Genomic DNA, 72,089 nt, shown 5'->3' with positions numbered 1-72,089 from the left:
GAATCGTTAAATTAATTATTATGAAGAAAATTTGTGTCAAAAAATCAAGGTTATCATCTAAGTGTACAAAAGAAAGATATGTCAGCCACACACTTTTGTAACACGTTATTATCCTGGATATGCAGTTACTTAAAAAATATTATGGATTTTGGTCCAGATTCATAAGACTTATTGTGAATATATATCTTAATTATAAAAAAAGGAGATGTTGCATTAGTTTCAATTAGACAAGCATACACAAATAGACCAAATGATGTGTATGTACATAACAATGAATATAAAAATAAGAAGATATGGTACAATTTCCAATTAGACAACTCTCAAGCAGACACCAAATGAAATAAAAGATCATATAGGTCACCGTACGGCCTTCAACAATGAGCAAAACCCATACCGCATAGTCAGCTATAAAAGGCCCAGAAATGACAAATGTCAAACAATTCAAATGAGAAAACTAAAGGTCTGATCTATATAAAAAACATTGAACGAAATACAAATATGATATACAGCAGCATATGACATACACTGAATTATAGGCTCCTGACTTGGTTCAGGCACATACAGAATGTGGCTGGGTTGAAAATGTTAGCTGACGCCCACCCTTCCCTTAACCTGGGACAGTTGTGTAACAGTTCAACATATGAACAAACTATAAAAATCAGTTGAAAAGGGTTAACTCATCAGAAAAACAATTAAAAAAATACAAAGACCGAAAATGGCAGGGTATTTATACATCCCTACAGCAAACAAAAAAAAAAAACCCCACTAAGCACATATCTGGGAGTACTTGCAGTTACTGACAGCTAGTTCAAAGCCAATAAAAACTAATAAAAGAAACCATATATCTTAGACACAAGTCTTATTATATTTACCACTTAGATAAATAGTCCAGCTGATTCGTGCATATTTTTGGAAGAATTGTGGATTTGATGATAAAAGCATGAAACTTTGCACAATAGTAGATATATATTTGATAGTCAATCAAAGATATGGATCCACTCTGAAAAATCCAATATATACACATTCCTACAGCAAAAAAAAAAACCCACTAAGCACATATCTGGGAGTACTTGCAGTTACTGACAGCTAGTTCAAAGCCAATAAAAACTAATAAAAGAAACCATATATCTTAGACACAAGTCTTATTATATTTACCATTTTCAAGATGTCTGCCAATCAGTCTAAATTTCACAACCATGTCTAATTAAGCGCAAATAATATTCAAACCAAATCTTTTTAAAAACATATACAATGTAATCCAACGTCATGACAGATATATAAGACTTTTAATAATTTTGTTCAAAATGGCGGAAAATTTCAAAATGGCCGCCAAAAAGTGAAAATGATAAAAACTAATACAAGGCTTTGCTTATATTCTATCGAATTACATTTTGCAGTTCATACAATATTCTAGGGATTGTATTTTTATGATACCTGGATGCTGCTTGCACGAGGATTTAATCAAAGATCCTATAAATGGAAACATTCGAAAGTTTTCAGGACGCCATCAGGATTTGTTTGACCATTAGGTACCATCTGAGTAACAAATGATAATCAATATGTTTTATTTCTCTTTTCCACAATCCTTTTATCTTCCTCGATTGTGGTAACATCAAGATAATCAATAAAAACGACTTATGACCAAATTTCTACTTGCAAACAGTAATCATAGTAGCATCACGAGTGCTTCCAGTTGGCCAGAAACTATTCACCCTTCCGGAACACCTACGAAAAACCCTAGTTTTAATGTAAGGGATTTGTGTTGTTTATGTTTTCAATGTGAGTTAGCAACGATAATGAGTAAATATCAATTCAAATACTTTAAGATTAAAGTTACAATATTATCTTCTTAATAAACGAGTTCATTTAAAGTAGGTAACAAACTGAACATGGTTATATTTTAGTCATTCTACCAGTAATGAGAAATAAAATTTAGGTTTTTTGAAAGGGGTTTCTGTATAGTGCATGTAGTGGTCTATAACAGATAGTTGACATGTAAAAATATTGAACATAAGGTCTGCAAAATCCTATATTATATTTAAGGAGATTTGTGGTTAGTTGGAGGAAGCGATAATGATCGGCTAAATATTCATCATAGTGGTTCATGGGGAACAATTTGTGACGACGCCTTTTGGGTCTAAAGATGCATTAGTAGTCTGCAAGCAACTGAAGATGCGGTGAGACTTAAAAAACTTAAAAACTCATAGATAATTTTTGATTATACCCATAGGGATGAATTATCTTCGAAAATATCATGAACTCAAGTAAATAAAGAGAGTACAGGTAAGCATAACATGCTTTATAATCAGTTATGATCATCCCACAGTGAAAAATATCACCATAACGAATAGAGTAACTATTAACGGATGACCAACAGAAAATAACTAAAGCTCGTTCTGGCGACTGTGAGACACAAACAATCAATAATTTTTAGATTGCATTGCATTTTCAGGTTTCTGTCTTGTAATGGACAGAACAATAGAATTGACAACTGTAATCATAAATGATGGAGTGTGCATAACTGTAGACATGGCGAAGACGTTGGTGTAAGATGTTATGGTGATTATTTTATAAATAGTCGTGTCCATGAACCAATCCCTATACACGATGGTATTAGTAAGTTTTGCTGGGATTGGTTCATGGACACGACTATTTATAAAATGTAGTTTAGAAGGTAGAACATATTTTTAATATAACTGATAGGGACTGTTAGGGAATACTAGTTCACCATGAATCAGGAAAGATCAATGAATCAAAGATATATGTTTAACAGTTTCAATCTAAAGGGTTCCCTTCTGTTTTAGCATACCAATAGGCTCGAAACACCAATGTGACACGTTCAAGATGTCTTTCATATACGTTACAACAAAATAAAGATCAGTCAGATGAATTCCATGGATAATAAATCACAAAAAGTTTGTGTTATCTGTTTTATAATAGCCTGAAATAGAACCTCACATAGGTCGACCGTTTTAAAACCTAAATGTTGTACATTAACATTTTCTCATTTTTAACAAACAATATAAAGATAAGAAGATGTGCTATGATTCTCAATAAGACCACTCTCCAGTAGAGACTAAATGACGTAAAAGGTTAGCAACTACGGTCCCGGTACGGCCTTTAACAATAAGCACCCCATACCGCATAACAAGCTATAAAAGGCCGCGAAATGATATATGTAAAACGATTCAAACAAGAAACATAACGGTCTAATTCACGTACAAAACAATAAACGAAAAACATACATGATATACAGCAATAAATCTTACGATAACCACAGTATACATTTGTAACAGGCTCCTGACTGGTGACAGTCAAATGCAGAATGTGGCAGGGTTCAACATGTTGAAGCGCTAACCTTCCTCGAACCTAGAACAGTGGCGTTACAGTACAACATAATATCAAACTATAAAAATCAGTTGAAAAGGGCTTATCTCAACAGATATATACAAAGAACAAAAACAAATAATAAAAACACAGAATACACAAATAACAAATCTGAGAGTTCTAGCAGTTCAAAGCCAATAACAACCAATAAGAGTCCACTGCACATCTAGTCAAGTGACGGAAAAGAGACTTTACGGATATCTCCAAACACTGCATAAACCTAATGTCATGTCCTGTCAATTGAATATTCGGTTAACTTTCTGAAACAGTCTGCCCATAACTGACTGGCCCTCGTTGTCTTGGGGTTATACATGTTATCATTGGGTCTGAAAATTAGCAACAATACTAACTTACTACATGGGTTAACCAAAGGGTCAAACCGCGAGCTTTAATCCATGAATTGGAAACAGAATCTTATAATGAGAATTATTTTAGTGGAAAATAATGGCCACACAATGGGCTAAATGGAAGAAAGTTGACGTAGATGTATCATCTTTCTACCAGAAATAATGCTTTACAGATGTTGTTACAACTTTTTTTTAAGACCATGGTAATCAATTTGTTACAATTACTTGTACTTTTATGCTATAGTTTTAACGAACAAAAAAGAACAATATGATTATTGTTTACATAATAAAAACTCATGTCTGATATGAAAAGTCTTAAACACGACAATCTGTCATAAACAGACTTGTCTTTAGGTCTGGTCAGTAGCAGACCTGTCCACAGGTTTTGTTTGGGGCAGACCTGTCCTCATGTCTGGTCTGGAGCAGACCTGTCTTCACGACTGGTCAATAGCAGACTTATCAATAGGTCTGCAGCAGTCCTAAAAAAACAGACCTTGGTCTGGTCTACAAACGACGAAGTTAAATTGCTTGTCTGCTTAAAATTTCTTTAGTTAACTTGGAAAGCAGTCAAAAAGTCTGATCCAAGTTAATTTTTGTACAAGTTGGGATTGCACCCATCTCAAGGTTGATAAGATAGAAATAAACTAGTTGAAAAAAATCATTACTATTAAAAATCGATTGAGTAAAGTCCATATCTGGTCGATAATGGTTCAAACATTAAAAACAGATTAAGAACAGGTCGGGAATGGGTTAAGACCAACTCTTACTGGCCAAGTACTCGTTCAGACTTTTAGATATGGTCCAGACTAGGGTCGAGTACAAATCGATTCCATCGAGTATGATAAATATTTGGGTCAAGTAATATCCAATGATTATTTATTCTTGTCAGAATGGCCGAACAAGAATCAGTATAGTTGAGTACATATACTGCCATTTCAGACTTTTACTTTTGTTCTCGGTCGATATACATTTTTGTGGTCGATGTATCATCGTAAAGACCCTAGACAAATGCTACAATTAGATATGTTTGTTTTACTGTTTATTTGAAATGCATCATTTTACTGTTTATTTGAAATACACCGTATTACTGTTTATCTGAAATACATTGTATTACTGTTATCTGAAATACATCGTATTACTGTTTATCTGAAATACATCGTATTACTGTTTATCTGAAATACATCGTATTTCTTGGTTTACATATTTTTGTTCTGTGCGGGATGTATAAATATTCAGGAACGTTCAATCAGAATGGGGACGTCAGATTATTAGCTTCATGTATACAACCTGTCATAATTTCTTTCCATTTGTCGGTGCGGAATATATAAAGATACTCACCAACGTTTAATCAGAATGTAGACGTCAAATTCGTTGCTTCGTGTAGAGAGCGTGTCACGCTTAAAGCAATTTAAAATTTAAAAACCCTTGCAACAGCCAATTAGGGAGTCTGTTGGTGGCCTTTTTCACGACAAAATGCTTTCCCTATCCAATAAACCCTGGTTTTTTTTCAGTGGCATCCCCATTTTCCTTAAATCAGACCGGTTAATCCCTATTCAAGGACAAACTTATTGTATTTATTATCAAAAAGTTGTCGTCTTGAGCATACATGGAATATTTTCACAGGGAATAAAACAAAAAGCAACAATCAACTTGCAAAGACAAAAAAATACCAATTAATTTATTTTATTACACGGACGTAACGATTTTAACTCATTGAACAGAGACCTCTAAGCCTTCTGACTTATAAACCCACACCAGCTTCTGATAGAGTTCATCTTTCTAGATCTTAAGTTTAAATAATGTTTGTAGACTTGTTTGAAACCTCACTTTCTATGACAATGGTGTTGTTATTCCTTGAACTCAAAACGCATGTATACGTTGTCTTTAGACATAAACCTTGTATTGCTGTATAACTCTAATAAATGTATAGACATTTCTCTTTTGAAGAAGTATATGCATGTTGAACTTCTATGTTGTTTTATTTGTGTTATGGTTTGTTCTCATAGTCATGAAAATAAAAACAATTTTCTTAGTGTATATAAATTTCATTGAATAATATAATTGCTTCTATATGCAGTTTTGCTTGAGATAATGCAATACTAGTACTTGTGATACAAAAATGTACAATTAATATATTGATAACAATAGTTAGTTTAGAAGCTCAATCCATATAAAGGAGAAGAGCTTTGAGTGATCAATTGGTACAGTTAGCAATCTGCTCTGTCTAGTATGTGATTGATTTGTTATTATGAGTTGCCACCTTCATCCAAATCTGAACAGGACCTTATAGAACATAACAAAATAAATTAAGGGATATAGCCAGCTTTTCTGGTTAAGGGTAAGAAATTTCTGCTAGCCACTACTTCGGTGACCAGATTCAATATGGGATATTTAAAATAAAAATGAAAGCAACAACAAGATTTAAGCGGTTGATCGAATGGACGGAGTAATGGAGCGGCAAAAAAATGTACACGCAATACAACCTAGTTATTTCAGATAAAATAATGATAATTGCAATACTGATAGAAGCAATGCATACAATAAAAGTTATACAGTTTGATATGAAACTAAGTTGACAAATTTTATTTATACTTGATTATACATGTAATTGACAATCTTCTCGTTAACGTATCAAACCGACTCTATGCTTTCAGAGCTGATGTTATACTATAAGTTTTCGTTCATGGGTTTGCATACCGTCCAACAAAAAGAATAGTTCCCGAATTGTTATCCCGTATGACAAACATGAATGGATGGTCAGCTACAAACTGAAAAGGTCCGTGTATTGAAGTTGTCTCCGTCATCACAATCGTTGTAGCAGCAGCAGCTTCCGTACCCTGTTCTGTGACTTCTATGTATGACTTATGACGGGCGTCAGTTACAAAAACTGGTTGCATGGTTGTCATCTTTGCGAAATTTGCTGTCTGCGAGTCAAATATTTCATTAATTCCTAATGACGTAAGTACTGGTTCTAGATCATATTTAGCTTCAAATTCGAATTTCGGAATTCTGATTATTGTATCTCGTGGCCTAATTCCAGAAAACAGACTTTTAAATTTTGTCATATTTATTTTACTTTCAAGTTGAGATAGTCCATTTGCATCATTAGGTAATAGAAATATCATTGATGTTTTATTTCCCGTATATTGAAGTTGCAAAATCTTGCAATCCAACTCGGTGTTCTCACCAGCAACCACATAGCGTTGGCCATACATCATATCAACTTGCTTTTGCTGGTTAGAATTGTCCAGAAAATTCCTCTTTGTTGTTTTATGTGGGTTAAATCCCTTTTCCCAAGTTCCTTTAAAGTAAATTGCATTGGCTAAGACCATAACAGTTCCCGAAGTTATAGTTTTAGGTGGAAGCATATCCTTGATTTTATCTTTCGTTGCATTTGCAATCCAATTATTGATGTTGATTCTTGATTGATCTGGTGCCGATCTAAAATTCATGCGTTTTAAATCGCTGCCGTAGTACTGTAAAGCATTCGCTGTAAATGTGTTCAAAACATTTAATTTGTTATCTCCAAAAAGTCTATTACCAATGGAAAGCTCTACTCCATTCCCTGTTAGTGAAGACAATTTATCGTTAAGAAGCTTATAACCAATGTTGACATCACTTTCTATGTTTTGTTTGAACAGGGAAGATCTCATTTGTGTGTATGTAGTTCCATCTGTACCGAGCATCAAAAGCATCAAGGCGCTTGTTATACTATATGGAGAAATCAATTCATTTCCACTTTTTTCCACTGCATTGTACAAAGAAAATGATAAATCTCCAACAGCTTCTTCGAAGGCAACATCAGATGTCATTTTTTGAAATGTTAAGCTGTTTTCGATAAAAACGTTTAATAAAAGAAGTGTAATGAAATGTCTTTCTTATATACCACCAATGACGGAAAATACAATGACGAAATGATATACAAATAATACTATTGTGGAGATTTTTTCATGTCGTTTTAAAACATGACCTAACTTGTTGTGGTTGCACAAAAACCAAAACGGTAATAAAGTGTCACGCAATTTGTCTTTTCTATACATTTTAAAGGGAAATTACCTGAAAAATCCCAAATCAAAATATGACTGTACTTGCATATATTTACGTAGTAAAATTATTCCTGCATTTTGTTCAATGTAATAAAATTTTGCATTCTACGCACACATTTAAAAAAAAATAAAATAAAACATATTAGGAGCAGTTCAATCTAACATGCCAAAAAAAAAAAAGAATCCCCAAAAATATCGACTGGTTTTATTCGCTATATATATATATATATATATATATAGATTTCCAAAATGAGAAGCAACTTATTTAATCCAATTATTGTTTTCCAAGAATCACAGTTTGTCAATAAATAATGGAAGTTTAATAAATGGTTGTAGATGAAGAACTACACAGTTTATTAATTTCAAATGTTTGGACGAATGTATTGTATACATAAAATTCAAACATTTGACATCTTTACTTTTTGGATACGTATACATTTGAGAAAAGTGTATGTGTATAAATCGTAATTAACACGAACACATCTTTAAATATGTTTTTAACCATCTGAGTTAACAAACATTTTGACAATTCTTTTTTTTTTGATTTTTTGATTGAAAAACGTTTACAGACGGTTAAGTCGGACGATTTTGTATCCTAATATATTGTGTTTTTTTAATATTTGATAGAGTATGGAAATGAGAAATGTGGCAATGAGACAACAACCCGACCAAATACCAGAAAACAACTCAAGACTACTAGTGGGTCTTCAACGCAATGAGAAATGCTCATACCCGGAGGCGGGCTTAAGCTGGCCCCGTAACAATAATGTATACTAGTTTTAAATATGCATGTTTTGCCTATGTTGGTGGAAGGAAAACAAAATCTCTGATCACCATATTTGTTAAAAAGTCTACAAAAGTATTAATCTATCTCGATAAAGCATTCTTAGAATACGAGTATTTAGCATTCATTGCCTAATCCCACAAATTCTCATATAAATCCACTTAAATGATTGGATGCTACTTATTTATTTCTCTAATTTCAGTGGAGACACTTTACTAGGTGACTTAGGTGTGGAACGTGACATACGTGATACAACAAGGTCGATACATGAACGTATGCTACAAGTATCAAGGACAACACACAGACATCATGCTTACATAATATTCTTAATGTAACATAGTGTCAACATTTAATATCTTTAATACAAAAAATTGTTAGATTATCAAAATTACATAATAGTGTTTGTAGAATCAATCCTCCAATTTCCATGAATATTCCTCCTGCAATAATACGAGAGATATCTTGGAAAGTATGCTTGTTATGCATATGACGACACAAAAGATCACACACACAAAAGAAAGACTCAAAACGTACTGCATCTACAAAAAAGAAATACACAATAATGTGGCAATTGTGTATTTCAAAGTAATATTTCAAGGAAAAAAAAAGATATATAATTTCAAAATTAATATCTGCTGGGTTTATGAAAGAAGTATTTTTTACAACAGTATTCGAATTCATGGTTCCAACATTTAAAGGATGAAAGATAAGGATTTCAGACATGTATAAAAATACTTTTGAAAACAAAAATATTCTTAAAAAAGTGCATTCTTATTCTCTTTACAGGTACATATTTTGTATTTGTTTAACAATTGTGTAACATATTCTTTTTCCGCTGTGCTTTCATTGAGGGGTTGAAATATCAAAATCAACCTGCATGTACAAAATATATGTTCATGCGGAAATTATACACTAGGGTAATTTATCCTGGAAAAATTATACCACTAGTAACCCGAATTTGGCTTGAACGGCCAAAAAGGTATTAACGACATTTAAAAAAGATTGATAATCATTAGATAACGATTGACAAAAATTAAAAATTGTTTTTAATGCATTTCAATCCATATCAAATTATTTTAATACCAGTCAAATAGATTCCCTTGCGGTCATTCAAGTTAGTTTCAGATGTGGTTAAGCTGTGTCAAACTAATTAGCCACGCCCTCGTTAAACGAAATCAAACTGATGTTAAATCCTTTTAATCTTTAAAGTGACCGCCTTTTTGTAAGGTAAATCATCCAGCATCCAACAGAACAGCATCCCCGTTATCTATCGTTAATCTGTTACAAACGTTATCAATTTTATTCAGAAAATACCTCCAACAAATATTCACAACTAACGTGCAAGTAAAGTTTGGTCTCTTACGAATACTTGGGGATTTTTTTTAAATGGAAAGAGAATGCGAATGTGAAGGTCCTCATTGCACTCATAGACGCGAGCCTAGAAGTGAAAGATGTTTTAAAGACAATTCAATAGAACATAAATAGATTTAAACAAATTTGTGATGAAAAATTATCACTTAAATTTTTGTTTAAATTTGTCATTATTATATGCATCGAATTGCTGTATTCCTATATATTTACCTTTTCTCTTTTTCTGTTTTCCTTTTTTGTACTCTTTATTTAAATAGAGACACGTGTGTCTAAGGAACAGTAATTATTTATTGTTTACATAGAAAAAATCGATGCATTTTACATTTTCGGTAAAAAAAAATTATAATCATACCGACATTTAAAACAGTTTGTATATAAAACAATTTTGTGTTAAATAATAAAATAGATATAGATAATGTTGACACTAGTTGAATTCATTGTGTAAACAGTTTAGTCTTGCTAAAAATTGTAAATTATAGATTAACAGCTCAATGAACTTTTCAAACTGTGTAAAATCATACTACTGGTTACTGGTACAAAACGTGCGTTCATTGTCGAAAAGAAGCAAATGTCGAACGAAAAATTGAGGCGTGGTTACGATTTTGTTAAGTGATTGCTACCTGCACGATAAAGGGTTCTTGGCTTATTCTATGAATATATAAGATAAATTTCAGTCTACAATAATGATGGCTTGGTTAAACGACCTTGGCTGGCTATAAAGACCTCGCACGGTCGGCCCTGGCTTACACCCAATGGGGGCTTTTAAATAATGTGTTTTACCTTATGTTTGTGGAAGTTAATATAATTATACAGACCAAAAGTTAACATAAACATTATAAAACAAGAAAGAAATTAAATATTTCCGCTTTGCTGTTGTAATCTTATTTTATAAACTATGTTTTAGCGGTAATAACTGAAAAAAATTTGATTGACTGATTTAAATAAAAGATTTCATCTAGGTGCTCTCGTCGAAGTCCGCGTGGGTACATAATCAAATAAATTTCATTGGTCGGAACGTTTGAAAACTTTCAATCGAGGTGTTCTCACTGAAGTCCGCGTTCAAGTTTCAATTGGATACACAATATCGATTTTTTTTCAATCCGAGTTTCTCTTCGAATCGATGTCCACGTTAATATATAGAATTTAGAAAAAAACAAAATGATTCTTCCCACATAAAGAAACTGCCTTTTTCGCAAATCATAATTACTTTCCAGTACTGATGAACAATATTGCTACTACATATATTAGAATAAAATACAAGCATACAAAAGCCTGTTGTATTCGTCACAAATATATGGTCGATTTTCAGTGTACTATACTTATATGACAACAAAGACTTATTTACTTATGCTAAATAGCAAAAATATTAGTCATAGTCTGAAACAGTATCATAAAAAAGGAATAGGTAGCCTGAAATAATTGACTTTGAGTACTCAATCCTTGCCATGGTCGTTCTGTGCTATGATACACATGATACATGCAGTACAATACAGTGAATACTAGTACCAGTAATATTTGATAACTAAATAAGCAATCACACATCATGTCATACATGCATCTTTTTTCAACGAAAATACTTAACTTAAGTGGCATTATATACAACCCTCATCAGTATCAAATATATCTATATACATATATTTACACACATACATACACATCCTTACGCACACACACACGCCCAGACACACACATACACCCACACATACACAGGCACGCACCGATATATATATATATATATATATATATGAAAGCAAATTTACAGATCTAACATTGTTGGGCTGATGTTTAAACGAGTTTTATATACAGAATGTACACAGCCATGTATCATCATCACTGCTTGTGATCCGATGGATAAATCTGTCGTAGAGTTGTCACTGGTTCAAACGTACTTATAAATATAATTATTTCTGTGACTGTATCTTGCATTAATTTGTAGGATCCTTTACAATAGATATTTCAGCTGATCTGTAACAACTCCATCTTCATGCCTTATATATCATGTACTGTATTACGACGCTAGATTAAAACTGACGAGGAAAGGTAACACCCGGCCACCGAAAGCTTTATTTTTGTGAAGCCTAGGTGGTCGTGTGGTCTAGCGCGTCGGATACAGTGCAGGCGATTTGGTGTCACGATATATCAGTAGCATGAGTTCGAATCCCGGCGAGGGAAGAACAAAAAAATTGCGAAAACAAATTTCCAGATCCAACATTGTTGGGCTGATGTTTAGACGAGTTGTATATAAAGAATGTACACAGCCATGTATCATCATCACTGCTGGTGATCCGATGGATAAATCTGTTGTAGAGTTGTCTCTGGTTCAGACGTACTTATAAATATAATTATTTATGTGACTGTATCTTGCATTAATTTGTAGGATCCTGTACAATAGATAATTCAGCTGATCTGTAACAATTTCATCTTCATGCCTTATATATCATGTACTGTATTACGACGCTAGATTCAAACTGACGAGGAAAGGTAACTTCCGGCCACCGAAAGCTTTATTTTTGTGAAGCCTAGGTGGTCGTGTGGTCTAGCGCGTCGGATACAGTGCAGGCGATTTGGTGTCACGATATCTCAGTAGCATGAGTTCGAATCCCGGCGAGGGAAGAACAAAAAAATTGCGAAAGCAAATTTACAGATCTAACATTGTTGGGCTGATGTTTAGACGAGTTGTATATACAGAATGTACACAGCCATGTATCATTATCACTGCTGGTGATCCGATGGATAAATGTGTTGAAGAGTTGTCACTGTTTCAGACGTACTTATAAATATAATTATTTCTGTGACTGTATCTTGCATTAATCTGTAGGATCCTTTACAATAGATATTACAGCTGATCTGTAACAATTCCATCTTCATGCTTTACATATCATGTACTGTATTACGACGCTAGATTAATACTGACGAGGAAAGATAACACCCGGCCACCGAAAGCTTTATTTTAGTGAAGCCTAGGTGGTCGTGTGGTCTAGCGCGTCGGATACATTGCAGGCGATTTGGTGTCAAGATATCTCAGTAGCATGAGTTCGAATCCCGGCGAGGGAAGAACAAAAAATTTGCGAAAGCAAATTTACAGATCTAACAATGTTGGGCTGGTGTCTTCCCGATTGTCCCACTTTTTGAAATTACAGGTAAAAAAGTAATGAAATTTTGTGGAACAATCGGGAAGATGTTTGTGGGACAATTGGGAAGTTTAAATGTGGGACAATTGGGAATTGTTTTGATAGTAATTAAATTGTTTTTATAGTGTGTAGCAGGTAATTAAGGTAACTAACTAATGTAACTTATAAAATAAGAAATATGAACAAATAATAATATTAACATATTTCTTTTTTGCATATATTAGCAACAAAGTATCATCAAACACAGACTATAATATATATTTAGTCATAAAATAACACATATCAAGCACTTCTCAATTCTACATTGATATATAATAAAAAGAGTTTCACTTAAGCACACATAAAAAACAGCTAAATACAATAAAGTACGCGCAATAAACAAATTAATTCATTAAAGCACACACATGACACATGACACGAAGAGCAGATACTATTAAGCACGCACAATGCATAAGGTACAACAATAAAGCACACATGATTCATAACTTAAACATCACAACACATCATATAATTGCAACAAACTTAGTCAAAATGTAACAAATAAGTCAGAAGCAATGTCAGCATACTGAAACACAATAACTTCGCTTTTCTGAAGATGGTCTGAGTTCCTGTAGGCATTGGTTGACTTGTTTGTATTTTGTTCTATATGTTGGTCCTACTCCCCAATCTTGGTACTGAATGATAGTCATTTCGTTTCCTGCCTGCTCTTCTTTAAGATATTTCAGTAGCTTTTATACTATGTTTGGGTGTGGTACTTAGATCATCTTCTTCAAGCTACTGTGACATCAATCGAGGTGGTTTGTCGTCCTTGGTCCTTCGGTTTGGTAATGGTTCCATAGCTGTCTGTTGCTTTCAACCCAGTATGTTGTGACGTTATCCGTAAACGAAGTGATATTTGCTGTTGAGTCCAAATTTTCTAGGTCTTCAAGTGTATGGAACCAAACGTCGTCTTTTTCTGTAGGTGGTACCAGAGGAAGAACTGCTGCCGACCGTATAAGTTGATGAATGCCTGGTTCTCCTTTATAGTTAAGAGACGAGTCTTGTTTACTGCACTTTTCGCCAAATACACTGAGTATAGTGAAACAAAATGTCCTTCAATGGTTTTTCCTGGAAAGGATACTCTGGCAGAATTCTGAACAGCAGCTTCGTAATCAACGAAGAAAGTTGTTGGGTTCAGGTTATTCTGACGTTTTAATTTAATTTAATTTAATAATATTTTATTGTATTAATCAAGCAATAGGATTGGACACAAGTTATTACAACTTATATTAAGTCCTCTCCTTACATATACAATACACATATATGATGACAGCAAACACATACATAGTATGGCGACAGTTATAAAGGAAGGAGTCACACATTGTCTTGGCAAAAAAAAACGCAAATAGGACAGAGAGAAAAAAGAAAACTGCTGACTTAGAACGTTAAAATCTTTTTGACTGTTTAATGAAATAACGAACTTTATCAAAAATTTTAGAGTTAGTTTCGTAATTTTATGCATCTTTTCCAAACAATAGCGTTTCAATATCAGTGTGTATGTTCATATGTATAAGATCATTAACCAGAGATATTCTTTGGTTATGATATAATTGGCATTCTAGAAAGTAATGGATGGCATCTTCAACAGGAGAACCGAAGGAGCATTTAGAATCATTGCATGTATCATTTTTAAATTTATTTAAAAACTTTGATAAAAAAATGTAATTAAAAATACAATACTGATATTTGTTTTACAAATAAGAGTAACATTATATTTTATAACTCAGAAATGTTATATTATTTCATCAAAAGTGCTTTAATGTGATGATTTAAAAGATCATATTTTAATTATTGTTTATTTAGTAAAACAAACAACAACTACCTTGTTTATTTAAGAACATTTTACATAATAAAATAATGTGGGACAATCAGAACTTTTCATGTGGGACAATCAGAACTCTAAAATTTTAAAAAGTGGGACAATCGGGAATAAACCGTTGGGCTGATGTTTAGACGAGTTCTATCTATATATATATATATATATATTATGATGTTCAGGATTTTGGATAAAATCAATAGACCAAAACTTACCTGTATTATTGAGCTATTTTTATACATATTATCAGTATTGTTAAAATAATTGACACCGAAGAAGGCTATTTGTTAAGCCGAAATATTTTTCAACACGATTTATTAACAACATCTTCGTATAATACCATCTTATATTAGTATCGTTGTGCAAATCTCTAGACTTATATAATTTTTTTCCTTATCTGCACAGTATCGTCTATTCTAGACGATCCGGTACATAATAAATTTGCTGGTTGGTCCTTTTTATAGACTTCTATATATATATATATATATATATATAATTGAAGTATAATTTAATCATATACAGATGAGACAAACATCTTTTTGAAAAAGTCCATCAATTGTTTTGAAATTATTTAAAAATAATTGCGGAAAAAAGACCGTTAAAGTGCGAGAAGGAAATACTTATTTTACGGAATGGCGAACGAAGGTTCGTGTAAAAACAGCGATTGTTTGTCAATAACTCAAATTAAAAAAATTGTCATAACTGAAGATCAATGTCACACACATTGACCAGTTTGTGATCATGAAAATAGCGAGGTTATATACTATATATATTCGAATTTGTTAATCATACCACATCTTCTTATTTGTATATTATAATGTGAAAATAAGAAAATATAAAGCAAAGTTAAGTATTGTGCGAATGACACGATTTTAATGACGATATTAAAGTCGCGTACATATACGAAAACAATATATGGATAAAAGGAGATGTGATAGATACGCTAGGGAGACAGCAACTCAACCATACACATAAACAAAAAAAGTCGTCAACAATAGACTGTCAAACTAAAAATGGTTTCGATGGTTTTTCAGTTGTAAAAATTTACCAGGACTTAATTTTCAAATAATAATAAAAGAAAACCCATTATCATCCAAGCATTCATTTGGGGAAATTCGGAATGTATCTATCAACATATAGTACGTTACGTTTGACTTCCAAATCGGTTCAATATAACAAAAGGTGAACTGTTAGCTCTTGTGTGCATCCTTTCCTAAGGTCATTTTGGCTGAAAAAGGTATTTTTTGTTTTGACTGAACATTTGAAATTTCTTTCATCTTGATTGCATCATGTTGATAAATTCAGAAATGTGGAGTGAATTCAGAACGCTTTACATTAGTCAACAAATATTTTTCGGGGACGCTGCCTTATAATAATAAATAAGAAAAAAAAAGGCGCAATTGTTTATTTAATGCTTCTTTTTCAAAAACCCAAAATAGGAAGGATATTGGTCCCAAGGCAGCACATTTTGTTTGGACATAAAACACAAATAAATCTAAAAACACATATAAAATAAGGAGATGTGGTATGATCTCTCATCAAGAGATCAAATGACACAGAAATTATTCGTGTTTTCAGATTAAAATATCTTTAACACCCTATTCCAAAAATACATTCTACTGAATTTACCATATCTATAACGGTACGTCTAAACACTGCTAAGGACTTCTTAGTGCACTAAGGATTTACAATACGCCACTATATGAAATTAGTTTACATGTACATGTAATAGCACCCCTTTTAGTCCTTAGTGGCATATTAAACACTTAAAAGACTTCTTAGTGCACCAAGGACTTATAATATGCCCCTAAGCAATGGTGAATTTACCGGGGCACAGGGAGGCAGTCCACCCCACCCCCACATCCCCCCCCCCCCCCCCCCTAGTCCGGGTCTAAAAAAAATCTTACATAATTTAATTGCTAATGAATCTGCTTATCTAGAGAGGAAATTATAATTTCAGCTTGATTTGACTTCTAAACTAGCCGTTAATTAACCCCTGTTTCAACATGCGTGATTTATGACAACTTATCGGTGGGTGTGTAAATATTGACACCTGTGTGTAATGTCTTGATATATATATATATATATATTGTTTTCTGTTTGGTATTACATTTTTAATTAAGATCCATTTATTACACCTTGTGATCCGTTTATTTGGCAATCGCCAATGGCAGTCAGCAGGGTTTAAAAACATTTGTTGTTCGACCTGTTAGTCAAATGCGTTTTGTTAAAATATACTTTTTCACTTTTTGGGTCTTTTGGAAAATGTTGTTTGTGCTGTATTTAGACCCCTCTAACAAGAAATTTGTTTTTGCATGCACATGTATAAAAAATGCGGTTTTTATCCAACGCAATCATAGGTTTGAACGTTTGTTTTCAATTTAGACTTGTTTATATTTTTTCGTTTGGGCTTGTATTATATTTGCCTTCGGGTTTATATGATCCGTTCATCCTAATTTGACTCCTTAAAATTCGAGAGTCTATTTTTATCCAACGCAATCATAGGTTTGAACGTTTGTTTTCAATTTAGACTTGTTTATATATATATATATATATATATATATATATATATATATATATATATATATATATATATATCTTTATTAGCCTCCCTTAGGAGAGATAGTGATACGAATACAATATTAATGAATAACACAATATAAATAAAGTTTGAACTGATAAACACACACACACACAAAACAAGAAGAAATTACTTTAACCTTTTTCACATTGTTAATTAGGAATGAGAAAATGTTTTGCAATATTTGTAAACGTATGTGACGCAAACAAATTGAAAACGTTTTTTCTGCTCACAGTCTAGTTCCAATTCTGTTTCGCATGACAGTAAAATATAACAGAAATCTTCATCAGCTAAGGAACAAAGAAAAGCACTAAAAGTCATTGGGTTTATACATAGTAACTCGCACCAGAATTCATCCCGAATGTCAGATAGGTAGTCACACGACGAAATTGCGTGAATACACGGGTCGGTGAAAAGTTTACCACATTTATCACATAAAATGATATCACTGTTCGTATTGTGGACCAAACAACACAGGGAAACTATATAATTTGCCTGTTTACGCAAATATGGATCGATTTACAGGTGAAATCTTCTGACCAGGAAAGAAATTACTAACTAAAATCTGTGTGTTTTTAAAGAATATGTACAAATAAATTTGTATGGCTAAGAATGTTAGTATCGATAAATGGAATATGCCTTCATTACAACATTCCGTTACATTACCATTTCTTGTGAATTTCTTTTTTCGGAACTGTTTTATTTGTGACTTTACTCAACAACACATTTTTTTACACTAGATTTTGTTTTTAAACTGAATGTCGTATTTTCTCTTCCCTCTTATTTTCAAAGGAAACCATCAATTTGTTATAAATAACCTGCCCTCCCCCCAACCCTTATCCACACAATATGGATTGGATTGGCATTGTCTAATATATATATTCGCCCCTCCTATACATAATAATTAATAAAATACTACTGTATTTATATAATACATACTTTATAACAATATCTTGGGCTTAAACCTTTAGACCAAGCGTACAATACTATGTGTCGGTATATTTTTCCTGTTTAAATTACTCGATGTACATGTATGAGGCAATGAATGTTTCACCATTTATGAGGATATGAATGGGGTTTACAGAAGAGAATAATGAGACAAAAATAGAAATAACAGAATAAAGATGAGATGAAGTATAATGAATATGTTGATTGACTGTTGGTTGCTTAACGTCCAGTGTCAAATATTACATGCATGTTTAGGACAAATATAATGGAGAAAAAATGGCAGAAGAATAAAGAATGGAGTGAAATGGTAAGCTATAGAAACGATGACCCCCCCCCCCCCCCCCCCCCCAAAAGGAAAACCCATTACCACCCACACTCGCATATATATACATCTCTAAATAATTGTTAAATCATGGTCCCCCCCCCCCCCCGCATTAAATTACTCATTGATTATTTTTCAATAAAATTTGAAATTTATGCATTAAATATCAGTATCTACCATAATATGAACAAAAAGTACACGTAACAGCACCCGATCTAGTCCTTAGTGGCATATTATAAGTCGTTAGTGCAGTGTTTAGACGCACCGGACTTACAGTTTAGTGATTTTCGGTAAAATCAAAGAATACGAATACAAAAGTTCTATTTAGATTCGGTTCACCATAGAAATAACAGTGGCTATTATATCTATTGTTTTACAATTAACATTACATGACATGGAATTAGTTTACATGTAATAGCACACCTTTTAGTCCTTAGTGACACATTATAACGCCTTAATGCACTAAGGAGTCATTAGCAGTGTTTAGACGCACCCTATCGATAATTTTACATTCGTACACTGTACTTATTGCGTAAGAGTAACAACTGGTAGTGTGTATCGCCTTCTATTATACATCTGACGGCGACATTTAGCTTTAGGGTAATTTTAGAGTGACCAGAGAGAAAAACGAAATTCAAGATATATATAACATTCTGTCGAAAAATAATTTTTAAGGTCATCCGCAAAACTGATGAAAATAATATATATTTAATTTTTAAATGTTATGCAATTCAATTTTAATACATAAAATTTATAAGTCAGTTTGATGTCTAAAATATCCATTAGCGTTAGGCAATCTATAAGTAATTGGTCAGTCGTTCAGTCAAGTTTTAATGAAATGTTGTATATAAAGAGAGATGTGTGTGGGTTGGTGAGTGTTTGTGTATACATATACTGCATAGAAATACATCCCTTATGTGTAACGTTGACCGATTTGAGCTGGGATAATACTCATTTAGTTTGAATTTTAGATGGTTTATTAACAAAGTTAATGTGATTGTTTTCCTTTTTTTTTTTTTGCATTTGGCACTATTCTAAAAAAAAATCGAACCAAATCGAATTTTACGATGCATTTTCTAACGAGTGTCAACAACAGGTAAATGCCAAGCTTATTGATAATTCGTGTACCAGTAAAATTAACAATATACGGGAATGGCGTGTATGTGGATTGGAGATTAAGAAGTTGAATCTGAAATGATATCCTTAGGCTAAGACGATGATTAATACACGTGAATTGCGTTTCAAGACCGTTATATCTGAGAATGTAGGACAGAAGGTCACAGGACATAAAGTCACAGACAAAAATTCACGGACAAAAAGTCTTGAGATTTGAGATTATTTTTCTTTAAACAAGAAAACACTAATTCAAAAAATAAAATTTTTGTTTTTTCTTGAACTATTATATATGAAGCAACTTTGTAATTAAAATGTATTCAATAAATATCAATAATGTTCAAATAATTGTTATGAAAACAAAAGGTCAAAGTGGCTTGGTACTTAAATGGCTTCTATGTGCCAAGAAATATATCCTTTGCATGATTAAAATTTAATAAATTTTCATTTATCAAGGCTAATGAACAATTTCCTAAACTTACAAATTAATATATGTAATAAAAAGAAAATATTTCAAGATCTTTCTCTTATATATTCAAACAATTGTCAACAAAGTATTTGTGACTTTTTGTCCTGTGACTTTTTGTCCTATCAAATTTGTGATTTTATGTCCTGTGACTTTCTGTCCGTTTACCACTGAGACCGTCCATGATAAAAGGTACAAAAAAGTCTTTAAACACTTTAAAAGACACGTTGTTAAAGTTCGTTAAAATATTTTTGAAACACGATTTTATCCGAAAAAATTATATCAATGATATTCATAAAATTGTCAATTCTGTCCAGAATTTGTCAATTAAAACGGGAAAAGGAGTAAAAATATTTGAATTTTTCTTCTTAAGCAAGTGTAAAATCATTTGTTACCCGGAACAATATGCTATCCTGAACAGAAACTTAACCATTTACGACACTATAGAGACAAAAGGTCAACAATTTTTATTATCTCTACCTTTGTTTAGAGAAAGGAAGACAACATTAAAACGTAAGGAAAAATGCAAAATTTATGCCATCTTGTGTATTTGAGAGTGAAATTTAAGGTAAGGTAAGTTAAGTTATTTAATATCATATACACGGGACTCGAACTATTTTGGCAAGTTACGATATTTAAACTATATATAGACAATGATTAAAATAAATGAATTAATTCAGCAAAATCTTATTAAAACGAGGAGGGTCAGCACTTGAAGGTGGGAATAGCTTACAGCTTACAGGGTATGAGGAAAAGTACACGTGTTTTAAAGATCACAAGTCTGCTACCAATGATTATGCACACTCTTTAGAAATTTTGTTTGTGTACCTTTTTGCTATATGAGTACTTTTTGCATAAAATCATTTAAAAAAATTCGATTTGCATCGCTCGACTGTATATTTTCACTTTTATGGAATTACGTCCTAGTAAAAGATCCCTGTGTTGTACTGCTTTTGGGGCATATTTATCAAAATTATAGAAAACTTTATCAGCCTTAACTCAGGACAAGGACCATTTTGTGTTAAAGGCGTCTTGGATTTTGTTTAACAGCTTCAGAAATACTAATTGTCTACTTTTTCTACTGGATAAAATAACTTATTTACTTTTTCAAATTTATTTAATGTGTAATTGTTATCCCCTCTCTCGCTTTTTGCGGCCAAACATGTTGAAATAAATAAGGACAGTGTATGGAAAAAAATGTGCCAGTAAAAATACAATGTCCACTATAGGGACTACAAGGCGATGTTTGTGTTCCCTGGCCTAATACATGTATGATCTAAAAAAGAAGATGTGGTATGAATGCCAATGAAACACTCTCCGCAAGAGACCAACTGACATAGAAATTAACAGCTATAGGTCACAGTACGGATTTCAACAATGAGAAAAGCCCGTACCACATAGTCACTTATAAAAGGCCCCGAATTTTTTTTCTTTCATTCATATATTTTTGCTTACTTTAACTATAGATTTTTGTGACCTTTGTCGAATGGTAAAAATCTGCCTGAAGTGTGGACGGTCGTTAGTTCCATATAATACTCAGTCTAATTAAATCAGACTTTACTACACTTTATGTTTGTTGCTTCTACGTTAAGAACGAGACGATGTTGTCTCCGGTTTCCGAATGTGTCTATGGAAGATTACCTATATATCCCTATAGACTGTTACGTACGTTTAAAATAATACTCAGTACACTCGGCTAAGAGCCATTAGTCTCTCCGTTTTTGTCCGTCGGTCATTATGACAACAAAAATATAGATGATATTTCGAACAGTAATCGTGCATTTTGTGCAGATGTTCATCTATTAATTAAAATAAGTTGTTGTTAAAACATTGAAATACTTTTTCTTAACGTCACTCTAAAGTTAGAGATAGGCGGCGAGAAAATTTTGAACATGCAGTTAGCGTTGGTGCGTAAGAAAATATAGATAACCATTCGTGCATATTCGTTTTTTATATTAAATTTGAAAAAAAAACAATATCGTGAAAACACTTTTTTATGTGGTAAAATTGAAACAAAAAGGTTTGTCAGAATTGGTTCAAGTTGCATTTTTTTTTTGTGAACTGGAAAACAAGTTTTGGAATTTTTTATTTGTTTTTTTTTGTTTGTTTGTTAGTTACGCGCCGATATTGTCGGCAAGTCTTTCATTTGTGTACATATGTCATGACTTACCGACTAAGCGTGACGAGCGTGTGATAATAAAGGAGGCCGTGGGTACGAACCCTGACTGGATCAAAACAGAAACTTTCAGAAAAATACAGGTAGGCTAGGCTGACATGTCTAATGGCGGACTTAAGGTGCGCAAGCCTTCCCTATATGGATCTACTTTTGTGGTTATTTTATACTGCTATTATAATATAACAGGCAACAATCAGATAGAATATATATTTAAAAGAGTCATATACTTTAGCTTCTTTTTGCATTTGCAATTTCAGGGGAAATAAATGTAAGTTACAAACCGTTCGTGAGACGGTTACTTGTAACGGTTGCTTGAAATCATAATCGAGTACAAACAATATTGCTTGATTTAAATACGAATAATATCCTCGTGAAATGTTAACGTCCAGTGACATATATTACATGCATGTCGGAAGAGGATATTGCCAATGTATGAAAAGAACCCTACATTTTACAAGATATTGACACACTTGGTTAGAATTCCACGTGCTATTTCAAGGATTAACACTAGTATACAATACAACTAAATATTGTGATGACGAATTTTTCAAACTGTTCAAGAACAACCTAATTGAAATATTAATCTGTGAATTTACTCGATGGAGCAAAGAAAGTTAAACATAGATATGAATTTAAATAGGATTCGTTCATGAGGTTTCTCTCATATTTTCAATATATATGTATATATTGAATTTGTAACTTTCTATTTATCTGTATAAACCAACTATCGACCATATAAAATTTAATCCTGGTATCTATGATGAGTTTGTTTACAACCACTGGGTCGATGCCACTGCTGGTGGAGTTTTAACTCCCCGAGGGTATCACCAGCCAAGTAGTCAGCACTTTTGTGCTGACATGAATTATCATTGATATGGTCATATTTATAAATTAACTGTTTACAAAACTTTTGAATTTTTGAAATACTAAGGTTTTTCTACCTCAGGAATAGATTACCTTAGCTGTATTTGGCAAAACTTTTAGGAATTTTGGTCCTCAATGCTCTTCAACTTCGTACTTTATTTGGCCTTTTTAACTTTTTTGGATTCGAGCGTCACTGATGAGTCTTTTTTAGACAAAACGCGCATCTGGCGTAAATATAAAATTTAATCCTGGTATCTATGATGAGTTTATTTACAACCACTGGGTCGATGCCACTGCTGGTGGAGTTTTAACTCCCCGAGGGTTTCACCAGCCCAGTAGTCAGCACTTTTGTGCTGACATGAATTATCATTGATATGGGCATATTTATAAATTAACTGTTAACAAAACTTCTGAAATTTTGAAATACTAAGGCTTTTCTACCTCAGGAATAGATTACCTTAGCTGTATTTGGCAAAACTTTTAGGAATTTTGGTCCTCAATGCTCTTCAACTTCGTACTTTATTTGGCCTTTTTAACTTTTTTGGATTCGAGCGTCACTCTGGTATCTATCATGAGTCTATTTACAACCACTGGGATCGATGCCACTGCTGGTGGATTTTAACTCCCCGAGGGTATCACCAGCCCAGTAGTCAGCAGTTTTGTGCTGACATGAATTCTTTTTTTTTTTAATGACAATTTTTATCGACAAGTGCGTACATTTTTGTGAAATATTTTTAAAATGAGCAAAATCAATAACAACTAGTATATACTTACATTTAGGAACATAACTAAATATATGTTTATTTCAACAAATCTTTAGCTGTTACTACTCAAATTTTGATAAATATCATTCTTTACACCAGAAATGTCACCCATAAAATAAGTGGTAGTAAAATTGTATAGTTTTACATGTATGCATTTAGTAATGACTAGTATATCACTGTCGGACTCGAGACAAAAAAAAAAAAAATAACAGTTTATATTTGGTATCAGATATACTAGTATACGCCTAATAAAACAGTATTTATCTAAAACACAATTTTTTTTTTATCAAATGGATGATTGGTATTTGCTTAACAGATCAACTTTCAACAAATGTAAACTGATGGCGGAATAAATTCTATAATTTTAACATTTTCACGATCGTACTTTTTTCCATTTAATAAATCACCGCGATATAGTCTTTTTGCGCTAAAGCGGCTTTAAGAAAATACCAATCATCCGTTTGATAAAAAAAAATTGTGTTTTAGATAAATACTGTTTTATTAGGCGGTAATTAAAAAAAATATTTTCAACCTAAAAGATAAGATATATCGATTGGAATGATGTAAACAATGAATACTTTCTGTTCCTTGTGCATTGGTCCCTTTATTGATTATTAAATAAAAATTAGATTAAACCAGCATTCTCGTTTTTATTTTTTTGCAAAATTACATAGATGACGCTAGTTTTCATATCACTTATCAACCATCTTTCTTATCTTTAGAGTTACTACATATGTACAAATTATTTTTTTTAATTTATATTTTTAACTGATATTTTTTCGCTGCATTTTAAAAATCTAGCATTATTAACTATAAATAACTTAATTTCTTTTAATTGTGAATATTTGTTGGAGGTACTTATCTGACTAAAATCGATAACGTTAAGAACGGATTAACGATACTTAAACGGGGATGCTGTTCTGCTTGAGTGATTTACCTTACAAAAAGGCGGACACTTAAAAGATTAAACGGATTAAACATCTGTTTGATTTCGTTTAATGGGAGCGTGGCTAATTAGTTTGACACAGCTTAACCACATCTGAAATTAACTTGTATGACCGCAAGGAAATCTATTTGACTGGTATTAAAAATAATTTGATATGGATTGAAATGCATTAAAAACAATTTTAAATTTTTATCAATCGTTATCTAATGATAATCAATCATTTTTAAATGTCGTTAATACCTTTTTGGCCGTTCAAGCCAAATTCGGGTTACTAGTGTACACAAAGACAAAAAACAAAGGAAAATTTATGTTATCTGCATCTGGCGGAAGTTAATCGTCAAGCGAATAAGACAATGACGGACGCCAAGTGATAGTAAGAAATTACCCAGCGAATGGAAAAAGTCACCTGTGATAATCAAAATAAACAAAATATAAATGGGTGTTTATTCTGTTTCCTCCTCTGTCTTAACGGAATGACAACACTATTGTAAATTTAATCATCGGAAAATCTACACGCAGGAATAAAAGTACGCGTACAAGTGTAGGAAGAATATAGAGGGTAATTGAGGTGGCAATGAAGGATTTAAAAAAAATATTAACCTGCCAACTTTGCATTGTCTGACTTCGCTAAGTTTGATTAAATGTAAGGTGGACATTCAGTGGTTTGTTAGAAGGTGTGATGAATTATTTTTTTTTAATCTCATTCTCACAAAGTAATGACAAAAAAAAATCACAAGTGTAATTTTGAACAATAATAATTAACAATGTTCTTGTGGTGTGCTGTTGTAGTGATCATTCGTTTATTTCCATTCTTTGTTTTTTTTTTTTGGAGAGAGGGTTTTGTTAGTGTTTGGCCTCTCCGCATTCTTAATATATTTGTCCCGTGACCTTGGATTCCTTGGTTCAATGGTTATCGTTAGTAGCTGTCTATTAACTTCGTTTCCGTTTTTGTTGGTTAAACATAAATATTGCAGTTGGTGTTCTTGGTCGAATTGCTTCAACTTTTTGTCATGTCAAGGGTCTTTTGTAGCTTACTATGTGGTTTTGTTAATTATTGAGGGCTTCATGTTTACCTATAGTAGCTTATGTTCACCTCATATGGTCTCTGGAAGATTGCTGTCTCATTGGCAATCATGCATCTCGTCCTGTGTAAGAAGAGTAAAGATATTTTCTGTTTGCAAAGATGGAGTTCACTTGTATATGCAGATAGGCTACTCAAAATACGTTCTGTAATAATATTCGGAAAGCAATTGTTTCAGTTCAAAAGAGCTCAATAGTTTACATATAGATAGTTATATTAAAAATAACGAATGAAAAGGTAAGCAAGGCAATCTGACGCCTTATTGAATTTTGACCAATGAAACATTGTATCAAGCGACCCACACGTTGATTAAACTATTCATTGGATGTGTAGTCTGGTTCAGAATTTTATAACACAGCATCGGTTTATTATTTCCTTTGTTGCTGATGCAACGTGGTAATATCGAAACATGTTCATTCATGATGACTTCCCCGTTATAGACAATTGAAAAAGATCTATGATGCTCTTGTTGTTTAAGTGCATTTAAATTAAAATGATATTGTAAACCAAATACAATTTCAAACAAGTATTAGTCAACATATTGCTTCATAAAAGCGTTGGAAACCCGTACCCTTGGAAGCCTCTGTGTCCCAATGGTATAATAAGTTGATCTACAGTGATTACTGGACTGTGATATCTGCGCATTGCGAGCTGTGTACTACTCCGATCTTATATAATAATATACACGGATTGCAAGCTTTTTTGTTCTTTTTTTTTTTGCAGTAGGATGATACTTCTCTCTTGATACCCAAACAATCAAACTGGTTTCGGAAACGACGTTATATACCAAAAACAAACAAGTTTACCAATAAGCCTTATAGCATTATCTAACATCAATGTAGACAAAACTAATCATTAAGCAATTTTCTCATAAAAGAAATTTAACATTGTAACTATGTTATGTTTGTTACTGGAAACACTGAAGAATCAACCAGTAATGCAAAAAAAGAAAAGTTATAAATTTCTAAATAGATATATTGCTGTATGATGCTGCTTATTTGCGTAAATTATCGCATGTTAAAGTATTTCTTTCTTCTGAATGAGATCGGAGTCTGGAGGGTGTTTTGCATACAGGACATTTAGTGCTTAGATAATAACATCAACATACACATATGGAGTTGTGTTATGACTGCCAATGGGATAACTATTCCTCAAAGTTTAAAGGAGGTGTAGGCAAATAAAGTCAACCGTACAGCCTTCAAAACTGAGAAGCCCTCACACAGTATAGTGGTAATAAAAGGCCCCGACATGACAAATGTGAAGCAATTCAAAACGGGAAAACTAACGGCATAATCTAATGGATGTGAAGTTAGCAGCCGGTTTGTTATTCGATATCCGATATTCAATATCCAACCGGCTGCCAGCAGTCTGTTCGATATTCAAATTTAGTTGAAAATCATAAAAAAAATATAATATTTGATAACATTAAAAGCATGATTTTCATAGTTGAAATGAGTGAAAGATACGTAGGAAATCGTTTTATGACCCCTTCAAGTTGTCTTAAAATCTCGTTATCCTGAAATATAAACCCTTATCAATGCTTATGTAAGTTGCAAATTTGTCTTAATGTAATATAAAAATGAAATAATAAAAATACACCAAAACTGTTATTTTATATCTAAAATTTCTTAAAACAAAACCTAAAACCGATCTCACTAGAAACATTTAGAAATATAAAAAGAAATGTATAGCGAAAACCTACCTGGGACCGCTTAAATGACCGTGAGACCCCCCCCCCCCCCCTGTTCTTTTAATGTCCATAAAATTCGAGGAATTCATAGACTCTGTATATATAAAGATTGTATCAAAAGGATTTCCCAGAATAATGTCATCTTCGATATCTACGGAGGGCTTAGATTGTCATTTTTCAGCTAAAAATAGTCAAAATTTCAAGACAAAAGGCACAGGGCAATGGTGAGAGCCCCCTGATCTCTCAATCTGCCTAATATTAAGCAGACAGTTAGTTAATAGGTTGAAACAAACGCGACTAAAAGGAATTTGGGTACACTTACTGTCTTCTATATTTACCGATGGCCCAAAGTGCCAGTTTGATATTCAAAATATATAGCGAAAACCTACCTGAGACCGCTTAAATGAATCTGAGACTTCCCTGTTCTTTCAATGTCCATTAAAATCGACGAATTCATAGACTCTGTATATATAAAGATTGTATCAAAAGGATTTCTCGGAATAATGTCATCTTCGATATCTACGGAGGGCTTATATTGTCATTTTTCAGCTAAAAATAGTCAAAATTTCAGGACAAAAGGCACAGGGCAATGGTGAGAGCACCCTGATCTCTCAATCTGCCTAATATTATGCAGACAGTTAGTTAATATGAGAAACACACGCGACTAAAAGGAATTTGGGTACACTAACTGTCTTCCATATTTACGGAGGGCCCAAAGTGCCAGTTTGATATTCAAAATATATAGCGAAAACCTACCTGAGACCGCTTAAATGACCCTGAAACCCCCCCCCCCCCCCCCCCCCCCCCCTGTTCTTTCAATGTCCATAAAGTTCGACGAACTCATAGACTTTATATATATACAGATTGCATCAAAAGGATTTTCCAGAATAATGTCATCTTCGGTATCTACGGAGGGCTTAGATAGTCATTTTTAAACTAAAAATTGTCAAAATTTCAAGACAAAGGGCTCAGGGCAATGGTGAGAGCCCCCTGAACTCTCAATATGCCTAATATTAAGCAGAAAGTTAGGTAATAGGTAGAAACAAACGCGACAAAAAGGAATTTGGATACACTTACTATGTTTACGGAGGGCCCAAAGTGCCAGTTTGATATTCAAAATATATAGCGAAAACCTACCTGAGACCGCTTAAATGACCGTGAGACTCTCCTTTTCTTTCAATGTCCATAAAATTCGACGAATTCATAGACTCTGTATATATAAAGATTGTATCAAAAGTATTTTGAAGAATAATGGCATCTTCGATATCTTCGGAGGTCTTAAATTTTTCAGCTAAAAATTGTCACGTTTGTATCTACCTATGAACTAAATGTCTGCATAATATTAGAAAGATTGAGAGATCAGGGGTCTCTCACTATTGCCCTGTGCCCTTTGTCCTAAAATTTTGACAGTTGTTAGCTGAAAAGTGACAATCTAAGCCCTCCGTAGATATCGAAGATGACATTATTCTGGAAAATCCTTCTAATACAACCTTTATATATAAATAGTTTATTATCTAGTTGAATTTTATGAACATTGGAAGACCTGGGGGGTCTCACCCTCATTTGAGCGGTCTAAGGTCGGTTTGCACTATATATTTGGAAATCCAATTGGCAATTGGCACTTTGGGCGCTCCGTAAACTTTTGAAGACAGGAAGTGTACCCAAATTCTTTTTAGTCACGTTTGTATCTACCTATTAACTAAATGTCTGCATAATATTAGAAAGATTGAGAGACCAGGGGGCTCTCACCATTGCCCTGTGCCCTTTGTCCTAAAATTTTGACAATTTTTAGCTGAAAAGTGACAATCTAAGCCCTCCGTAGATATCGAAGATGACATTATTCTGGGAAATCCTTCTTATACAACCTTTATATATATACAGTCTATGATCTAGTTGAATTTTATGGACATTGGAAGACCTAGGGGTCTCACCCTCATTTAAGCGGTCTCAGTTAGGTTTTCACTATATATTTCTTTTTTGGGCTTTCCAAAAATATTTCTATTTATATTTCTAAATGTTTCTAGAGTTATCGGTTTTTCTTTCTGTTTTAAGAAATATAATATATAAAAGTACATCTTTGATGTTGTTTTATTGATAATCTATATTACATAAAAACAAATATGCAACTTAGAAAAGGGTTTATATTCGAGGACAACGAGGGACAACGAGAATTTACGACAGCTTGAAGAGGTCATTAAACGATTTCCTACGTATCTTATCAGTCCTCTTAACTATGAAAATCATGCTTTTAATGTTATCAAGTATCTATTTTTTTATGATTTCAACTAAATTTTGAATATCGAACCGACTGCTAGCAGCCGGTTGGATATTGAATATCGAATATCGAATAACGAATTGGCTGCTAACTTCACATACATCATAATCTATAAAAAAAATTAACAAAGAGAACACATGACAGATATGAACCAAAACCGCTATACCACAGGCACATACATAATATGGCGGGTTGAACATGTTTGTGACCGCTAAACCATTCCTTAACTCAAAAGATCGGTACGAGGCACAAAGGAACTACATGTAACACTTAATCAATAGACACAAAGCACCGAAAATGATAGTACTCGGAGCTACTGAAAAATAGTTTAACGCCAATTACAACTTATAATAAATCGTGTTTGCCCAGACTAAACATGCTAAAGTGTCAAATAGTACACATCAAACGGACTAAGTGTTGAGATGTCATAAACAGACCGAAAAATACAGATCTTGTGTAAGTCAAAATCCAAGTTAACAGTATCGACAGGATGTCAGATCATAAGGTGTCTTAACTGAACATATAAAACAATATATATATAGATATGTTTTAAGTTTTCAAATATAAAATCAATGTGAGTACCGATAAAAACAATATCGAAAGATTTACTACTGTCACAGTGTTAAATAACATTAAGCTATACGTTTTTGCAAAGGATGAATTAAGTTACATGGATTGTATCTAACATATCTAAACTTAACGTCTTTTGTTTAACTTAAATTTATTGTTAAAGTAAGTGGAAACTGGGGTGAATGGTCCGTTTGAAATATGTGTAGTATTTCCTGTGGCCTAGGACACCAAACAAGGAGGCGACGATGTAACAGTCCAATTCCTTCTACAGGAGGCAGTGATTGTAATGGAAACAATATTCAAACACAAAGGTGTAAGGTAGTGAGTTGTCCAGGTAGATATGATTTTGTTTGTGTCCTTTCGCTGATCTTATTTTGTCGTTTTGTCAGATATTCAGAATCCTCTTGTTTTATCTATAACACAAATTTTGCCCGCTTACCCCTATTTTTCCTCTCATTCTTCTCATAGATTTATAAAATATTGTTTTACAAGACATTTTTGAAAATCTTATTAAAGTCCTTATTATTTTTCTTATTAAATGAAAGAAAAACGAAATCATTATTATAAATGTGTGAAAATCTAGAGAGAATAATTTCCCGACGAATTTTTAATGACTTATATCCCCAAAACAAGGATTTTTTTGTTTTGTTCTGCTTTTAAGGATGTATTCTTCTGCCTTTACAGTCTCGTTGAAATCTCGTTCTGGAATTATTTCCAAAACATGTGATGCAAGTGGAAAATATCAACGAATTTAAAAAATAAAATAATCAAACTAAACTCTGTGAAAAAATGAAGTATTTACAATAGATAGTTTTTGAGTATTAAAATGTTCAAATTTTATAACAATTCCAGTCAGTCTCATCAGCCAAAATGAGGTGAGGGGTACACGAAATGATTTTACCAAAAATATGTACGTCCCGTATCAATATTTTTCTTTTCAAATTTCTCTGATATGTATGTTTTCAATCATTTATAACAATGAAGTTAAAATAATATGCTTTTGTTTTAAAAAAAAGAGAATAATCACAAATTTACAAAATTGAGAGCATGGTCAAATTGACACGTAAAAGCAACAAAATTTTATGAAACTATCTAGTATTAGCACCTACCTATAGTTTTTTTAAGTTGAATTTATTCAGATTGGTCCCCTTTCCCTTAATTGAAAGTATGAACACAAGTTTAATCGTAAAACTGTGATTTTTTTTCTTCATGATAATAGCCAAAAATGGGAACAAATTGATGAGAAATAGGAAAATCATAAAACTTGGGTTCTTTCAAATGGCCGTAGCAAATAAAACAGTGCACAACCATATGACTTTTTCTTCATCAATTACTTTCTTACAGTCATATAAACCCAAAGTTCTGTTATTTATATGGTATTAATTTTAACAGTCTTTTAGTAAAACCTGTTATTTTGAAACAAAACAGACAACATCCTTAATACTATTATGTTCGATGACATAACATGTAAGAAAAGTATGTAAGACAGCATTGTGTATTATCAGCAGTATTAGTTTTCACCCTGCATTCAGTAACTATGATCATTATTCGACATAAATTCACTTTTTGGTAAAGCACTGCTTGGTTTTATGACAGTAGGTTATAAGTTGACATTGCTATGGATGATCCCGATTTCGCTCCTTTTAAAGTTTATGCGGTTTCTTGTTTTCTTTTTTTTTATAACCATTTGCTAAATGAATTGATGAATTTTGTATAAGAAACTACTTAAGGTAGATGGGGTGTCTAAATTACAATCCATAGAGTTTTTTAATAATTTGCCAAAATGTAGTTTATATCATGCTTTTTAAAAAAAAATAATAAAAAGAATGGGTCACGGGGCTTATTTTCACGCTACAGGTTGTGCAAAATTGACAGATTTTGTATAGATTATGCATGGAAAACCCATTTTTCTGCCATAAAACGAAAACTACACCATAGAATTTTGAGATAAAATATGAGAAGATAGCTCAAATATTATGCTTTCAGATAAGAAAAAGAAAAAATGGGGTCACCGGACCCGTTTTCTTGCTACATAATAAAATAGGTAAATTCCTAACACATTCTATTGTAAAAATAACTTAATCTGAATTATCTGCCCTTACATTTGAGTTGCCTCCCCTTATGTGGCAAAGTTGGAAAAAATTGAATAAAACAAAAGTTTCTGTTTTTTGTAAAATACAACCATAAATATGATAAAACATGTCATTTTCTGTATTGAAATGAAAATTCTTACACATGAATTACCTACTACTCTCAAAATTTGCACATTTTCTTAATGATCTAGACCGATTGTTTTATGGTATTTCAAAATCCAAGATGGAGGAAGACACCCTATCTACCTTAAGAGCAGAGAAACGGGAGTTTTAAGAACACTTTCTAGAAGCCTATATAATGTAAATACATGCTTGCAAATTAAAAACAATAAGTTAAACATAAGAATAGGAGGAACACTGAGTTTATTAACTACTGGAGCGTTTCTGATAAGTAACTTCCGCGAGAGATTTGTTTACTTGTTATTTATAAGTGTAGAAAAACCCGTAAGGCAATCATCACGAACATGTTAAACTTGCATATTTGCTGGTATGATTCATTAAACAAATGGGCTTTAGCAAATATAACTCTCCAGAAAGTCAAATACGAATGACTTAAATAGAAAATAAGTATTTTAGAGACTAAATTGGTGTATGCTATATTAGATGTGATTACTTGATGCATAAAGAAATGATAAGCTGCAAAGGCTTAATGATATCAACAGTATGTTTTCTTTGCTAAAAAAATGAAATGTTTTTCATCTTTTCAGATTAACGCAATGAGATGTTAATGAAAAATGCAATTTAATAGAATGAATAAATCGTACATATTTTTATTTTCTGCATTTTGTTATCACGTGAGGCATTCAGGTGAAAGTTAGAAAAAATTAAACCAAGAAGAATTGAAAAACATATGGGACATTTTTTTAGCTGAGGCTGCTGGTTTGTTGCATTATCTACATATACCCTATGTTATCTTATGTTCCCTAATGTTCTTTATAATGTTTATCTTTTTAATTACATTTTTGTAACATGGGTCGAAATTCAAGCTACATTCAAATTATTATACCTGTAATGTGAAACTCTATGACAGCAATCGATAAGATAAAATAAAACACATTGTATTAAGTTTATAATTAAGGGTGCATTCTTTTATTTTAGGTGTTACATAGAGATCAATGATGATATTAATTACTTATCATGAAAAAGTGTGTTTGATTGAAAAAGAAATGGCTTAATAAAATCGTGTTTTTAAATTAATTTGAAACTGTAAAGATATACAAATGAACATTTGAAATGTATGCTCGTTTTTTTTTTTTTATTTATTGTAGTCGATGGAGGTTTGAGTGAATGCTCATTATGTAATATCTGTTTTAGACTCTTCACAAATATATCTTTTGAATTTATTATTAGCATATCTTTAGTTTTTTTTCTTATTTTAGTCGATGGCAGCTGGAGGGAATGGTCTTCCTGGAATATATGTAGTGCAACATGTAATGGTGGATTACAGGATAGGACTCGGACATGTGATAAACCAACACCATCCGACGGAGGACTTTATTGCAATGGAAGATCGATTGAAAGTCGTCCTTGTAACACTATATATTGTGAAAGTAATTTCTTATATATATCTTGCCTCAGCGTATGACCTACATCTGAAATTCTAATCCAATAATATTCTCATACATTTTATAATCACAGAAAAAATGCTATGGCATCCTAACTACTCAATTTGATTCCTTTATAACCAAGCACAGCAATACATTGAATATATAATGTGTAAAGACATAGCGAGCTGTGAGTTACCTGAAAATATATGAATTTTATGAATGAGATGGAAAGGTTATAAATGGATGATTTTCATTATTTAATACATAGTTAATTTCATTCAAATTGGGTTAACAGTGCAATTCATTGCAATATAATCTTCTTAAATGAATGCGATAAGATGTACCATTGACATTCATTTACACCTTATTTAACTGCAGTTCATGGACAGTGGGGAAGTTGGCAGGAGTGGGAGTCTTGCAATACAACTTGCGGAAACGGATTCAAAAACAGATCACGTAATTGTGACAGCCCTTATCCAACGTTTGGTGGATCTGATTGCATTGGACTTGATTTACATATTCAAATTTGCAATCATGACATATGCCTAGGTAATATCAAATAGTTTTGTCAAACCTAAAATTATATGCCAATAGCTCATTTGTCTTCTTTTAACATTTTGTTGAGGTACTCCTTCAATTAAGGAAGATTTGTTTTACAGTTACAATGACAGTTGCAGTTGGCAATTTGTTTACTAGACTCATAAGCAATTTTCTTAAGCATATTTTCAATAATATATTCAATGTCGTTCTTTTAAAACTATGGTATTTTATGAATCTGGTAAAATGATTTTACTACCACCTTGTCGGGTACCAATCATGGTGATATGTCAATTTAGCTTCTTTTAATCGGTCAACTTATAAATCATGTACGAATACAAAGTTAAAAACTACATCAGGCAATGCTCACTTTGAACGATTTTGTTCCATTGACAGTTTAATTGGTTAAGAGAATTCAAATGCCAATGCTTTTAGTTTAAAATTACGATTTATATAATGGTCTGTGTTCATTTGAAAAGCGAAATGCATCGTTTAAACGAGTCAAATTACATATACGAAAACACAAATGACAGTAGAAAAAAAAGATATCAATGAGTAAATAGAAAGATAAGTCACAAGACCTTTGAATTATAATACTTATTTAACGATATATAAGTCTCTAGGTGCTGTGTTATACAAGACATAAATTATTATAAGATTAACATAACTAAAACCGCAAAAACAGCGCTTCTAGAGAAACAGATGCCAAAGAGTTAAGATATATACAAAGAAAAACATGGTAAAATACAACATACCCTTGACCTATTGTTGATTAGCACATTCCAATATCTACTTTGACTATATATGAACAGCAACTCTGATAAACGGCTTAGCACTATAACAGTTTAAGATAAATATAAATCATAAAATACTTGTACATCTTAAATGTGTCACATTCTACTGTTTTATCTTTTTGTACCAAAGTGATTACTACGAAACTTGCTATAAACCATGTTTAAAACTTTGAAATTCATCTGAATGACAATATATGCATATATGTCTATTTCTTTGAGTCATGTAATATAAAACTACTTCATTCACATTTTACAATTTATTACTGTCAGGTGCTGCTGAACAAGCGATTAAAGATGAACCATCCAAACAGTTCTCCGCTGGACTTCTTGGAGGTGTTGCAGTTAGCTGTTCTGTAGTTACCGCTGTCATTATTTTTCTAGGTCTTCTTGTTTTCCGTAGATTGAACCCTAATCAAATTGGTAAGTCTGTGTATTTTTTTTTTTATTTCGAAAAAAGGCTTTAAGTTTGATAACTGCTTCAGAATGGTATCTGCAAGCTCAATGCTTCTCAAATTCTCACATTGGCCGTTTAAACTTTTTTCCTTCGTTGCTTATGAGCCTTATTTAGACGAAGTGTCTGTCGTACACAATATGTATCCTTGTATGTATGATGAGTTTATTCATGGTATGGAATGGTCATTACATGAAATTCTCAAGCACATGTTCAAAGGGTAACCATGAACAATGAAAATCAGGTAACCGTATAGCTGAAATAGTGTAACATGTCCTAATGCAATAAAACTCACAAATTAATTAATAACATTAATACAATTCTAGCTGATGACTGATAATCCGATAGTTCATCTATAAGTTGAACTGATAAGTTAAATGGTAATCATATATTATAAATTTCATGTCGTTTACTGTCATGTGTTGGCATCCACATGTCCACTAGTAAACATTATTGTTTAGGGGCCAGCCGAAGCCTGCTTCCGGGTGAGGGATGTTCTCGCTGTGTTGAAGACTCGTTTGTGGTTAAGGGTGTTTTCTGCTCTTTGGTAAGGTTGTTGTCTCTTTGACACATTCCGCACTTCCATTCTCAATTCTATACAAGTATGTCAAACAGGTTTACAGAGCAAAACATTAATTGAATGACCATTACCGAATATTTTTGACTATAGATTTTTCGATGTTTTAAATGATTGCCAACATATTGTCCTCATTTTCTGTAAAAGGATTAATCATAGACATTCAATATGACTACGAACAAACTGTGAAATATAATAGATCTCTTTATGTCCTACTTGTACTCTGGGTTAGCTCTTTGTTATGGCGTTGTATCGTTGCGCAATGTTTTATCTTCTGTTTAGTGTTTTATTAATCCGTGAACCGAAATCAAAAGAGGGAGTGTTGGGATCTTTAAACGATATTTCATACGGCTAACTTATATGTGGGCCTGTTTAAAGTCATGGACATCTTTATATTGGTTGTCTTTTTTTACATCTTTTGCAAAATTATTGCACACAGATGTACAATTTGTGCGTTATGTTATGGAAAGATTTTGATTGTTTTTGTCAGATAAAAGATCTGCTCCTCATATATTCTACAATTTGAATGCAGGTTTACTTTGTGTGTAACTTCAAACATTTATTTTTAATTCAATAGCAGTTTAATAATTTGTGCTATGTGTAACTTCAATTATCTTCCTCCGATTAAAATGTAAATATTTTCAATTATATCTACCATTGATAACTTTGGACAACAACTAATTCTTTAGTGTTACAACAGGAAGGTACAAAGTGTTATTGAAGTGTTTGTGTTTGTACAGTATTGTGATATTGGACAAAGTATAGAAATATCCAAAGCTCCTTTAAAAATGAGTTGAAAATGAATAATAAACAAGAACAATTTAAAAAAGGAAGATATAACAATTGTAAATTAGTACAAAAGTAACGCAATATTTAGTTTTTGGTATGCTAATAGACGTGTTAGGAAAGGGTTTTAAATACTGCGCTGATGTTAAAAACCAATACCGATACAAGATCTAAGTGTGGACTTTCTCAAAATGCAATTGCATTGAAAAGTATCCCGGCGTAGTATAGTTTAGCTTTGTGGTGTATTTGATACAACATGAAGCGAACGGTTTACGTCGACTCCAAATTTTAAGACGTGCATTGGCCTTACGTAGATCTCCATACATTCATTTGTATTTGTTTGATTTAGGAGTGCAAAACAAAACTTAACAAAAATATATGTAAGAGTCAAGAATGGGAATGACAAGATTTTACGGCCACAAGTCCAAATATATACATTAAGTGATATGATTAGAATATGTTTAATAGTTAAATAACTCAGTTTGTCTCCCCATAATAGTCATGTCCTATTTTCGTTGCAAAATATAGTTAGCATGCATTTTGTGTCCGGGGATACAGGGACATGTATGTGTGGCTTAAACAAATCAGTACTAACCTGAACACATCGTTATATCTATATATAAAAATTAAATAAATAGTGGACACAAGTGGATACAGTGCTATTTCTATATAAAACTTTAAGAAGCAGGGGGCTACATAAGAAGGTTGTCTTGCTGTGCATCGTTTTAATGTTCAATAAAAACCACTTTTCACGAGCTATATGTGATTCGTATTGTCTTTTACTATCTGGGTATGAATGCAATGCATGGACAGAGGGACAAAAGAACGGACGAATGGACCCATTCACCCATCACTATACACCGTCTAATTTAGAAAGCGGAGTGTATAGTGAATTTTAGGCAAAACAAAGTGAATGAAATCGAAAAAAAAAAATGCCCGACATATAATTTATCAGACTTTGTTTTGCAAGAGGTGAAAATTAATATTTCATTTTCAAAATATCCTCCTGACACAAAGATAATAAAACTAACTTCTCCATATGAAAGTTTAACGCCACTTCAAACAATGTCTAAATTTATTCGCGGTGTTCTGTTTTGTTGGTGGAGGAAGCCGTGATAACAAGAAAAAAAACAACTTCAGACCCTTCACCGAAACGTAAATTTAACATGCTTGATAATGACCAAACGTGTAATCTTTTAAAACTGAATTCGATATCCTCTCTTTTCCGAAAAACTAACTGATAAAAGTTTTGAGGTGAATGACGACATTTTTGTGCTTTGTATAGAATAAAAAATAAAATCACAAAAATACCGAACTCGGAGGAAAATTCAAAACGGAAAGTCCCTAATCAAATGGCAGAATAAAAAGCTCAAACACATCAAACGAATGGATAACAACTGTCATATTCCTGACTTGGTACAGGCATATTCCTATGTAGAAAATGGTGGATTAAACCTGGTTTTATAGCTAGCTAAACCTCTCACTTGCATAGCAGTCGCATAAAATTCCAATATATTACCATAAAAGATTGGATGTGAAATACATGAACGTATAAGATGTCTGCATGATGATTTATATTTACGAATGATATGTCCTTGTACCGATGATAACATTTCAACAATGTCTCAATTTATTCGTGGTGTTCACGAAAAAAAAACAACTTCCGACCAGTCACCGAAACGTAAATTTAACATGCTTGATTATGTCCAAACGTTGTAATCTTTTAAAACTTAATTCGATATCCTCTCTTTTCCGAAAAACTAACTGATAAAAGTTGATAGAAAGAAAATGTCAGGGAAAATGTGAAGAAGAATAATTAATTCACACATTTTAACGTTTTTTTAGGTATTGTCGCTTTTTTAACGTTACATTAAATTTCCAGTGACCTTTCTAGATAAAACAAAAATATAAATATAATCAAGTTGAAAACGCTTTTGTTTCATTTTTTTTTTAATTGTCAAGTACACAAATTTCTAGTTTGGTTTATTTGTAGAATTTTACGCTAATGTGTAACACATTTCTCTATTCTAGAAAATGATATAAAATAAGGAGATGTGGTATGCTTGCCAAAATAGACAACTATCTACCAGAGACAAAATGACGTAAAATGTTTGCATTTATAGGTCACCGGATGACCCCCAACATGGAGCAAATTCCATCCCGCATAAAAGCTAAGAAAGGCCCCGACATGACAAGTATATTTTAAATAAATTTCAAATAAACGAACGTTTTGAACAAAGATTGATGTAAAGTAAAAAATCGGATTCGAATGTGATTTGATTCCTGTGGTTTTGTGTTTATTCATTTATTTTGATCACTTTGTAGATTTTTCCTTGTTGCGTTCAACAAAATAGTTAGAAATGGGGGAACACTACTATGAAACAATGCAATTTTAAGAATAATGATCGTGTTGTTTTGCTGGATCCTCGTCCGTGTATTGAGGAATAAATTGTTATTATTTTATTGTTTAAAAAATCATCTCAGCTTTATCTAACAAACCCATACAGGTAACTATAATGAATGATTATCTGTGCTTTTTGAGATGGTCCCCACTATAACCTGTAGTGGTATTGGTATTTAACATCAGCGTCAAAATCGTATTGACTTTCCTAACACGTCTACTAAGTGTTTACGTTGTTATAGATTCAAATATAATTTATTACCTTTTTTTAATCAACTGAATTTGTAATTTTACTTTTTAGCAAGGAAAAATAAAAATGCGGGGTAAGTTTGCTATGTTTCAACTTTAAAAACATATTTTACTTAATAAATATTTCTACTGAATTCAAACCCTTTAAAAACATTTTCAGATTCCCTTGAAGATTTGTTGCATGAACATTGTAATAGATACACAAATTTGTGGAAGGGAACACCTGGTTAGATATATGAGTAACTTTTGCAAAATGTTTATAAATTGTATTATATATTAGGGACTCAAACAGTTTCAAGTTTATGCATATTTGTATACTGTGGTCACAACATCAATGAACATACATATACGTGTGTTTTAGCAATTAACTTGAGTAAATTCGATATGCCATTCATAACAAAGAATTCTCAAAATTACCAAAAATGGCGACTTTGTGATCAACTTTGATAAGAGATGGATGGGAGGTACATGTAGGTTCCATTATAAATTGTATTGTAATTTCGAGTTATTGCAGTGGTAAATAACTCCAATTTATCCTTTAACAATATAATTTACGTTCGTTTTGTGTCTCGCAAAAATAACAAAAAGAGTAAAATAGACAAAATAAAATTGGATTGATTTATGGAATAAGTAAGGCGCCTACCCATCTCCGGGTGTAACAATGAAAGTAGATTTGGAACCAATAAGACACAAATAAATCCAGCTATACATTGATGCCAATATGGTTCAACATACTGTGTTCAATGATAATGTGTTTTCCTTGATTTAAACTATTTTAAAACCTCAAGTTGATACGCATGTAAAATTGCAATGAAAAGACGCCTCAGAATGAGACAGAGAAGCTGTGTCTGTGGTTTCTTTAATCTTCAGTTCTGGAGGATATTATGATGTTTCCAGTGGAAAACAGTGTGGATTGTTAATGGAGAAAAATCATTACTACATCTGCGTGTAAAATTGAATAGGATAGCTTCTTTGAATTTCTTGTTTTCTCGTCTAAAGGAAACTCCGACTCATGTGGAAATAAGAACAGTTTGGCAAGGCGAAAATCATAGAAAATTTTGTAAATGTTTGTATATTGCTAAGATGCTGACATCATGAAATGGAAGGTCACTTGTTATAACGTATATTTTTTTAAATAAATATTGTAAACGATGTAATACGATTTTAATATAAATATGAAACAAAAAAAAAATAACTCATTTCATCAGACGATGAAAATCTTTTATATCGTTCGCTTGCAAATGTTTGGGTTTCAGCGTTCCTTGTTTATGATGAAGGTAAATGCAGGAAAGCGCTTCGGACGCATAAAATTAATAGAATGTTATTTTTATTTAATATTATAAAGCCATATTCTTAAAGCATATGTAGGTGTAACATTAATCGAGGTTTTTGAAACGGCATTAAGCATAAACAACATGTATCCCCTGAAAAAGAAAGTTTAACAGTTGAATGTATATCATTGATCATGTTTCAGCAACAACCAACGTCTTGGTGAATCACGAGTAACCAGCCAACCTAACGATTATGGACGCAGTCGACGTTCTAGTAATATACAGAGTGGTGCTTATGACAATATTGAGATTGGTGGTCATACTAATACTCAGATAAATTGCAATAATGAGGAGCTATACGAGAATCTGAAATTATGATGAAATACTAAAACTTATGATATTTTATATATTTTTTATTCTATTACTAAACTTTAGTTTATGTTGTTTATAATTACATGTAATTACATTATAATAACACAAGGACACACACTTTAGAATTCCTAAATAGCAATGGTTTTCATAATGGTTGTTATATGCTTTGAAACTAGCTGTCAGTAACTGAGAGTACTATCAGATCTGTACTTGTGTTTTTTTGTGTTGTGATGGATGTATTAATACACATCCACGTTTGGTCTGTGTTTTTGCTAGATGTATTTCTGCTTATATAAAAAATACTATTGAAGAAATCCTTTAGCTTTAAAACTTGTGCAGTTATTATCAGTACAAAATGTAGAAGAACTGAATAATTTAGGGACATATTTGTTTGCCTTTGTTTGCTGCCAAAAAACTTTGTTATTCATTAATGTTGTGTGTCATGCTTCGCTATTGTTTTTAACAATTGCATATCGATTTTATTTGCTATCTTTTACTGTTTATATATGTATGTGTGTATCGGATTTTGATGTACATTTTGGTATATGCCTATAAGCCTTATTGCTTTTGAGAAATAAAGTATAAGTATACTTTCTAGTACCATAACACTTTTATTATTCGTCCATTCTGGACTTTTCACTTACCAGAACTAACTTACTAATGCTAATTAAGCTATTCTCGACTTGATAATATTTACATATTTGTAACTTTGCATTTAGAAAACAACAGTGAATGTCATTCATAACATTGTAATGTCTGCAAGGTTTTAAAATGAGAATTGAATTATCGTTCATTGACCGTTTAATTCAAGTAGTCGTAAAACATAAGACTTATTCGGTTTGAATATACTGTGTATTATTGTTGTAACTCTGTTCCATTTATCGTCCCCTTCCGACTTACTATCATCGTTTCTTTTATATGCATTGTTCTTTTGTTGGTTTATTTTCTCCTTTGGGTTACATTTTCTAAATTTGCATACAACTTTGTTATATTCTGAAACGTTCTATCATCGGAGAAGAGTTATCTGTCAAAACTAGCATCGTGGAAGAGGACAGGTCACATATGAAATTATTTAATGGTGGACGTTATGGTTCGGAATTTTCGTTCGTGATTCACTTTTTGACGGTTAAACTATATTTACTGAACTCCATAATGAAAAAATACTAAGAAATTGTCAATCAATTCCTTACGCTGTTGTGAACTTTATTTTAGATTGTACGGCATCCGTATTAGGTCACTAGCACTCAATGTGTAACTAATTTTACCGCACCTCGAGTAAATCAGTGACATTGTGATTGGTTTAACACCGCCACGTGGTGACCCCTTATATTGATTTGTAGGGGGTCAGTAGATTTCAAAGTCCTTTCATGATGCCACGTCTTCTAATTTTGTAATTGTATTGCATTGTTTTTTTAATCTATCTTTCGGGTGCAAGTTCGACACAGCGCCAATCTTTCTAATTACAGAACTGGCAATTCAGTATTATGGAGTAAAGGTCCACGGACTTGGGAGGTCGTAACTGTGTACTTTGCGTTAATACACCCGATAAAAACAAATACACATCCTTCAACAAAAGTAGGTACAAGGTAAATGAGTGTTCAGAGATATTTTAAGAAATAATTTCTGTGTGTAAGATATTCAGATACAATAAGTGTCGTCTGAACTGCAAGTTTACTGAATGCGACTCTTGAATGAGTGTGAATTTGCATGGCGGATGATGCATGCATGGTAACAGACACTTACACTGCCGACGCACTGGTCGCGATCGTTTTTGATTTCATGCAATTCCCCAAGTTTTTTTGTTTGTAAACTGTATTTGTATCTTCTTGGTCGCGTTATTGGATTTAAACATCAGTATATATATTAAACCTATATATGTAATTGTTTAAAACATTAGGCATGACATACTTATTCATTTTTAAAAGTTTATCTCCATGTATAAAACTTGAGTGCTTTAGATGATTTTTAGATTGTACCTTTTAGCTAAAAAAAGAAAGGTTTAAATCCCAAGTGTAATGTAAAATTTTCATTAAAGGCTAAACAAGTGAAGGAAATGATAGAGTTCGTTTAACGCTTTTTCTCATTGGAAACTGACACAATGACTTAGATTCTAAATCTGTCGTAGCTCCAAACAATGGATTGTGGCAACAATCTAGTTATAGTATACGAGAACCACTTTTAGCAAAACATAGCTGAAAGGGTGATCGAGCAGATTGTAACGCGAGAAAACATGGTGAAACGAAGCGAAGCTTGAATGTTCTGTCAATATTTTCTTTTAAATGGTAAATTACAGTGAGCTTGAAGTCATGTACCTAACAACGTTAAAGGTATTGGAAAAACAGGACAGGGAACATTAAAAAGACTGTCTCCCGCTGAGCCATTGGAAAAAGTGAATATTCTTCCTCGTATTTACAAATCTAATTTTTAAGGTGAAATATAATACATTATACATGTTCTTCATATCTAGGCGATTGACAAATGAAAAAAAAAGTCTTTTAATAATACGATACCTTTATTAAAGTCAAAGAAGATAATTTACAACTGTCTTAAATCATATCAGAATATGAAGATGTTGTATGATTACCAATGAGACAACTCTCCGCAAGAGACCAAATGACACATAAATTAACAACTATAGTTCACCGTACGGCCTTCAACAATGATCAAAGCCCATTCCACATAGTCAGCTAAAAAAGGCTCCAAAATGACAAATGTTAAACAATTCAAACGATTCAAACAAACGGCCTAATTTATTTACAAAATAATGAACGAAAAACAAGTGTGTTACACAGCAACACATGACAACCATTGAATTACTGGCTCCTGACTTGGTCTAGGCACATACAGCATTTGGCAGGTTTAAACTCGTTTGAAGTCGCCACCCCTAACTTGGGACAGTGATGTAACAGTACAACATAAGAATTAACTATAAAATTCAGTTGAAAAAACCTTAACTCATCAGAAGGATACAAATATAAATACATTCTAACAAATTTACAGAGTAGACGAGGCAGGGAACTTAAACATCTCCATATCAAAAAGTACAGATCTGAGAGTACTCGCAGTTACTGACAGCTAGTTCAAAGATAATAACAACTAATAATAATAAATCATGTATCTAAGACTAAAATGTAATGTAGTGTCAGTTGCGTTTTTTGTTTGTTTTGGTATCCACAATTTACGATGTAGAATTGTATAGTCTGATATTAGTGAATAAATATAGAATAATAGTAATTTGTTTTTGAAACTGACTGTAGCATCAAGAATATGAAGTAAACATGATATTCGACCTGATAAAGTCAGTATCAAAATATTAAATGTCATTATTCTTTTTATCGGCAATTTGTCCTAACTGTATGTTTTTTGGTTGGAAATGTGTAGGAAAATGCAAAACGTTGGAATAGTTATTCGGTTGTATAATTTAAGTCGTATGCATTTTATTGATAAAATGATATGGATGGACATGAGCACGTGACGTTGCTGTACTAATACATGACGTCATTGACTACTATTTTAGTGTATACAGTCATGTCCATGATCTGAAAAAAAAGTATGCAGTTAGATAAAATAAAAAATGTTCAAATTACCGACAACGTGCTTTATCAGGGTAAACAGATCGAATAGAAAGGAATATTGAGGAACGTTGTCACAGTGTCAACGTATATTTGTTCCGCCTAACAGAAGTTCCACTGGATACTTTGTTATAAACAATGTCATAATATCTTTTCCTGTTGGAACAAATATTCTATGCCATTTATTCCGTTAGGAACATATACTGTAATATTTATTCCTGTGGAAATAGTATTCCAGAATATTTTTTTCCTTTTGGAACTTATATTATGAAGGAACTTCTATTCCGTGACAACAGTTTCTTGGATATTCGCACTATTACTGTAAATTCAGAAATTATTGCGAGGTTTTTATTAATGCGAAAAATCGACTACTTGAGTATCGCAATTATAAGAACTCTCATTCTGATATCAAATACATATATCTGTATGTAGCTTTTCCTAAAATTGCAATAATTAAACTCGCATTTTTGTTAATTCTTCAAAAAACGCAATAATAAATGCACGCAATAATTTCTGAATTTACAGTATGCTAAATAAATAGAACATATTTCTACAACCTATCAAATATTAAGTTGGTCAAGATTAGCTCACACTTTCAATAGGGAAAATTAAACAAACAAACAAAAAAGAAAAGTGGAATATTGCGTTCACTGTTTACAGAGTTGTGGTTGATATATTTTAGATCTGCCAGGTACTGAGTATGAGGTAGTATCCAATTAGTTATATAATAGTTTTATCAAATGTTCTAAATGTTTAGAAACATCATTTTATGATAGGATTTTGAATAATATGATAGTATTACATGATTATTTCCGTAACGAGCTAATACGAAAATTATCACGTAATGGTATCTTTATTAATTACCTACAGTGTTTATCTGTTTTTTGTTTGTTTTATTTCTATTCACAAGATTTTAACATTTTTTATCTTTGAAATTGAGCTATCCAAATCTGAGATGTCTTTTATAAGCTGCAGCGTAAAATGATCTGGTGCTGATTTGAGGTGTCCTCTACATTTTTGGATGATTTGTTTACCCTTTTCAGTCACTATGAAGCGCACAATTCATATTTAAACGCAACACATAAATAGAATTGAAAAGGTACTGACTTTGTACTAGAAATGCAGAAACAAAAGGATTAACTTAAACTAGGAGTTGCAAACGAGACAACTGTCCATGAACCAAATGACCACACGAAGACTTGAATAATTACAGACACCCTTCAATAATGCAAATGCCTGATTCGGGTAAAAATATAAATGACACCCTATTACAAAAACATGAGAAGCGAAAGTAAACTATAAATTGATTTGCACTCATTTAACTGATAACATGCTTTAAATGAGGTCGCCATTACATGAACTTTGTAATAATCTACAGACTCGTTGCCTCAAACCTGCGAAAAATAAATTGTCTCCTTACAAAAGTCCTTTTTAAATGAATGCGACTGTCTTTAGCCTGAAATATTTGCCACTCTAAACATTTTGGCATGTTTATGGCGTGTAAAAAACAGCGTATTCCAAACAACAGTTTACATTAGGTTATTGTTTATCATGACGTTCGATCTAAAAATCAGAGATCAGAACTCGGCCATTACGAAAAAAATCAATATTGGCCGAGTTGACACTTTTGTATAGCACAGGACGTTTTTATCATATTAAGTCGTAGTTTATTATGAGTAATTAATTAGCAAATGGATATAACATACTATTCCAAAAGAGTGGTGGAAAATACAAATGATGTTCAAACTCATAAGTCCAAGACAACAAACTGACAACGCCATGGCATGAAAAACAAAAACGACCAAACGACCAACAACAGGCTACCAAAGACAACATAGAAAACCAAAGATTGAGCCACACGAATTTAATCTGGGAGACATATAAACCATATGCAGGCGCTGCAGGAATATTACTATATAGAAATAGAAATTTCACAATTGACTTTTAAGAAACATTCATAGAACATATGAATTCCATGTGTAAAACTAACAAAATTGATTGTATACTCAATCAATATGTACTTTGTTACCAGATTTTTTTATTCTGTTGTGTCTGACACAAAATATACTAATGGGGTCCATACTGACATGCCAGTTTTATGGTTTCTAAGTTTATCAGTGCTTTAGTTGTGAATTGTGTAATTCAGTTTCCTTGTAATACCTGAGAAAAAGTTATTTCTAATTTGATTTTCCAATCATAATTTCCAGGGAGTAGCGCTTGCGAAGATATTTCTTGTCATACACTTGTAATACACTTGTCAATCATACTAGTGATTAATAACACTTAAACCGAGATTGGAGCCTAAATTAAACCTTTCTTCAAATGTATTCAAATACGAATTGCTTGCATCTCGTTCGTGATTACGTCTTTATATATGTAGTATCTTAAGATTGGAATTATGTTAATTATAGTTTTTTGTTGGCTTAAAACGTTTTGCACTTAGCTTTTTTATTTCTTTAAGATTTTTTATATTTTGATAAGGATGCTTGAATGTTCATAATATTTATTTTAAAAGAAATATACCAGTCCGATTCCAAATAAAAGGCTTACACTTTAGTTATAAACATAGATGGATTATTACAATTATTATTCATTTTTAAAATGTCTCAGATGAATGATCTCGATATCGAAAGTATAACCCATACAAAGACGAATAACGTATAAAAAATGACGAAACTATTTTACCTAGGCTTTTCTGTTCCGCCAGGTAATGCTTTGTTGTGGACGATGTAGCATACACCTATGATTAAAGAAAGGATACGTTCGTTGTTCACGCAAAAAGGAAAATATGCGCAAAAAGCGCAGTTTACCATGATTAAAGTTACTAACCATGTTGCAGTAAACTTGATACGGTTAATATTATTGCCCTTTGATCAACATAGTTATTATTCATATGTTTGGACACTGAGAAAATAAATGTGCTATACGCATATAAAATGTTTATAAAAAATGAACAACAAATTACTTCAATTGATTCAAATTAGGGGATGTAATTTCATGCTATCTTTAAATTGAGAAGAATATTCACATTCACTAAGACACATACATAATGTTAAAATATATGTTTTCATAGCTTATTTTAGAATTTTGCAAAATATTACAACTGATGGAAGCTTAAAGTAATATTTTCACATGAACAAACATTACAAAATGTCCTTTTTTAAACTATATGAAGAGCCCGAATGCAAATGTCTTGTCTCAAGCATCTTACCCTCTTTTCAAGTGACAAACCAAACCCTGTGCTCTTCCTTCCAGTTGTCTCATCACTAACTGAAGTATTAATGTATTCTGAACATCTTTTTTGTGAGTTTTGAAAAGCTTTTATTTACGGTTACCTGGTGCATATTTTATATTTCACTTCCAACAATCAAATGCAAATGTGCATTCACTCTCATCTCTTCTGCATGTTAGAATGACACCCATATGTGTATCTGAGAGACACCTTAGACATGTTGACGACTAGACGTCTGTTTGTGTGTGTCCTTTTGTTTATTTTTGTCTGATGTATACCCTTTTATTTTGGAATCAGCCAACTATTGTACAAGTAACATTACACAAATAAATATGTGATTTGTACTAAAAAAGTATACTGTTACTCCGCTTCAATATTGACCAAAAGGTGAATATTTCTATTTGGATAGCAGTTCATTTTGGGGTACTTTTCGAGATCTGCGTTTAATCAATGTCAATCTCTGTGAAAAAAATCAAAGAAAACTATTTGGATTTAAACAGCTAAACATAAAAGTGCTGTGTGTAAATTGCATATTAAAACAGTGTTTGCACAGTGTCAGAAATAACAAATTCATCTATACTCGGTGGGCTTCGCTTTTCGTCCTGTTTCTAAAGCTTACATATTTATTTATCTATATTTAAATAAAAATCAAACAATCACGACAAGGAAGCTAGTGTTGGTAAGTAAAGCTTTCTATTCATTTCGGTTTCGTATCGGATATTACGGAGGAAAAAGTATTAGTCTGTACAATTTATTCAGAACAAGTGTATGTACCTGATAACATTGCTTTCAATTGCGTGTTGAAGAATTTTCTGAATCGTTTAATTAATTATTAGGAAGAAAATTTGTGTCAAAAAATCAAGGTTATCATCTAAGCGTACAAAAGAAAGATATGTCAGTCACACACTTTTGTAACACGTTATTATCCTGGAGATAGATATGCAGTTACTTAAAAAATATTATTGATTTTGGTCCAGATTCATAAGACTTATTGTGAATATATATCTTAATTATAAAAAAAAGGAGATGCTGTATTAGTTTCAATAAGACAAGCATACACAAATAGACCAAATGATGTGTATGTACATAACAATAAATATAAAAATAAGAAGATATGGTACAATTTCCAATGAGACAACTCTCAAGCAGACACCAAATGAAATAAAAGATCATATAGGTCACCGTACGGCCTTCAACAATGAGCAAAACCCATACCGCATAGTCAGCTATAAAAGGCCCAGAAATGACAAATGTAAAACAATTCAAATGAGAAAACTAAAGGTCTGATTTATATAAAAAACATTGAACGAAATACAAATATGATATACAGCAACAAATGACATACACTGAATTATAGGCTCCTGACTTGGTTCAGGCACATACAGAATGTGGCTGGGTTAACAATGTTAGCTGACGCCCACCCTTCCCTTAACCTGGGACAGTTGTGTAACAGATCAACATATGAACAAACTATAAAAATCAGTTGAAAAGGACTTAACTCATCAGAAAAACAACTAACAAAAAAAAAAAAAGACCGAAAATGGCAGGGTATTTATACATCCCTACAGCAAAAAAAAAAAACAAACAAAAAAAAACCCACTAAGCACATATCTGGGAGTACTTTCAGTTACTGACAGCTAGTTCAAAACCAATAAAAACTAATAAAAGAAACCATATATCTTAGACACAAGTCTTATTATATTTACCACTTAGATAAATAGTCCAGCTGATTCGTGCATATTTTTGGAAGAATTGTGGGTTTGATGATAAAAGCATGAAACTTTGCACAATAGTAGATATATATTTGATAGTCAATCAAAGATATGGATCCACTCTGAAAAATCCAATATATATACATTCCTACAGCAAAAAAAAAAAAACCAACTAAGCACATATCTGGGAGTACTTGCAGTTACTGACAGCTATTTCAAAGCCAATACAAACTAATAAAAGAAACCATATATCTTAGACACAAGTCTTATTATATTTACCATTTTCAAGATGTCTGCCAATCAGTCTAAATTTCACAACCATGTCTAATTAAGCGCAAATAATATTCAAACCAAATCTTTTTAAAAACATATACAATGTAATCCAACGTCATGACAGATATATAAGACTTTTAATAATTTTGTTCAAAATGGCGGAAAATTTCAAAATGGCCGCCAAAAAGTGAAAATGATTAAAACTAATACAAGGCTTTGCTTATATTCTACCGAATTGCATTTTGCAGTTCATACAATATTCTAGGGATTGTATTTTTATGATACCTGGATGCTGCTTGCACGAGGATTTAATCAAAGATCCTATAAATGGAAACATCGAAAGTTTTCAGGACGCCATCAGGATTTGTTTGACCATTAGGTACCATCTGAGTAACAAATGATAATCAATATGTTTTATTTCTCTTTTCCACAATCCTTTTATCTTCCTCGATTGTGGTAACATCAAGATAATCAATAAAAACGACTTATGACCAAATTTCTACTTGCAAACAGTAATCATAGTAGCATCACGAGTGCTTCCAGTTGGCCAGAAACTATTCACCCTTCCGGAACACCTACGAAAACCCCTAGTTTTATTGTAAGGGATTTGTGTTGGTTATGTTTTCAATGTGAGTGAGCAACGATAATGAGTAAATATCAATTCAAATACTTTAAGATTAAAGTTACAATATTATCTTCTTAATAAACGAGTTCATTTAAAGTAGGTAACAAACTGAACATGGTTATATTTTAGTCATTCTACCAGTAATGAGGAATAAAATTTAGGTTTTTTGAAAGGGGTTTCTGTATAGTGCATGTAGTGGTCTATAACAGATAGTTGACATGTAAAAATATTGAACATAAGGTCTGCAAAATCCTATATTATATTTAAGGAGATTTGTGGTTAGTTGGAGGAAGCGATAATGATCGGCTAAATATTCATCATAGTGGTTCATGGGGAACAATTTGTGACGACGCCTTTTGGGTCTAAAGATGCATTAGTAGTCTGCAAGCAACTGAAGATGCGGTGAGACTTAAAAAACTTAAAAACTCATAGATTATTTTTGAATATACCCATAGGGATGAATTATCTTCGAAAATATCATGAACTCAAGTAAATAAAGAGAGTACAGGTAAGCATAACCTGCTTTATAATAAGTTATGATCATCCCACAGTGAAAAATATCACCATAACGAATAGTGTAACTATTAACGGATGACCAACAGAAAATAACTAAAGCTCATTCTGGCGACTGCGAGACACAAACAATCAATAATTTTTAGATTGCATTGCATTTTCAGGTTTCTGTCTTGTAATGGACAGAACAATAGAATTGACAACTGTAATCATAAATGATGGAGTGTGCATAACTGTAGACATGGCGAAGACGTTGGTGTAAGATGTTATGGTGATTATTTTATAAATAGTCGTGTCCATGAACCAATCCCTTTACACGATGGTATTAGTAAGTTTTGCTGGGATTGGTTCATGGACACGACTATTTATAAAATGAAGTTTAGAAGGTAGAACATATTTTTAACATAACTGATAGGGACTGTTAGGGAATACTAGTTCACCATGAATCAGGAAAGATCAATGAATCAAAGATATATGTTTAACAATTTCAATCTAAAGGGTTCCCTGCTGTTTTAGCATACCAATAGGCTCGAAACACCAATGTGACACGTTCATGATGTCTTTCATATACGTTACAACAAAATAAAAGATCAGTCAGATGAATTCCATGGATAATAAATCACAAAAAGTTTGTGTTATCTGTTTTATAATAGCCTGAAATAGAACCCCACATAGGTCGACCGTTTTAAAACCTAAATGTTGTACATTAACATTTTCTCATTTTTAACAAACAATATAAAGATAAGAAGATGTGCTATGATTCTCAATGAGACCACTCTCCAGTAGAGACTAAATGACGTAAAAGGTTAGCAACTACGGTCCCGGTACGGCCTTTAACAATAAGCACCCCATACCGCATAACAAGCTATAAAAGGCCCCGAAATGATATATTTAAAACGATTCAAACAAGAAACCTAACGGTCTAAGTCACGTACAAAACAATAAACGAAAAACATACATGATATACAGCAATAAATCTTACGATAACCACAGTATACATTTGTAACAGGCTCCTGACTGGTGACAGTCAAATGCAGAATGTGGCAGGGTTCAACATGTTGAAGCGCTAACCTTCCTCGAACCTGGAACAGTGGCGTTACAGTACAACATAATATCAAACTATAAAAATCAGTTGAAAAGGGCTTATCTCAACAGATATATACAAAGAACAAAAACAAATAATAAAAACACAGAATACACAAATAACAGATCTGAGAGTTCTAGCAGTTCAAAGCCAATAACAACCAATAAGAGTCCACTGCACATCTAGTCAAGTGACGGAAAAGAGACTTTACGGATATCTCCAAACACTGCATAAACCTAATGTCATGTCCTGTCAATTGAATATTCGGTTAACTTTCTGAAACAGTCTGGCCCTCGTTGTCTTGAGGTTATACATGTTATCATTGGGTCTGAAAATTAGCAACAATACTAACTAACTACATGGGTTAACCAAAGGGTCAAACCGCGAGCCTTAATCCATGAATTGGAAACGGAATCTTATAATGAGAATTATTTTAGTGGAAAATAATGGCCACACAATGGGCTAAATGGAAGAAAGTTGACGTAGATGTATCATCTTTCTACCAGAAATAATGCTTTACAGATGTTGTTACAACTTTTTTTTAAGACCATGGTAATCAATTTGTTACAATTACTTGTACTGTTATGCTATAGTTTTAACGAACAAAGTCTTCTGATGTAATATCATCTGTATGACACCGGTGTCAAACAGATAGGCAAATATTTTCTTATCTATTATAAGTTGGCATATATAACTGTAATTCATATATACTTATAAATTCAAAATTACAAGAATGTTTAGCACGAGGCTGAATGATGAAACGGAATATACGAACATTTAAAAACATACTCATTATCATTGAGCGTTCAAGTCACTTTACTGAGTTTAACTAGACCATTCTAAATCAGTCAGAATTTTAGTGGAAATAATTTGAGACCGATCTTATCCCTACTCGACTGTACTGATTTGTTCTCGACCCTAATCTGGACCATACTTACATATGTTAGTGCATTTTTCATATTCATCATCAACATAATCAATGCAAGTCAAACTGATTAGAAAACAGAGAAAAGTATTGAATAGTAATAAATTTAAGTACAGATGGGTGCAGTCCTAACCTGTACAGCAAGTTAACATGCTAACCAGTCATTTTGACTGGTCAAAGTTTACCTGCTACAGAATTTAGGACTGCTTTGACCAGTCATAGGACCACAATCACGTTAATTTGAAAATTGGACTTGGTCCTAGGACGACTGCCGAAAAAGTTTACTTCATACAGGTCCGCTACTATTAAAAGGTAACTTCTAAACCAGACCTTATATAAGTTAACTTTGATTTGACAACTCCGATCCAATCAGACCTGATTTCAAGTTAACTTTTGGCTGGTCAACTCAACACTATTTGTACTTTATAATAAAAAGTATGACATGTATGAGGTGGTATCATCTGGGAATTGTTTACTGACTGACCATATTCATGATCATTTGCACTTTATTTTGAAAATGTTATTGCAGCATCATAGATCAGAAAAAACCCCAACTCAGGATGGATTGTATTAAACAAATGACAGCAATATTGGTACACTATGACCACGATGACTATAAAATATTGTCCGCATCAAATTAGTGTAAAAACTTCACAAAAATGATTTTTCTTACTTTAATTTGTGTTTAAAAGATTTGATCAAAAACTACACAAACTACTGATGACCTTTGTTTTTGAAACACTTGACCCAAACAGGAAGTTGTCTAAGTAATGGGGGATTGCGGATTGGACTAAATAGCGATTAGGTGTTTAATGTTCAGTGATTAGAGAATGGTTATGGAGAAATGAATTTGTAAATGTAAAGAGAGAAATAAAAAACCGATGTCACAATGATGACTGAGATATAGTAATATGGACACACTGGTCTTCTTTTCATTGCCAATGAAACCTTTGTGACAAAGGGGCGTCCGTTTGTCTGTGCAGGATTTATAAATATTCAGCAACGTTCAGTCAGAATGGAGACGTCAAATTATTTGCTTCATGTATAGAGCCTGTTTTAATTTTTCTCCATTTGTCGGTGCGGAATATATATAGATACTCACCAACGTTCGATCAGAATGTAGACGTCAAATTCATTGCTTCGTGAAGAGAGAGTGTCAGGCTTAAAGCAATTTAAAAAAACCCTTGCAACAGCCCTTTAGGGAGACCGTAGGAGGCGTATTTCACGGCAAATATGCTGTACCTATCCAATAAACCCTAGTTTTTTTCAGTGGCATCCACATGTTCCTTAAATCAGACCGATTAACCCCTATTCAAGGACAAACCTATTGTATTTATTATTAAACAGTTCTCGTCCTGAGCATACATGAAATATTTTTCACAGGGCATAAAACAAAAAGCAACAATCAATCTTGCAAAGACAAAAACATACTGATTAATTTATTTTATTACACGGACGTAACGATTTTAACTCATTGAACAGAGACCTCTTAGCATTCTGACTTATTAACCCACACCAGCTTTTGATAGAGTTCATATTTCTAGATCCTTAGTTCAATAATGTTTGTAGAATTGTTAAAAACTTCACTTTCTAAGACAATGGTGTTATTATTCCTTCAACTCAAGACACATGTATATGTTGTCTTTAGACATAAACCTTGTATTGCTGTATAACTCTAATAAATGTATAGACATTTCTCTTTTGAAGAAGTTTTAAAAATGATTTTGATTGGATTGTTTCATAACAACCAAAAAAAGTTTACTATGAACATCTTGCGTATGATAAAAATGGTGACCTATATGCATGTTGAACTTCTATGTTGTTTTATTTGTGTTATGGTTGGGTCTCATAGTCATGAAAATAAAAACAATATACAATTTTGTTATTGTATATAAATTTCATTCAATAATACGATTGCTTCTGTATCCAGTTCTGCTTGAGATAAAGCAATACTTGTGATACAAAAATGTACAATAAATATAATAATAACGATAGTTAAATTAGAAGTTCAACCTATATAAAGAAGAAGAGCGTTGAGTGATCAATTGGTACAGTTAGCCTTCTGCTCTGTTTACTGTTTAGTATGTGATTGATTTGTTATAATGTGTTGCCACCTTCATCCAAACCTGAGAAGGACCTTATAGAACCTAAAAAAATATAGATTTAGGGATATAGCCAGCTTTTCCGGTTAAGGGTAAGAAATTTCTGCTATCCACTACTTCGGTGACCAGATTCAATATGGAATATTTAAAATAAAAATGAAAGCAACAACAAGATTAAAACGGTTCATCGAATGGACGAGTGATGACGTGGCAAAAGACTGTACACGCAATACAACCTAGTTATTTCAGATAAGATAATGAATATTGCAATACTGATAGAAGCAAATTTTATTTATACTTGATTATACATTTAATTGACAATCTTCTCGTTTACGTGTCAAACCGACTCTATGCTTTCAGAGCTGATGTTATACTTTAAGTATTCGTTCATGGGTTTGCATACCGTCCAATAAAAAGAATAGTTCCCGAATTGTTATCCCGTATGACAAACATGAATGGATGGTCAGCCACAAACTGAAAAGGTCCGCTCATTGAACTTCCAAGCCCCATCTCAATCGTTGTAGCAGCAGCAGCTTCCGTACCCTGTTCTGTGACTTCTATGTATGACTTATGACGGGCGTCAGTTACAAAAACTGATTTCATGGTTGTCATCTTTGCGAAATTTGCTGTCTGCGAGTCAAATATTTCATTAATTCCTAATGACGTAAGTACTGGTTTTAGATCATATTTAGCTTCAAATGCGAATTTTGGAATTCTGATTATTGTATCTCGTTGCCACATTCCAGAAAACAGACTTTTAAACTTTGTCATAGTAATTTTACTTTCAAGTTGAGATAGTCCATTTGCATCATTAGGTAATAGAAATATCATTGATGTTTTATTTCCCGTATATTGAAGTTGCAAAATCTTGCAATCCAACTCGGTGTTCTCACCAGCAACCACATAGCGTTGGTCATACATCATATCAACTTGTTTTTGCTGGTTAGAATTGTCCAGAAAATTCCTCTTTGTTGTGTTATGTGGGTTAAACTCCTTTTTCCAATTTCCTTTAAAGTAAATTGCATTGGCTAAGACCATTTTAGTTCCCGAAGTTATAGTTTCAGGTGGAAACATATCCTTGATTTTATCTTTCGTTGCATTTGCAATCCAATTATTGATGCTGATTCTTGATTGATCTGGTGCCGATCTAAAATTCATGCGTTTTAAATCGCTGCCGTAGTATTGTAAAGCATTCGCTGTAAATGTGTTCAAAACATTTAATTTGTTATCTCCAAAAAGTCTATTACCAATCGAAAGCTCTACTCCAGTCCCTGTTAGTGAAGACAATTTATCGTTAAGAAGTTTATAACCAATGTTGACATCACTTGCTATTTTTTGTTTGAACAGGGAAGATCTCATTTGTTTGTATGTAGTTCCATCTGTACCGAGCATCAGAAGCATCAAGGCGTTTGTTATACTATATGGAGAAATCAATTCATTTCCACTTTTTTCCACTGCATTGTACAAAGAAAATGATAAATCTCCAACTGCTTCTTCGAAGGCAACATTAGATGCCATTTTTTCAAATGTTAAGCTGTTTTCAATAAAAACGTTTAATAAAAGAAGTGTAATAAAATTTCTTTCTTATATACCACCAATGACGGAAAATAGAATTACGAAATGATATACAAATAATACTATTGCGCAGATTATATCATGTCGTTTTAAAACATGTTGTGGTTGCAAAAAAACCAAAACGGTAATAAAGTGTCACGCTTTTTGTCTTGTTCATATATTTTGCATGTGAGACATGGGATTAAAGGGAAATTACCTGAAAAATCCAAAATCAAAATATGACTGTACTTGCATATATTTACATAGTAAAATAATTCCTGCATTTTGTTCAATGTAATATAGTTTTGCATTCTACGCGCATATTTATGAAAAAAAAAAAAAAGAAAAAAAAAGCGTTTTAGGAACAGTTCAATTTAACATGACAAAAAAAAAAGAATCTCCATAAATCTCGACTGGTCTTATTCGCAATATATATGTTGATTTCCAAAATGAGAAGCAACTTATTTAAACCAATCATTTTTTTTTCAAAGAATCACAGTTTGTCAATAAATAATGGCAGTTTAATAAATGGTTGTAGATGAATAATAACACAGTTTATTAATTTCAAATGTTTGGACGAATGTATTGTATACATAAGAATCAGACATTTGACATCTTTACATTTTGGATACGTATACATTTGAGAAAAATTGTATGTGTATAAATCGTAACTAACACGAACTCATCTTTTAATATGTTTCAAATATCTGAGTTAACAAACATTTTGACAATTCATTTTTTAATTTTTTTTTATTGAAAAACGTTTAGAGACGGTTAATTCTGACGATTTTGTTTCCTGATATATTGGTTTTTTTTTAATAATTGATAGAGTATGGAAATTAGAAATGTGCTAATGAGACAACAACCCGACCAAAGACCAGAAAACAACTCAAGACCACTAATGGATCTTCAACGCAGAGAGAAAATTTCATACCCGGAGGCGGGCTTCAGCTGGCCCCTAAACAATAATGTATACTAGTTTTGAATATGCATGTTTACCTATGTTGGTGGAAGGAAAACAAGATCTCTGATCACCATATTTGTTAAAAAGTCTACAAACGTATTAATCTATCTCGGTAAAGCATTCTTAAAATACGAGTATTTAGCATTCATTGCTTCCTCCGACAAATTTCTCATATAAATCCATTACATGATTTGATGATACTTATTTATTTCTCTAATTTCAGTGCAGACACTTAACTAGGTGACTTAGGTGTGGAACGTGACATACGTGATACAACAAGGTCGATACGTGATCGTATGTTACATGTATCAAGGACAACACACAGACATCATGCTTACATACTATTCTTAATGTAACATATTGTCATACATTTAAAAACTTTAATACAAAAAATTGTTAGAATATTAAAATTACATAATAGTGTTTGTAGAATCAATCTTCCAATTTCCATGAATATTCCTGCTGCAATAATGAGAGAGATATCTTGGAAAGTACGCTTGTATATGCATATGACGACACAAAAGATCACACACAAAAAAGAAAGACTCAAAACGTACTAAATCGACAAAGAAGAAATACACAATAATGTGGCAATTGTGTATTTCAAAGTAATATTTCAAAGAAAAAAAAATATATAATTTCAAAATTAATATCTGTTGGGTTTGTGAAAGAAATATTTTTTACAAAAGAATTTCGAATTTATGTTTTCAACAATTACAGGTTGAAAGATAAGGATTTCAGAAATGTATAATAAATACTTTTGTAAAACAAAAATATTCTTGAGGAAGTGCATTCTTATTCTTTTTACAAATACACATTTTGTGTTTGTTTAACAATTGTGTAACATATCATTTTTCCGCTGTACTTACATTGAGGGATTGAAATATCAAAATCAGCCTGCATGTAAAAATATATGTTCATGCGGAAATTATACACTAGGGTAATTTATCCTGGAAAAATTATACACAAACACAAAAAAAAAACAAAGGAAAATTTATGTTATCTCCATCTGGCAGAAGTTATTCGTCAAGCGAATAAGACAATGACGGACGCCAAGTGATAGTAAGAAATCATACAGTGAATGGAAAAAGTAACCTGTGATAATCAAAATAAACAAAATATATATGAGACAATATCTGAAAAAGTCTAATTGAAATGTTCCATCTTTCACCAGCAATTATATTTTTATTCAGGCGTCTTTTTGGAAAATTTTAAGTTTCAGTATTAACTAGAGTATTTTATGCACCAACTGTTGCAAATTAAACATTCTTTCTTATATTTCTTCTAATAAAATATTATAATTTAAATGTTCAACCCCCCCCCCCCAAAAAAAAATCATGTGGTCCGGTGTTGTTTTCTGACAACTAAATCATTCAAAGAATATCTAAATTAAGTAAACAGGCTTCCGATTTTCACAAATATGATAGATTTTATAGGAAACTTGTTCCTTACTGGTCTGATGTTGTTATAACTAAAGCATGTGATAAAATTTTGCATTTTTAAGGGTCTTTTAAATTTTGTCCCAAGGGGTTATTTCCCTCCTGTTACCACTGGGTTTTTTCACCTGTGGAAACGTTTGAAAGACCAAGATTTTATTTCGTGTAATGCAATGAGAAGAGCATCATTTCCTGAATGTATGACTCCATATGTATAGGTGAATGGCAGCCAGTTTGAAAAATCCGAACTCCTCAAAGATCAGAATTTAGAGAAAAATAATTGTGTTGTTCTCTCCTGTTACAGCCTTTTTTGTGTACCTTCTGAGAATATTGCATTGTCAGCACTATAACAGTAAATGTGTTTTTATAGTATCTTATTAAATTGATATGTAGATGGAAGTAAACTTCTACACAACTCGAATAAAAGGACAAAAAGTACCGTGTAATTCCTTTCTGTTACGTTCTGTCATGTTACCTGATAAAAAGTAACAGCATAACCATAATCAGTAACAGGAAAGATGTTAAGGACAATTTCACTGATGAATCACAAAGTTAATCTACTATATGCCAACCATTTCATTTAATATAAGTTATGATCATCATATTAAATTAATCTCAACATAATATACAGTATATTGAATGAAAAGACAGGTTTTTTACTTTTGATAACAACAGAGAACATTGTGCAATTCTAGTATAGTAGATGGTAACAGAAAGGAATTTATTTTAGAATTTTTCATTACCTAGACAGATTTTTCATCTTGCAAATACAGTTTCAAAAGATAAATGATATTGTTTGCTGTTATCTTCCAATTGTGACCAATCTGAAATGATGTATTTTTCTCAAACTATGAAATAAAGCAATTGTTTTGAAAAAAAATTCCTTCCTGTTACCAACTCTGTCCTGTTACTTGTCCTGTTACTCAAAATTCTTTCATGTTACCGACATATCGGACTATATTTTAGTATATGTCTTAACCTTTTGTATTGCAAATGCTAAAATAAATAATTGGCGTTTGATAAACTATTGCAGGATATACAAGTAAACCACAAATAGTATCTCAAACTTATTCCTTATTCCCATTAGAAACTTTTTAAAATTGATTCACTTTGGTGACAGGAAAGAACTGGAATTTTTGTACCATTTTTAAAATTGCCATTGTTACCACATTTAACAATTGTTTGAATTACAGACCACAGTTCCTAGATCCGCAAAGTGTGTTCTTCGATTTGTGGTATTAAAATACCGGTTCTAAAGACATTTTTGTTTTGGTTTTTCTTATTGCCAAAAATTATACTTTTTCAGATATTGTCTCATATGGGTGTTTATTCTGTTTCTTCATCTGTCTTTACGGAATGACAACACTATTGTAAATTAAATCATCGGAAAATCTACACGGAGGAATAAAAGTACGCGTACAAGTGAAGGAAGAATATAGTAGGTAACTGAGGTGGCAATGAAGGATTTTAAAAAGTATTAACCTGCCAACTTTTGCATCGTTTGACTTCGCTAAATTTGATTAAATATTAGGTGGACATTCAGTGGTTTGTTAGAAGGTGTGATGAATTATTTTTTTTATCTTATTCTCATAAGGACAAAAAAAAATCACAAGTGTAATTTTGAACAATAATAATTACCAATGTTCTTGTGGTGTGCTGTTGTACTGATCATTCGTTTATTTCCGTTCTTTGTTTTATTTTGGAGGGAGGATATTCGTTAGTGTTTGGCATCTCCGCATTCTTAATATATTTGTCCCGTGACTTGGATTCCTTGGTTCAGTGGTTATTGTTGGTTGCTGTCTATTAACTTTGTTTCCGTTTTTGTTGGTTAAACATAAATATTGCAGTTGGTGTTCTTGGTCGAATTGCTTCAAATGTTTGTCATGTCAAGGGCCTTTTATAGCTTACTATGTGGTTTTGTTAATTATTGAGGGCTTCATATTGACCTATAGTAGCTAACATTTACCTCATTTGGTCTCTGGTAGATTGTTGTCTCATTGGCAATCATGATCGTCCTGTTTTAGAAGAGTAAAGATATTTTCTGTTTGCAAAGATGGAGTTCACGTGTATATGCAGATAGGCTACTCAAAATACGTTCGGTAATAATATTCGGAAAGCAATTTTTTCAGTTCGAAAGAGCTGAATATTTTACATATAGATAGTTATTTTCATAATAACGAATGAAAAGGTAAGCAAGGCAATTTGACGCCATTATTGAATTTTGATTAATGAAACATTGTGATCAAGCGACCCACACGTTGATTACACTATTCATTGGATGTGTAGTCTGGTTCAGAATTATATAACAAAGCGTTGGTTTATTATTTCTTTTGTTGCTGATGCAACGTGGTAATATTTAACAAAACTGTTGTAATACGATTCACAAAAGAGTATATCCTGAATTGTACATGTATCACCTTTCTACATGCCAATTTTCAACCCATGTTTAAAGACTTCTAAGAAACAACTGCCTTTCGGAAGACAATACTACTAAAAATAACCCCTGGTTTTCTGGAAATCTTAAATTAGTATACTATGGAGCGCAGTAATCCTCAATTTTTACTGCAAACCCAAAGACAAGTAAATTTTGGCTCAAGATGGTCTAGATATATTTCTCTTTCACCAAAAGTTTCATTTCTGCAAATTTGTTGGTTAGTTTAAGTAAACAATGACATCAAATGCACTATTTGTCCTTGTTTGTCCTAATGCTTTAAAGACTTTCCACAGTTTTTACAATGAGTTTAGTAAAAAAACAAAGGTATTGAAGAGTCAAGGAATATTGACCCCCTTTTTTTCACGAGGTGTCAGTAATGGACTATTATTTGATCAATAGTGCAGTTATGGTCTTGAAACTATTTACTATCAGTCAATAAAAATAAAGGTAGAAAACTTTCATTTGAGACAATTATTGGGATTGTGGTGAGTTTATGCAGTGTTTACAATAGGCTATGTTATCTGCCAAATACATGGAATAACGCAATGATATAAAGGGTAAAAATCAAATAATTTTATAAAGTCTTCATGGCGACAATTTTGTTTGGTAGTAAACAACGTATGTTTTAATGTTTTATACCACATACACAACTTACTGTGCATTCATAACAATTTAGGACATTTTTTTATATGAATGCTTATTGTAAGGGTGGGAAAAGCTAAACATAGTACAAATCCAGGTTTAAGGCTCTAATTTTGCAATATGTGACTTTTTCCCCCGAAAAAGGTGGAAATGTGGCTACTATCATTTCAAATGATCAGTTAAGACAAACAAATCAATTGTTTTCTGAATTTTTGGTTTCAACGCTTTTCGCTTTAAAGGTGTCAGACCACCAATTCAAAATCCCTATCTATTCAACCAAATTTTCAATTTTCACAGCTTTCTTAAAATTTTACCTTAAGTTTAACTTCATAGAAACCAGGTATATCCTGAATTATACATGTATCACCTTTCTACATTCCAATTGTTAACCCATATTTTAAAACTTCTAAGAAACAACTGCATTCCGGAAGACAAGTACTACTAAAAATAACCCCTGGTTTACTGGAAATCATAAATTAGTATACTACGGAGCGCATTAATCCTCTATTTGTAATGCAAACTCATAGACAAGTAAATGTTGGCTCAAGATGGTCTAAATATATTTCTCTTTCACCAACAGTTTCATTTCTGCAAATTTGTTGGTTAGTTTAAGTAAACAATGACATCAAAAGCACTATTTTGTGTCAGAGTAGGGCTACTTTTACATACGTTCTAAATTGGAGGGAGTGACTTGATGGTCTGACACCTTTAGTGAAAGTATTGAAAAAGTTTATTTGTGAAACTCTGATTTTTTTCTTGATAATAGCTCAGAAATGGGTTAAAATTAATGAAAAATGGGAAAATCATTAAAAATGGGGTACTTTCAATTGGCCGTAGCATAAAAAGATGTGCATCACCATATAATTTTTTCTTCATCAATTACTTTCTTACAGTCATGTAAACCCAAAAATCAGGTTAAGAAAAAAGTTTTATTCTAGGAATTTTGGCTCCTCAGAGGTGTACATTCTTAAGATAAATTTACCTTTATTGTTAATGATACGTCCCCAATATTGATTAAGGAATAACAGTATGGTCAGTTTTAGTCTGTTACAATCGAGTGTAAAACCCTTGCAAAGTTGAGCGTTTATTTGGTTGTGGGGGATTACGAAGCCACGTCCAGTTAGAAAGGGGGAGATAAATCTATTGCAAAGTGTAAGGAGAGTTCTATGCTCTCTGTACGTTAAGATCCCATGCAACGACGTTTTACCGGGTCCGCAGGTGGCTTGTCGCAAGGCAAAATATCTATCCATATGCAATAAATCCTCGTTTTCCAGTGTGAGTTCAAATTTACCGCCCTTCAGTCCGGTCGACCTCTGGTAAAGGACCTACCTATTGTATATTAATTTGGTTCTCGTCCTGAATATGCATGAAATATTTACCACTTGAAGTTTAGCAAACAAAAAGCAATCAATCAATGTTAATGTATATAAAGTATTCCTTTATTGCAAGGCTATTAACAGTTGTAATGAAAATCATTATGTTGTCCTTCTTGTTATTCTTTATTTCATAAGGTTGACACGAAGTTCAACAATAACAAAACTCTTATCAAACCAATGTATATATCTAACACAATTTAGGCAAATAAGAAGCAATAAGCATATTCGTGATTTCTGCTATAGGATTTGTTTTTTTGTCATAATTTTTAGTATACTTTTTTCCATAACAAAGTATGATATTACGTTTATTTAAGTAACAAATATTTGGATACACAGAAAAATAATATGCATAAATATAAATGGAAGAATGATTGTTTAAGTCAGTCTGTGTGTAGATTATTGTTATTGTGTTGCAATGATAATATCAAAGCAGTAGGAAATTTGTCAAGTGCAGCCTGCAGTGATGTTAATGTAATGAGTTTATTTAACACTACCTTACGAAACCAACGTTACCATCGGTCTAATGTAAAAAAAGTCTTCCAAATCTAGATCGCCCTCTTGGAGCTTTGATGACATTCTTTCTCATCTTCATCATCCGCTAGGGTTATATTACATTAAAACTATTCTTTTTTCACTGCCTGTCTAAAATGTTTGAGAGATTATGCACTTGACAAAGGATGAATAAATACATTTTCTCCAATATACAGACTTGTCAGTATAATTTATGATGTAGCTTTTTTCCGTCTTTTTAAACCAGTAAGATCGGAACCTTATTTTTTTAAGGTATTTGTGTCATATAACTCTTCAACTGTTTCGGTACTTATACATCCTCGGATTTCAAATGTTTGGCTTTGAGCATTCCTGATGAAGTAAATCCAGAAAAGCGCTTCGGACGCATGAAATTATTAAACGTTTTGTTTTCAATTTTTTACAAGAGGAAAAGAGGAAATTCCTTCCTGTTTACTTAACCATTAGAGGAATTGATGCAATCAACATCAGCAACGTTCTACATCAGAAGGAGGTAACATCTAAAATTCGTATTTATTTTCAAAATCAGTCTGTTCCTATTGTATCCTACAGTTACACCGAAACCATTGCACCCTAACTATAAACAAGCATTACAGGACCTTGATTTAGAACAATACATAAAAAACCCTTTGACATATGACTGTTCCCACTTGCCTTACAATTACGGTCCCTCGGGCCATGTTATTACTGGGGATCTAAACATAATTCACAATAAAAATCTCCAAAAGGTGATTTCTCGGTCCTAAGTTCAGAGAATCCCACCACATCAATTGGAACCATAACTTCAAAATAATTATGGATTCCATTGAGGACTACGCCAGAGCATGGGCTAAACGTGAAGAAGTTCAACTAGACACTTTGGCAGAATTGATCAAAACAATCAGGTCTCTGATAAAACGTCGCATTCATAAGTTGAAAAACTATGTGAATGATCGACCAAAGTCGGTTTACAGAGACAAAGAGGCTGTGAAATGTCTATCATCTCTTCAAGATAAGTATGTCGTTGTTCCTGCGGACAAAGCTTCAAATAATATTGTCTTTATGTGTAAATCGTACTACGAGTGTCTTGTAAAAGAATTAGGAATAAATGAGCACGCAGGTAATCCCACATACAAAAACATATCATTTGACAAGGATGACATTTTGGCGAATCATAAGTCCTTCATGGCTTCAATGAACATTGCATTGAACAAATAATCGGAGGACTTACCTTGTTTGTATTGGATAGCTAAACTTCACCAAATTCCGTACAAACAACGGTACATTGCTGGCTCATCTGCATGTTCCACTCAAGAATTGTCCATTAGCTTGACTAAAATTCTGTCGGCAGTGAAAGAGGGTCTTTAGAAATACTGGGAAACTGTTTACTCGCGTAGTGGTATTAACCATATGTGGATTCTTAAAAACTCTACAGAACTTCTGGATAATTTTAAATCTCGGTTTTTTTCTGAAATAAGTTCTTTCAAAGCTTTTTATTTTTCAACCTCGTATACCACCATTCCCCATGTGAAATTAAAAAACCGTCTAAAAGAAATAATCCACAATGCTTTTCATCATAAAAATGGTAGCATACGCTATAAATTTATTACTTTGGGATACCATAAGGCATATATTGTTAATAGTGAACAAAAGGGTAAAACATGCTACACAGAGGAACAAGTGATCAGTATGCTTGAGTTTCTAATTGACAACATATTTGTGGAATTTAGAGGTAGACTGTTTCAACAAATTATCGGCATTCCTATTGGAACGAACTGTGAGCCTCTCCTTGCCGACCTCCTCTTATTTTCATATGAATCGGAGTTCCTTCAGACACTTGTCAAAAACAAGAAGATCAAAGAAGCCAAGTTATTTAATTTCACTTTCAGATATATTGATGATGTTCTTTCCATTAACAATCCGAACTTTTCTGATTGGATTCCATTAATATATCCACCAGAACTAGAAATTAAAGAAACAACAGACACGGCTTCCTCCGCCTCATTTTTAGAGTTATACCTCGAATTGACATACACAGTCATCTCAGTACCAGAATCTATGACAAACGAGACGATTTCAATTTTGAAATTATCAATTTCCCCCACCTTAGTAGCAATATTAACTTCACCTGCATATGGGATATACATTTCCCAACTTATTCGGTATTCAAGAGCTTGCAGCTCCTACTCAGACTTTGTAAAACGTCACCAGTGTCTGGGTAGAAAGTTGATGAACCAGGGGTATGTCGAAGAACGTCTCGTTCTTTTTATAAAAAAGTTCATTGGAAGGTACCAAGAACTTGTTAATAAATATTCCGTATCAAATTAACATTAATAACGTGTTATAGTATTCTTTTATTTATCTTTATTAATATTACTTTTACTGTTAAGTCTGTTTTTTTAGATATCCATTTGACGTGAATCTGTGCTTATGTATCCCGTCATACTTTGAACGACAAAATTATTTTATTTATTGATATTACTTTAACTGTTGAGTCTGTTTTTTGTGATATTCATTGTGTACTTATGTATATCGTCATACTTTGTACCACACAATTATTTTATTTTATTTATTATTATTACTTTTACTGTTAAGTCTGTTTTTTGTTATATCCATTTTACGTAACTCTGTATTTATGTATCCCGTCATACTTTGAACGACAAAATTATTTTATGTCTACATGTGCGAATTTCAAAAGCGCGATTTTACGCCAGTACTGAAAACCTTCCATCCTTTATGGTTGTATTTTACATAGATAGATAAAATCGTATAATATAAGCAAAATGAGGATGTTAAATTTGATGTATGCCTTTTTGTGCTTCTTCGTTACATTTGTTTGTTTTTATAGTGATTAAGATGATAACACAATGTTGACTGCTGTACTCCTATGTTTGACCTTTTTACCTATTGTGTCTGTTTGTTTTGTTCACGCATCGTTGTCAATATAATGGAATTTGATGCGACTGTCATACAAGCATACAAGTGAGAGGTTTAGCTAGCTTTAAAACCAGGTTCAATCCACCATTTTCTATGTACCAAGTCAGGAATATGACAGTTGTTATCCATTCGTTTGATGTGTTTATTTTTTTGATTTTGCCATTTGATTGGGGACTTTCCTTTTTGAATTTTCCTCGGAGTTCAGTTTTTTCGTGATTATACTTTTTAAATAATTCGTGTGTTAAAAAAATAAGGAAACAGTCAGGTTTCTATGATATTGAATGTGCAAAGAAGCTATTCATGTATGAACTGCAATATTTATTTAAATTATCCAATGTCATTTCATTGATGTTACTTCATATATAAAAAGTACTGAAAGACTAGGCAAAGAAGATACATCAAAGTTATTCTGCATTGAACTCCTCGAAGGTGTTGCTGTTAGCTGTATTTGTATAACTGCAGTTGTTATTTTCATAGCTATCTGTGTATTCCGTAGATTTAGATCTGGTCAAGTTGGTAGGTTTATGCAAAATGAAATACAGCTGAGACTGCATGGAAAGGTTACTCGATCTGTCCATTTTACTGGTTTCAATTTTGACTAGATCTACTATTATGTGAAATGAGCAAACACATATGAGTTTCATTACAGACGAAGTCCGCCTCCGGTTACAGGATTTTCTCGATGCGTTAAAGACCCATTAGTGGACTTGGACTGTTTTCCGCTCTGTTGTTGGGTTGTTGTCTTTTTGAAACATCCGTCGTTTCCATTCTTAATTCTATTAAGAGCCAAATGTATCAGTATTTCGAGAGCTTTAAACAAAGAGCGTAAACGTTGCTGAATATATTCAAATAACAAGATTGATTAGAGTAAGCTCTTGTATGTCTTTTACTGTGAGAAAATTATACTCTGCTTCATTACAATAAACATTCATAATAGCAATAACACGGACCGACTTTATACTATCACTTGTGTTTAACATAAAATTTGATTGAGTTATGAAAATGAGGTAATCGCGGTCTTCCTTTGTTCAGGTTAAGACTGTAATAAAGTGTGTTACCGTATGACTGTGTGGAATATGCCCTTTGCTTTGGTTGGAAGTCTAACGTCCGATGTCTCGTTTTTTTTAGAAAAATGGCACGCTTTCTGTTTATTAAAGATCCCTTGCAAAACGTCAAATCATATCGGTAGTGTTCAATATCTTCGTGCATTCAGTTCATGTTGCGTTATGGTACGAATAACCTTGCAGGGATGAACGAAATAAAAGAGAACATCGAACAAATATGTAAGCAAAATATAAACTTTCAAACTGATAGCATAATCCGTCAATGAAAGAGACTTTAATTTTCAATACAAGTTTGATTATAAATATGATATATGTGAATGCCTCAGGGTAAATGCGTTCAAAATATTCAACCTATTATTTCCAAGGAGTTTAATGATAATTTAAAACTCTACTAAATAATCTGGTTGTGAAGACATTTTATCGTTGATATGTTTAACTTATGTTCCTATCACTCGCTATGTTTTGTTTGAACAGTGACGATATCGTTTGATTGTAAGTAGTATTATTTCGTTTGTTATACTTTATCATTTGCATGGAGAAATCATTCATTTCTACTTTTTCTTACTGTATTGTGCAAAGAAAGTAATAATTCACCAACTTCTTCTTCTATGTAAATAGAAGATGCAATTTAAAAAAATGACACGCTTTTTTCAATAAAATTTGTAATATTATATTGGAAGTAAGCTTCTTTCTTACAGTCTTATATACAGTAAAAGGCACGAAATACATCCTATTAACTACACAATGATATACAAATAATACTTATACTTTTCAATACACAATAAAAGTTCCATGAATTATAGTAGACAGAGAATAAAATGTGTATTGATTTTTAATGTTTACACGCACCCAATATACGATAAAAGGACATTCATTTCAATTTAGATCTTTTACACATGCACTATGAAAATACGTTTACACGAGAAAAAGATAACATCTGAGATAACGATAATTTTAATATTTCTATTTTGTAATCGATAAAGGTTAACGAGAGTGTTACATCTGACAATTTAACTAGTGTTTTTTCAATAAACATATTTTCTCTAGTATGTTTGTTGGGGAAAAAAAACAAGACCGGTGATCCTTATTTTGTTCAGATTCCCCAAAAGCACTAAAATATCTCTTAAAGTACCTAGCCGATGTTGCTTAATCCTTTAGTAATGAGAAAGTGTTTATATTTTCTTTTATGAATCATACGCAGAAACATACACAAATTATTTAAAATAACACGTGACCTAAATGATGCAACAAGGACGCAACGTGATTGTTTCTTATAAAAGAACCATACACGCACATATCCTGCTTACATGATATGTTAATATCAACATATTGTCATGTATTTCAAAACTATAGAATAAAGTGTGTTCTTAAAATACATGATAATGTTTTGTGAAGCATGGTTATTCCTCTGCTTGAATGGGAGAGATATCTTTTAGAATGTGAATGTATAAACATGTGACGATTTGAAAAATAACGAACAAGATAGAATTGAAACGTATTAAGTCGGTTAAGGGGTAGTTCATAATAATTTTGCAATTATACGATTTCCGTCAATTATTTTGAACTGAAATTAAACGTAATTGTTTCTACATTCGCTACCTCATAATCTGATGGGTTCATGACAAAAAATATTTTCAATGTAAGTGAGAAAAAAGAACTCATGTTTGCAACGGTTTAGCATGTGAGTTCATGATTTCAGACTTTTGTCACGATACCAGAATAACCTTCTTAAAGTAGATGATGAATTGATATGGTACTTCTGGTAGTGAAATATATTTGTTTTTCTTAAAGTATATCGATGGTCATTTCTTTTCGATATGCTTTGCAAATTTCTGTCGTTGGCAGATATTCTATATACAGACATACATTATCTCTTTGTCATATAAAATATCAAAAAACGTAGATGAGTGGATATAAATTTATCTATCAAAAAAGTGTATCTGATAGCATTTTTATGTTATCAATAAAATCCGCAATATGATAATATGTTACCTATTTAAAGGAGAATTTCAAACTATACATAATGAATATATACTGTAAAAAGACATTGCAATACACCAATAAGATGAAAGATTTATTCAGAAAAATAGCTAAAATATGCACATAATTTCAGCAATAATGTAGAGCAACGATGTTGACAAAAACGGTATTCAGGCAGTTAATATTTGATATGTATTAATGATAACAGAACCAAATGTGTTTCAAAGATAAGCCTTTTCTATATACTATTGAAAAAAATCTTCCTGTCAATGTTACATTGAACATTCATGACGTCAAAGTAAAGACTGTAAACAACAATTTATAAATGTGGCGTCCGAAGCATTTTGCCGGATTTACCATCATTCATCAGAAATTCTCAAAGCCAAATATTTGAAAGCCAAGTATGTAAAACAACTGAAAACGTTGAAGAGCTAAATGACCAAAACAGGATATAACATGCAAGTCAACTTCATCTTAGGTCAATTTTGCCTTAAGGGGTCAAGTAAATTGTGATATCATGGAATGGCTAATATTCACATTAGTTTAGATCTTTTGTGAGAAATCTGAAATGGATCCAAAATTGAAGCCTAATAAACTGAGTACACGGAAAAACTAAAGCCGGTGCCAAACATTGTGTTAACAACAAGAAATGAACGTAACCATTTATTTCATGTAATAATATAGTTTTTTTATGTGCATCCTTACCTATGTTGATGGAACGCAAACAAGAAAAAGGTAACCCTTTGTTAATATTCTTCAAGAGCAGCAAGGTACTGGCTACGGGGCTGGTGATACCCTCGGAGATTAAAACTCCACCATCAGAGGTATTGACCCAGTGGTAGTAAAAACATAAACGGTACCAATGTTTCTGCACCAGATACGCATTTCGACTATCAATGTCTCTTCGGTGATACTCGAGGACAAAATACTTTTGAAAATACAAAGCTATTGTCCACTTTGTTACATAGTTGTCTTATATCTTTTATTGGTTATACTATTAAAACATATTTCTGGTTTTTTGGTAAAAGCGTGTTCAATAAAATGTTATCTTTAACACTTTTATTAAGTATATAGTAATACATTTAATTGATGATTTTAAAATAGAATATTAACAATATAGATTTGAAAGGCTTTCCATGGAGTTCATACAAACAGATATCTATGGTTTTTTTCCTATATAGGCTTTTTGAATTTATATCTCCGCGTACAAACCAAAATTGTTCTACATATATAATATGGCATGCATATTGCAACTGTAGCATTTGGAAAAAAACATTGAATATATGAATTGTATAAAAACTCTTGGGAGAGCCGGCAAAATGTATTTTCTACGATGGGTAAGATTGTCCGACGAGAGAATGT

The 72,089-nt window shown here is 32.3% G+C and overlaps 2 protein-coding genes across 2 annotated transcripts; both read right to left on the bottom strand.

The window, feature by feature from the left end:
* Positions 1-6,301: 6,301 nt before the first annotated feature.
* On the bottom strand, positions 6,302-7,506 carry LOC127721882 (leukocyte elastase inhibitor-like). The gene has a single exon (XM_052228702.1). The coding sequence runs from the start codon at positions 7,418-7,420 to the stop codon at positions 6,416-6,418; it is 1,005 nt and encodes a 334-aa protein (XP_052084662.1). The 5' UTR covers positions 7,421-7,506; the 3' UTR covers positions 6,302-6,415.
* A 48,714-nt stretch (positions 7,507-56,220) lies between these two features.
* On the bottom strand, positions 56,221-56,907 carry LOC127721092 (serpin B10-like). The gene is made up of 2 exons (XM_052227774.1): positions 56,727-56,907; positions 56,221-56,525 (listed from the first exon to the last, which is right to left on the bottom strand). Exons 1-2 carry the CDS (start codon positions 56,905-56,907, stop codon positions 56,221-56,223), a joined length of 486 nt encoding a protein of 161 aa, XP_052083734.1.
* Between the last annotated feature and the right edge of the window lie 15,182 nt (positions 56,908-72,089).

The sequence above is a fragment of the Mytilus californianus genome, unplaced genomic scaffold (genome assembly GCF_021869535.1).
Source record: "Mytilus californianus isolate M0D057914Y unplaced genomic scaffold, xbMytCali1.0.p SCAF_12, whole genome shotgun sequence".
Taxonomy (NCBI): domain Eukaryota; kingdom Metazoa; phylum Mollusca; class Bivalvia; order Mytilida; family Mytilidae; genus Mytilus; species Mytilus californianus.
The sequence above is the reverse complement of the archived record's forward strand: the minus strand, read 5'-3'. Positions and strand labels throughout refer to the sequence as shown.

Excerpts from the sequence above, each read along its gene's own strand:
- LOC127721092 (XM_052227774.1), bottom strand. The coding sequence starts at position 56,907 with ATGTTTCCACCTGAAACTATAACTTCGGGAACTAAAATGGTCTTAGCC. Across the intron at positions 56,526-56,726 it reads CCAACGCTATGTGGTTGCTG|CTAAATATGATCTAAAACCA; the intron begins GTGAGAACACCG and ends TCGCATTTGAAG.
- LOC127721882 (XM_052228702.1), bottom strand. The coding sequence starts at position 7,420 with ATGCTCGGTACAGATGGAACTACATACACACAAATGAGATCTTCCCTG.